Raw genomic sequence first — 72,089 nt, 5'->3', positions numbered from 1 at the left:
ACAAATTTATCTTATGGGATTACCAGACAGATGCTTTCCATCAAATTATTTTATTTTGCTCCTCAGTAATTAAAAAGAAAATATCTATCAACATCTATCATTCCAGTTTAAAAATATCTCCCTATCTCATTCAATCCCAGAAGCTTACTTGCCATAAATAAAATTGCTAATAATGGTTTCAGAGGAAATTAAAACAATCTTGAAAAGATATGTAAGAAATATTTTACACCTTTCTATCTTTATGTCAGGAGACACAATTTTCTACCTGCTCTATGGATCAATTAGTGTTTTCCAAGCAGCATGAAGGATGCAACTCTTACATGTGAGTGTGCATGTAGTGAATTTATAAAAGAGTACTAGCTAACTTTTGTCACCTAACAGCTTCATAAAATATTTTGGTGATGCTTATCACTCCAGTCTTAATAGCTGGTAGTGCCAAAAACCAATAACCCAGTATTTTAATAAAATTTTAATAAACTCTCCCATTCTCAGGAGAGTTCAAAGAAATATTAAAAATACTACTGAAATAAAAAGGATATTTGTCGCTCTCATTTAAACTGATATATGCACCTGTCCTATAAATGTCACATTGGATAATCCTGAAAAATTACCACCAATCTCCATAATTATGCATATTTGTGATGGTATTTTGCATAACACTAGTAGCAGTTTGCATGTGGGGGCTGGGTAGGGAGGTGGGTAAGTAAAGACTGAATGGTCTAGAAGACTAAAAATTATTACCAGCATCCTAGAAACAGACTGAACAACAGTTTTGTTTTGCTTGTTTTACAAAACCGAAACAATTTGTTTTGCACCACTGTCATGATGCTTCTAATTTGCTGGCGGTTTTGTGCTCCATACTTAGCCAGAAAACTATAGATTGGATAAGTTTCTGAGGGGCACCCATGCAAATTAGAAACATCTTTTTCTATTACTGACACTTGTAAAGAAATCCAGGAATGAGAAAGCAGAGGAAAGCTTTTTCAAAACTGACTTTTTTGTCAGAGGCTGAAGAGTTGCATTTCCAGCAAATGTTCAGCTGGCTCAGGTGAGTTCATCACAGGTTCAAGTGTATCAAACAAAAAGTGTATCAAAGTGATTCAAACAAACTCTTAAAAGACCATGAGAGAGAGAAAGGCTGTCCTGCCTCTGGCTCAATTTCATTTAATGTTGAAAATGAAGAGCAGATTTAATCAGAGACTCTAGAAGTAATTATTGGCAGGGTTTGGCCAGCATGGATCCTTGGGCAAACAGCAATTGTTCTTTCCACCAGTTGCCTAATAGAAACAACAATACTGGCATTGTCTTGCACTTCACTGAGGGGCTTTGGAGAGGAAGCTGGGTGCTGGGAGGAGGGTGGGAAACCGACATTTAGACCCTGCTCCAGAGGAGCCTCTCTGATCTTGCTGCAGCAGGCTCTGGCTTTTGGCATCAGTGATGCCAGCTGAACAGGGACAAGCCAAACCTGTCATACCATCTTCTCATCAAACCTTCAGTGTAGGGGCAGAAACACTGTTAGAGCTTAAAAAGGAAACAAACACAAAGGTGAAGATTAGACCTCTTTAACACATGAAAGTTTTGGCCCTATGAGATCCCACCACAGAGGGACCACTGCACATGATGCTTCATTTGTGGGGGCTTGTTGTTGTTTGGGATTTTATTGGGTTTTTTTACAGGTGAGAACACAACATGAGCAAGGTGATGTTTTATGTGTTTTTTTCAGATATCATGCCATGATCCTGTAGCCTGGCAAATTGCAGTTGTCTACAATTGCATTTGCAACAGCTCTTTCAACAGCCACAGTGCACAAACCTGTGCTTTGAAAACACAGATATTGTCAATGTTGCACAGGTCCCATCCAGAGTTTCCTTACACACTCTACAAATATGTTTGCATGCTTTTGAATGGACAATTGTGTGCAATTTTTGTGTTTCTAAGCCAAATCTACTCATCAGCATCAACATCAACATTTGGTAGCCCCAAGTTACTCCTCCACCAGGTTCCAAGGTCTTCTCCCTGAATGATGCACTCTTTCATGAGCCACTCCACTGATCTACCACTGCTTCTTGTAAGGCCAAATGCTGCTCACCATGAGCGCAGGACTCAGAAGCAAGTGAGGAGTTAGACTCAGTCTTTTGGGCTCCTTCCAACTTAGGACAGTCTATGATTCTAATTCCTCCAGCCGCACTTCATCCTGTGTTCAAGCAAGGTGGCCTTACCTTTTGCATATGTTATTTGTGGTGGAGCCAATGGAGTTTGTGTGTTTGCACTTTGAAGAATTAAAGCCCTGGTCTGCAAGAGTGTAAACTATACTGTCTGCAGGGAAATGCTGGCATCAAACAATGGAAATCTGTGTACCATACCTTTTAGAAGCCTTCTCAGCAAGAACTCAGGATCTGGCCCTGCATTAGGCAAGTTTAAATGTAAAGATACACCTAAACCTGTGAGAACTTGTGTGCTTGAACATACATCACCAGAACAGCCATTTGTTGAATTTGTAGCACTAGAATATTTCGAGTCTGGAGGTTATTTAAATGTTTATAGTCATAAGTTATGAAGATATGGGTAGATATGTGTGCACAAACAAATATTTCTATTTCAGTGCAGTGAATTCTTGTTTTCATAGCTGAGCATTTCTGAAAGGAAGTCATACTCTGGAAATAGTTCTCTAGTGTTTCTTCCACAGACATGTGTACATATTACCTGAAAGTGACCAAGTTTGACAGGCATGATGCTGCAATTATTGTCACTGCTGTAAGTGTTCAGTCTATCTGCAGAGGGATGTGCTCTTCACAGACCCAATGTGAAGCTGTAAGTATTCAGTCTATCTGCAGAGGGATGTGCTCTTCACAGACCCAATGTGAAGCTGTAAGTATTCAGTCTATCTGCAGAGGGATGTGCTCTTCACAGACCCAATGTGAAGTTTCTCTCTTTTTATGCTGCATTTAACTATCTGTCAACCACAGTATGCTGGCAGAGTCTGTTTTAAATGTTAGTATACTAAAGAAGACAAGGCAATCTTCATTGAATGGTCTGTTTGCTAAGCTTCAGCATATGCATAGAGCCTGTAAACAGGGCCTGTACACAGAGCCTGTAATAAATCCATATCCCAAAACCCTAGGTGAATGTTTAATGAAGACAGATTCTCATTATAAAACAATGATGCAGAAGGGCATAAGCAGTCTTTTGTATACAGAAGTATCTAATTCTTAAACAGGAATTTTTCAAAACAAAAAATTATTTACATTTTCTGCTTTGTACAGCCAAATTTGTGCAAGGATGATTCAAGATATTTTTGCAGAGTTTAGTTCCTTTCAAAGTATGCTCTGCTACAAAAACAATGTAAATATTTGAAGTATTAAAAACCACACAGTTTTATGAATGCTGCCGTGTAACACAAGATCTCCAATAGGCTAAAATACTTTATGTATGTTAAATTTACCAAAACTTGCATTTCAATATGTTCCTAAATACTGACTCGCTCCTGACTAGGTGGCAAGAAGAAAAAATGTTTCTGATGTATTTGAATTGTGAAACAAGACCTATTTCACAAGGATTCCACCCTCTGGGATGTCAGTTAATATAAGCCCTGTTTCATTTTTGCAATGTTTAGTATTGTTATCACATACCAGTAATTAAAATTTATTTCACAAAAACTAAGAAATACCTTTCTGTTATGAGGCTTAATGTTACCTTTTCAACATATAATGGTCTAGTGTTTTGTCAGGTTTTGATTTAAGACGTGTCTTTCTTTGATAAATGTTTCTGCAGATTCAGAGAGACTACAGGCAAAATATTTCCTATTTTTAGCAATAATCCTCATTATATTATTTGGTAATCTGTTTACTAATCAGAAGCTCACTCTTGTGATTTTGTCCTATTTTTTGTTATGCTGCTCATTCAATACCATAAACATATGATTCTTTCTGTGGTGATGGTTGTTATTAAACTGAGCAGCAGCATTTTCAAGGTAGGGCAAAAGAGTTAAGTGATGTCTCTAGAAGTACAACAACATAGTGGAAAGTAACAGTGCAGTTTAAAACTACAATGGCACATTTTTCTTTTCACAAATAAGTGAAATTTGTAGTAATAGAATCTAAGTTTGTTATCCTTTGTGGAACGGTTAAATATATTCTTAAACATGTAGCTAGTGCAATCAAATATATGTGAGAATTATGCAAAGTACACCTGCACTGTCTCATGGGTGATTATTTGTCCTTTTAAAAGTTTCTGGTTAAATATACAATTGTAATATAAATAAAAACAACATGAAAGCCCTGTTCCGCTTATGCTAACCACTATAAGTATGTCATGATATCCTAATATACATCAGTATCATATAGAAATATAGATATAAATGATATAGATAGATATAGATAGATATAGATATAGATATAGATATAGATATAGATATAGATAGATATATAGATTAGATATAGATATAGATATAGATAGATAGATATAGATATAGATGATAGATATAGATATAGATATAGATATAGATAGATATAGATAGATATAGATTAGATATAGATATAGATATAGATATAGATATAGATATATATAGATATAGATATATATAAATAGACATAGATATAGATAGAAATACCCTCTGTGGTTCCTGTATACAGAGCTATCTTTTATCTCTTTCATTTAAATATGTGATTGTTAGAGCCAGATCTGCAGAGACAATATTAAGATAACCACTTTTTTTGAAAAATCTGTTGCTGGCCACTCAACAGTACCACAGCCTTCAAATTCCAGGGAGAATTAGACTGCATATGCATAATCCTTTGGGAAGATTATTGGAACTTTTTCCCAATAAATATTTTGATGATGCCTTCCTTCTAGCTCTCTTTTATTTGAGGGCAAAATGATATGTTACAAAATGTTTTAAAAATCAGAAAGGTTTTGTTTTTTTTTTTTTTTTAAAGAAAGTGAATATTTATATATAAATGCGTATATACATAACTCCGGATATACATGCTTGCAGTATACAATATATAGGTACTGCAAGCATGTGTAAATATACATGTAGAACATGTAGAATGTATATAATGTATTGTATATTATATACAATTAATATGATATACTGTGATCATATTACATTCAAGTATAAATATATAAAATGCATGTGTACATATATACACAAATAAATGCCTGTTTCAAGATACAAACTTAAATGTAAATATGCATATACATGCATGCAGTATTTATCAAATTTTTCACTTCTGTAAGTAAATTTTCATGTTTTTCATGTAATACTCCACTATTATTATAAAATGAATTTATCAAGCATAATGTAAAAATACCAAGTACAATATAAAACAGCAGACTCATTCTTACAAAGCTTAAGGAAAAACACCCCCAGCAACAATTTGTAAAGTTTGTGTTTTCATTTCTCCTTTACTAGGAAATTTAATGAATAAAGCAGAACAAAAGGCTAGTAACATGGAAATATTGCTGCGTTGTTTACAATGAATCATTTAATAAGGTTTTGAATATGATATTTTTTACTTAATTCTGTAGTACTCCTGTGAATAGCTTTCACCAGCACTACTTACATAGTCAATAACACATAAGATGAATGAAAATTGCACAATTAGACTTTGAAAGGAATATTAAAAATCCTAACAAAATCACCACAGCAACTCTGCAAGGTACTGAGTGCCTAGAAGACAATCTGATGTGAACTCATGAGCAGGATAAACTTAAACTGTGTTCTCGACATTAAAAGTACGCACAGGTTTAACTGCCTTGCTGAGTGGGAGAGAAAATTAATAGAACTTTGTTGTCCTGGTTTTGGTAGCTTTCCAAGCAATATTTTTCTGTGTTGAGAATGGTTTCTTAAAATAAGGAAAATCAACAAATATGTAGGACTCAGGTTTTGTTCTCAGCCCTGCCAGAGACTTCTTTGTGAGGAAGGTCTGCTTCATGAGGCCAAATTCATTCTGATTAATTAGATTCATGGCCATTGAAATAAATATAAAGAGTAAAATTTATTTATAGTTTTGGAAAACTGTAGAAGCATTCAATTTGTTAACCTTTAGGCATTGAATTAAAGGCTCCCATGTAAGGTAACAGCATGGAGCTGGTGAGACCAGAGAGTGGCTGGGAGGATGTCCTGGGTGGACTATTGTTATGGCCAGCCCCAGAAGGTGAGGGTAACCCAGGTTCTTGTTGAAAAATCCCTTAGGGTGGATTAAGTGAAATGACACTGAATGATTGGTGTTTATAATAAATATATATATACATATATATGGGTTTATTTTAGAACAAATTGGTTGCAATGGAAAGCAGGTATGTAGCCATTTTTGTTATAACTATCTATAGTAATATAGGAATATAAAAGCTTAAAAATAACACTTAAGAAAATGTATAAGTAAAAGAAAGAAAGTGAAAGAAAGGGTTAGAGTAGAATGGTATCACCACCCATGGATCCAGCCTTGATTGTTACAATTTCTATGCCCGTTTGTAGAGGTGGTGGTCACAGCCTTGATCCATTTGGGGTTGGGGAAAGCCCCTGAAACATGAAGTTCAATCACTTTATTTATTCCACCTAATCTAGGTTTAGGTGGAATGCCCAGGTACCTTCCCTGGGCCAGGGGAAGGAGTTGTACACTGTCTATCCCAACACTGTGTTTCTGTTCTAACAATGTGAATCTTGTGCAGTCCTCTGGCGAAAGGCTCAGGAGTGAAGTCTGGGGGCATTTTGGGGGTTTTTGGTGGTTCATGACCGTTTCTAAGACATGAGGGCTGCCTCTCTCATTAGTGTAGTTGAGCCAATTATGTCCCATCAGAAGGGATTAATTACTCTCAGGCCTATAGCGGGGTGCGGGGAAGGGAGGGCTTTCACCACTGAGCCAGTTGTGTAAGGGAGAACATTGGCATTATAAAAAGCACTGTACTTTCTCTGTGTGGTCATCTTCTTACCAGCCTTCTCCCTTATCTGGCTCAAAAAACAGCACACAAAAAACTCTCAGCCTTCCCCTAAGCTGAGTGGTGGGTGCAAACCTGGCCTCAGCTGTCGCTGCTGAGCCGCGAGCAGAGAAGAAAACCCGGATTCTCAGCGTGGCATAGTAAAGAGAGCTTTATTATTTTGATTCCAACCTATGTAGACTTTTCAGAGGTCACCCAGATTGGTCAGTCAGAAACCTCCCCCTAGGCCTGATTGGCCAGGCCTGAACTGTCCAAATCTCGAGACACTGTTTTAATGACATCCAAACTTTATCTTTGTTTATAAAACACAGGAGAAAGTTCTCATGGGAAAGACCTGTGCTAGCCACACTCAGCAAAGCACCCACCTGCCTCCACAAATGGCAGAATATTTTGAGTCATTAACAATTAACATCCCAGTTCCTCACAGCCCTGAGCAGAACAATACTGATATTGTCCAGAATTTACCTGTCCAACTGATTGTACTAGGTGAAGTGCTAGACGAAGGAGGGGAAACAGGCACTGGGCAAATTGATCATAGGGTCATAGAATTGTTCAGGTTGGAAGGCACCTTGAAGATCACTTTGTTCCAACTCCTCTGCCACAGGAAGGGATGCTTTTCACAAGACCAGGTTGCTTCAAGCCCTGTCCAACCAGGCCCTTAACCCTCCCAGGGACATCCACAATTTCTCTTGGCAACCTCTTCTAGTGCCTCACCATCCTCCTAGAGAAGAATTTCTTCTTAATATACAAGCTAAAACTACTTTCAGTTGCATCTATCCACATCCAGTGAGCTCTGCTCAAGCAATGGATGAAGGGGCAAATTAAAAAAGCATTAGCTATGTGTTTTTCAGAGCAAGGACTGTAATAATTTCTGTCCAAAGTAGAGACATTTTGCAGTGTTTCAGTGTTTCTGCATGTGAGGGATATTTTGGAAATACCTGCTTTTTAGTGCATTCCTCAGGCAAAACAATTACTCTTTAAGAGCTAAGAATAAAAGTCAACCTTGTTAGGGTTGGTTTGGAAATTTTCAGAGAGGCACATGAAATACTGGAGACCACAGTAACTTCCCATTCCACTTCAAATCTGGTACCAATATAGAAATCTAAGTAACTGTGGTCTGCCTCTAGACCTTATGTTTTCCAGCAGAGACTTCAATTATCTTGTTCAACTTTCTTACAAAAACACTAGTGCTAAATACTGAGCCATGCCAGAGGTATGTCCATCCCCACAGCTTTGTGTGTATCATCCAGCTTTTTGTTAAGTTCATTTAAGTTTCTTTTAGTTTTCCAGATGTAATTTACAGTTTTCTATGACTCTGTTTTTCTCTCTCAGCTTACAATTGCTGGGGGGGGGGGGGGAGAAGGGGCGGGGGGGGCAGGCAGATGTCAGTCTTTACCTTCAGAGGTGTTACCATCTTTCCTCACCTTCTGTTTATTAGTTTTTCTTCCTGTGCACCCTTTCTTTTTCCTCCTATCACATTTTCTCCCACATCCCTATTTTTCAACCACTGTCCAGTGTTCTGAGTCTCCTTTTGTGCAGTTACCTTCTGGTTTTCCCTACTCATGCAGCTACACCAGGCTGATCTGCCTCCACAGACACTAGTGCTCTCATTGGGTCACTGGAATTCACTTTGGAGTAGCCCCTTGCTCACTTGTTCACAGCCAGTCTTTACTTCAGCTGGACACAATAAGGCACTTGGTTGGGTGGTGCAAATCTCCAGGATTTTGAAGCCTAATTGGGAGACATTTTCTATCCAGAGAAGTGTCATAAATGTAGGTGGCTGCTCTTTCGGGTACAAAAAACCCTTTATCGGGAGACCTTAGGGCACCCTTCCTTTTGGTAGTCTGTGCATTTTAATGAAGAACTTTATTCTTAGTTTTCAGTATCATGTGAATGTCCTTCAAGTGGAAATTATTACTTAGGAATCTCAGGGAAGTGCTCAAACATACAAGCCTTATGTGGAAAAAGTTAGTGAAGTAAATAATTGTTTGCAGACCTAAGTCCAGATGAAATCGATGTGAATGTGAGAGAAACACAAGCAGTTTGCAGAGATATTAGTTTATGATGAATGTCAGTATATTTGTAAAAGGTATTTGAATCTCCAGCATTCATAAAATTCATACCATAACTGCATATTTTGTCAATATAAATACAAAAACATTCTTTAGGTAATGTATTTCTAGAGTGAACACATTTCACGTAAACCTCAATGATTCAAAATAAAAAGAGATAGCACCAAGTGCCCAGAATTGCTAACAGCAAAGCACACAAAGCTTTGTTGACTTATGTGGGACTATTTATAAGATGAAAGATATCTATATTCTTAAGTGTTCTCATTATTGTGTTCTTGTAATCTCATCTCTTTTCATGATTTTTTTTTTCTCACCTCTTACTCCACAGAACACTAACAGTCTGCATGGGAACCTCTTCCAGTAGTAAATTATCCCTCAATCCCTGCATCCCTGTGCCAGCTGGAGATGTTGGAGATGTTGTTCATCCCTGTGCCTGGCTCAGACTGTACCAGCTAAAGAGATGCAAAAAGATTACACATGGGAGTTAAGAACCACTCTTGCCCATATGCAGTGAGGCCTAACCAAATTTTATTATTATTTTCCAGATTTTCTGTTAGTAAATAAGGCCAAGTGAAATAATTTATTTCTCACTAGATTGTAAAACAATTTGCAGGTTGTGTTTTTGTGCCAAAACTGCACCTGTAATTATTATTGGGTAGAAGAATAAAGTTACGGTACTGTGTTCATAAAGAAATCTATGTAAAAGAGAGGAAAGCTTTGAGTATGCCATAAGGTTCTCCATTTTCCTCTATAAGGGAGCAAATGGTACAAACTGAAGGAATGGGATAAGGACCATGGATCCAGCATGTGCTTTCAACCAGTGACAGTTAAAAAGTGCTGTGGCTCCAGAGCCCTCTGGATGAGCAGCAGCACACTTTGCCAGTGTGACTTTTAACTGTTAACAAACAGTTAAAAGTCACACTGGCAAAGCCTCTGATGATGTTGTGATAAGCAGCACACAGGGCCCTTTGGAAAGCAGCACAGAAAAAGCTGAGGATGGAAGCTAACAGAGATAAACTGGCAATTCCAAGAAGAATTCAGTGGATAACCTCAAGGAAAGTTTGCTGAGAAGACTTGTGTCATTTCCCAGTTCAAACCTTCCTTGTTTCCATGTTATGGGGGCTGCTCATATGCCTGGTAGGGGGAATTCTTCTAATCACATTCACTACCATAGTATTTTTTTGTGTTTATGTAAGGGAGAAGAGCACCAGGCTGATCCTTTACTTCATGCTCTTAGAAATGCAATGGCTGATTATGGTTTGATTTCATTACAACTAAGTGTTTGTCCTGATCACAGCTTGACATTTTTCCATGACTGGCTTATTCTGAAATATCTGTGAATTCTTTTCCTTGGAGTATAGACTTCAATTGATGTGTTCACAACATGCTTGTTTAATTAATTCTCTTTTTCATAACAACAGAACTGTTGTAGACTCAGTCAAAGAGCAGCCAATTTGTCTAGCTTATGATCAGGAAAAAAGGTCAGATTTTAATGTATTTATCTCTCCATAAAGGAAATGCTTCTGCCAAATCACAAATATTACATGTCCATAGAATCAGAGAATGGTTTGGGTTGGAAGAGATCTAAAAGATCATCTAGTTCCTTCCCTGGTCAGGGATACCCTCAACTAGACCAAGTTGTTCTAAACCCTATTCAGGGATGGGGTACCCACAACTTCTCTCAACAACCTGTTCCAGTGCCTCACCACCATCACAGGGAAAATAGTATCCCAGTATCCAATCTAAAGCTACTTTTTCTTTTTTAAAGGCATTGCCCCTTGTCTTATGACTACATGCTCTTGTAAACTGTTCCTCTCCAGATTTCTTGTAGGTAGGCTCTCTTTATGATTTACTGTAATGCTAAAATACTGTTTTTCAAACAGCATAAATATTTTTAAAATAAAAAGTGTTATTCTAATTTTCCAGAGTCCAACTCTGAGAATGAAGACCAGCAATGCTTATCAATTGAGTCAGTTTTTTACATTTTTAATGCAAAAGTTGTTGCCAGGGGAAAAGATCCAAACTAACCATATAGATTTTCTTTTTTCTTTGATGCTTCATTGAAAAACAAATAAATCCATGGGAAATTAAGGAAAAAATGTACCAATGCTGAACAGGTCTTTTTATCAAACAAGTCTGAATTCTTCTGGTAGTACAGGTTCTTTTCTTTTTTTTTTCTTTCCCCTCAATGTCCAGGGCCAAAAAGGAGATTGGATTATTTCCCATAACAGTTAACAAAAATTCCCGTTAGTTCTTACTTTATGGAAGATGTGGTCTCAGCCAGAAATTGTTCATGGCATGTGGTTTATCTCAACCTGTGTTCATTTATATCCACAGACTATTCCCTGTTGCTGCCTGCCATATATAAGGGATGAGACCAAATTGGGACAACATTGTTAGCCAAAACCAGACTTGGTCTTCAATTCTTCTTAAATGGGAAACTTACAAACATCCTGTGAGACTTCTCAGTAGGCTTGGCGTGATGGGCCAGATGCTTGAGAAAGAGTAAATATCTTAGTTCTATGTCATGAACATTTATTCCTGATAATAGTTTATCAACAAACTAATAGCACAAATAAAAAATTATTGCTGTTTGTTTATTAATTTGTCATGTCATTGGCACAACTATGAGATGGGAATGAGGGCCCATGGGAGGACTCTGACTTCCTCAGTGTGGAGTTTCGTTCTGACACCCTTCTGGAAGGGAAGGGAAGATGGGAATGGCCCAAGCAATATACTCCACAGAGGGTATTTTCTTTGCTTATAGCTGGTGAGGTTGGTGTTGCTGGTCTATGCTGATGTGCTTTGCCACACAGAGATTTGCAAGTCTCTACTCTCTCCAGTGTGTGTCTTCAGAACAGCATGCTACTAACCTGTAATCCACAAGACTGATCTTCAGGAAACTTCTGTTGTTTTCCATTAGAAAATATTGCATGCCAGATATCAATTGTTCCTTTCTCACAATGTTTTAATCAATCATATTCTAAACAAGTGATAAACAAGTGATAAACTTCATCCACAGATGCTGATATTTTATCAAAGGCAACTGGCTTCATTTTTGCTTTGTTTTTTGCTGGGAAAATGCTGACAAGGGTCTGATAAGGATGCTGAGCTTATCATTAGCAGCATCGCTAGTAAGTAAGCACTCCACAGCACTTATTAGCAGGATGTCTCCTCGTGCTGAAATTGTCATTTCAATGCAGGGTGCCTGGGGTAAGGGAAGGGACAGGAGGTGCTGGAGGTCTGTCCATCCATCTGTCTCTCCCTGCATGTCCACACTGCAGCTGAAGTCACTAGTGGGACTGGCTGAGGTTCAAGGTCGCTCCCTGCATTCAGCTGTCACTGCTTCATTGTCCGAATGCCTTCCCGCCATCGACATGTTCAAAGGGTACTTTACAAGCGCTGCAAAGAGCCAGTCAACTGATACCATTGCACTCCCCCAGGGCTTTTCCAGGACTGCTGATACAATATCACATTTATTCATTAGCTGAGCAACTGAGACTGTGGCTTGGCCAACTCTGCTCCTTACAATGCAGGTTTGTTTGTTTGGTCCACACATTTAACTATGTCTTTTTAAATCTTTATTCTTTAATTGAGGTTACTTTATCTAAATTTTAATGCCGGGTCCAGTGTGTCCAGTGAAAGATTACCTGGAGTACTCTGCCATTTACCACGCTGGTTTAAATAAAAGCATCTGCAGGAAAAAAAAATACATAAAATATGTACGAAGGAAAAAAATGCAGCTATTTACCTGTTTTGAAGTCAAATTGCTTAGAAATTTGCAGTGGAAAAAGGGGAAAATATAAGCTTGAATCAGGGAAAGACAAGTTAATTAACTTCATTGTTTTGGTCTCCTTGAACTTCTTTGGTCCTACAAAACAATGCACTAATGAGTCTATTGAAGCCTGCCAAATTCTGGGAGACAGCTTAAATTGTGGTGCTTATCTGAGTTACGGTATCAAACTGTGTTTAATCAAAAAGCAAATGTGTGTCTTTATTCAGTTCTTTCCTGCACTAGCCCTGCAGAGATCGCTGATGATTGCTTATTGAAAAATATGCTTTACCTGTTAGTGCAGTTCTATAATTGAATACTTCTGTTTTGGGGAAAGCAGTGACAGCAGAGAAAGTATGAAATAACTGAATTCTGGTATTATGTGCTACAGGAACTTCTAACTTTGAACTCATTTTACTGCTCTTTTAACAATGAAGTCAGAAGAAAGTTTGTTTTGCTTGAACTTGCTCAAGATATATTTATTTTGATGTTTGTATTGGTGCTTGATCAAGGGCTTGAAGTGTGTACAGCCATATGTCAAGACCACAAAAAGTTTTGCCATTGCATTAGCTATATATCAAAAGGTACTGGTTGCTAAGTGCTCCACTCAAAAATATTGGGTTTGCAGTACCTATTTCCTTATGTATTTTTTCCCTGTCTGCTTGTGCTGCTTGTCACAGTGCTGCTGCAGGAGAGGCTGCAGCAGAGCAAACTTGCCACCAGCATGCCTTGTCTGATGGGGAGGGACCACCTTTAGAGACTGCAAGCTGCTGAGGCAGTTGACATGGGTGCCAAGTAGTCTTAATTGTCGCCATCGTTCTCTGATATGGGCACCTGTGTACTGGGAACCAGCCCCAGACCTCCAAATTAATTTGACAGAAACCAGTGAACAGGCAGCAGCTGACAACAACCTTTAGTTACGTCCCAGCTCTCTGAACCAGCCTGATGAAAGCAGGCATTACGCCTTGTTGGCAATGATGAAGCATTGTATTAAGACCACAAAAATATATATATATCGTAGGTAACAACAGATACCTACATCCTGATCTGGTGAGGATGTGAAGGAGCCCTGGAGGGCAATGGTTGTCTCCAGGTGAGGCACCACCAGCCTGCTCTCTCCTGAGAGTTTTATCTACCTCCAATCAGCTTTACACTTTATCAACCAGATCTTACCCAGGTCTCTGATGTAGCAGGGTCTGGGGGGGCTGCACAGGTCGTCTTCCCCCCCGGACCAGGTCCCTGGTCTATGTAATTCCACCGGATCCTGAGCGGGTGGCCCCTGGGGTACCACGGCATGGAGGGAGCCTCCCAAAAACATAAATTCTAGCAGAAAATGAAGTAAGACAAAGGAACGAACTGGAACTCCATCTCTGTTCTGTCAGGGAGGTTTATTTGGGGTATGGGGAAAAGGGGTTGCAGGGGAAGGAGAAGGGGGTAGGTCAGTGGCTGGCAGCTCAGAGATGGAAGACCTCTCTCTGACACAGATGCTGGCTTATAAGGGGAAAGGAAAGGGGCAGGGTTGGCTCTCTCTGAGCCAGTCCCTGGAGGAGGAAGGGGAGATTGGCAGGAGGGAACACATCAATATGTTTTCAGGTACACCAGAGCATATTTCAAAATGAACCAGTAGCATACAAGGCAGGGGAACAAAGGAAGCCACATGGAGATCTGAAAATTGCATTACTACAAGTCTCAATCATTTAATCTAGATCTCCAGTGGAAAAATATATACCCAATCTCTCCATTGTGATTGGGTCAATTAGCAGGTTTTAAAATTACCAGATCAGGCACCTGGTAAACTCTCTAACAGGAGGTCAGGAGAGACTTGAAGGATGGCCAGAAAAATCTGGCTCTGGCTGACAGCCTTTCTGTCTCTGTCACATCCATCATAGGACACAAGTGGTAACCAGAGGCCTAACTTATATAAATGTTATGGCTCAGATAGATGTCCAGCTTTAGCTTGTCAAAAAAGGTACAGCTGAAAGATAAACCAGCTATTCCTTAGAGATACAGTATCTGGTAGTAGATGACACCTCTGCAATGCATATGAATATAGTTGAGCTTATTTAATCCCACTTAGTTTCTGTGACCTTTCCCTTGTATGTCAAGGGCAGTGAATCTGTAATCCATCAAGATCATACATGCAATGGCTCCCAAGTTTGTTTCCATGTGTTTACAAGTGCATAAGCACTTAACTTCCCATCACACTGCACCAATGCAGCTGAAAAGTTTTAAATGAACCTTTACTTCACTTCTTCTTATTCTTTTTAAGTTAAGGCATTATAGATGAAGCCAATGATGTCCTGCAGCTTGCAAGAAACTCAATGTATGAATTTAGGCATTGGCCGAGTTCTCATTATTCCAAAATGGGTTAGTCAAATTCTTCAACTCAGGCTTACCAGATATTTGGCTTTAATCTGAATAGTGTGTGTTTTCTGGGTAGTTTCCAACTTCATGGGTTTCAGTGCAACCTGTGTCCTTAAAGGTGCAGATATAAATAGTATATACTTGTGAGGATACAAATACATTGCCACAGAGATGTTTCATGCTTCATCACTCCCAAACTCACTCTGCAATAGGCAACAGGGAAAAATATCTATTTCATTACAAAGAACACCCCTCTGAGTCCCAAGAAAATGGAAACACCAGCTGTGTTGTGCATCTGGTTTTGTTTGCAAAAGATTTAGGCAACACTGTGACTCTGCTCCAAGAATCTCTTGGAGAGCAATGATCTTGGACCCAGATAAATCTGCTCTCATTACTCTTTGTTCTGTGTTTCTTGGGAAATTAAGAAAAGAGAAAGCAATGCTTAATGACTGTGGAAAACCAGCACATCAACAGTGAGGAGCACCAGTGTAGTATAGTGAAGTTTTTTGCACAACAAATTTTCCACCACTTTGTATGCATGTGTGTACAAACACAAATGTACTACAACTTTGCAACATTACTTAGCTAGAGTTAGTATGGACATTATTCTAAGATCAGCATCTGTATTTCTGAATGATTTACAAGGCCATGCAAGTAAAAACCAAAACTCTCAAAGAAGACTTCTGAGTCTGATTTTGCCTGGCTTGGATGTGTTGTGAAGCCAGCAATCCCTATTGGCAGGGTTTGTAATAGTCGATTTTTATAAAAACTTTATAGTTAGTAGAAAAACTTTTTCTGAAAACCCTTAAACAGCTTTATGTGAGATGTAAAATCTTTTGTTAACTCAGCTGTGAGGAAAAAAGAAAGGGCAGCTTTCAAATTTGTGAACATTTCTTAACATCCCAGCCTCATAAGAGATTTGAACTTTCGTGTAAACTTTGTCTCTTGCACTTAGGCCATGATGATTACAACAAAATTATTATAAAACTGACTTAGAGAATTTAAACATTTTAATTTTATGGACATAAAATTAGGGTCTCTGTTTTTTGACATAACCATGTGCATTCTTGTTTAGGACATTCATGATTTATGGTGGTCATGTATTCTGACTACACTGGCTTCAAGGCTGGGCTGCTCTTCTGGTTCTTCCTATTTTCTTTTTAACCTGAGAAACCTTTTATTTCAGTGGCTTCTTTTTCCATTTTGTTGACCTAAATAATCTACTGATAAAATCAGCGAGACCTATATCACTGGTGATTGAAGAAGTACAGCAAAGACATATTTCTTGGCTAAAATACAACAAGAAAAGGTATTTTTTGTAATTTTAAAGTCTGGTTCATGCAACATTTTCTTTAACAGATTAATTGCCTCCTCATTGACACAACTCACTTGCACTCCTCTACTTAAGTACAGCGTAAATACTATAATGTATCCCAACTTCTTCGCTTTAGGTCACCCATGAATCAAGAAAATGTTTCGCTCTGGCAATATTGTGAAAATAATGTTTGGCCTTTTTTTGTGAATGAATGACAGGGAAAAATTTCTGTATCCAATAGCTAATAATAGCTCTGGTGGTCTGACACATTTGAATAAATTATGTCAGAAGTCAAATATTCTTATTCCCTCTTCCTTTTTTAACCAGGAAATCTACATCTGGCCTTAAATGTAGTAGTGATTATTTTAATTTTTATCGTAGCCTGCTATTACACCAAGTTCTACTCATGCATTGTTGAAGAAAGTTAATTAACAGTAGTAAAAAAATAGACTTCTGAAACTCAAACTGCAATTAGTCCAAATTTTGTAATTTTTTTTGCATCTGTAATAAATACATTTTTTGTTGTTCAAAACTAGACATTTTAAATAATTTATCTGGTTCTTTAGATAAATAGAAATAATTTAAAGACATAATAGACTTGATGACATAATTTAATTTTACCTTTCAAAAACATAGAGCCAAACCAAAGAGTTTACAAGGGAAGAATTTTGATAATATCCTGCATATTAAAAACAGAAAAAAAATAGAGAAAATAGGAGAGGAGTAGGGAGGGAGGCAATAGACAAAGAGGGTGGAAGCAGCTTGCTATTCTAAATACTCTTTGATATAACTTTTAATCTAGAATGAGAATTATTTGATGGGTTTATCCATTAAACACCAAAACAACAGATTCATTTTTACTGGGGAATCTAAAAAACATCTACTAGCTGTTAGCGTCCAGTCAAGTAGTATGCAACTGGCTTGCTTTGTCATAGCAGTGCTAGCAGTGCCTGATAAAGGAAAATAAGAAAGCTATCATTGTTTTAATAGCTAAGTTAATGTCAAAATAAAGTAATATTTATCCTGTAGGAGCAGCAGTTCTGTTGTACTATTGAATTCAACGGCTGATGATGTTCTTAGCAATGAGCACAACCAGCTGTGCCTGGCAAGAACAAGCAGCTTGCAGCACCTCAATACAAGCTCAAAATGAACTAATTTTTAATATCTGCATAATTTTTCATTTGTAAATGGTTTTCAGTTCTTTTCAGGATTCTTGTAGAAGACAACTGTGCGGGCATCTTGAACATTTTGTGGTTGTTTATTGTTGGCTTGTTGCTGACGGTTAGCACAAGAGACACTTTGAGATTCTCTTTGAGGAACCTCAGGGCTCTGTTTTAGGCAGTTCAGCCTAACAGAATTAAGCCTAACATGTTTCAACTCTACTACATTGTAAAATAAACATAAAACAATGGTTTAGATTTCTAAAAAAACTCCTGAACTGTGTGAAACTCAGACTTTCCCAGTTGCTTTACGCATCTATAAAAAAAGACCATAAAAGAAGAGTACAACAGGATAAATCAACATGAATTTGAAATCCACTACAGCATAGTAAATGGTGCAGTCTCACTGAAAGAAAGGGTGACCCTGTGGTGTCTTGCAGCTTGAAGCTAATTGTTTTTGTCAGAATGGGCACATCTGAAGTCCACTGCAGTGTCCCACCAGCAAGGCTTCAGTAACTGAGCTGGCTTGTGGAGAATAAGCCCACTTTGAAGCAACACAGCAGGCTCAGACACCACCTATTCTGCCCTCCAAACTGTCATGCATAACAACTTCATTGTGCTAAACTGAACTTGAAAGCAACGAAAGGCTATGAGAAGGAGAAACTATGAGAAAAGCATGCTGTCAGCACTGGCAAAAGCTGACCTGGCTCAGAGACAGGAGAATAAAAGACCAGGGCCCATGAACATAGCATATTGTTTCATGTTAAAGTATGATTCCCATACCAGCAAAAGTAGCAAATGTGATGTAAATTTATTTAAATAGATTCCACAGCTTAAAAGTTTGCTAGCCGCTCTTATCCAACTTTCCCAGCACTCCGATTCGTTACTTACAGTGGGAATATAATGATATATAGTCATCATTGTAACAGCTTCTTTGCAGAGACACAATGATGATTAATAGCTAGCAGCAAATTTTCACATGGGCTCTGAAGAACTATAGCATTAAGCAGCCAAACGTGGCCAAATCCTCCTTTTCTGTTCCACTGAAAAGTACTCCCCTTGCAACTTGCAGATATGAACAAAACCTATCCTAATTCCAATCAGCTTTTCCTCATTCAAAGAAACTTTCTCTTTTTCATAATTGATTCATTGCATTTTTCTTTCATCTTTCACTGAGCCTGAGACTTTTCTTTTTGCTGGGTGGAGAGAGGAAATAATTTCACTAATAACTGGTTTTGCTTTGTTTCTCCTCCAAAATATATTTTGAGACATTTCTCAGTTAGTTAGGCTAATGCACATTGAAAAGACACACAAAATTGAAAAGGAAGCCTTAACTTTCTCTTCATAGAAAGATTATTAATCACAAGCACTGAGAGATGAGTTCAGACAAATGGCTCTAGTTGTGTAAGTCAAAGGCTGAAGAGGAACAACAATAAACTGCCTCAATTTATTGTATCAATTCCCATTCCCATGAGAAACTTACAGTCAAAACTGGAAAGATTTCACTTTTCCTTCTAGAACTATTTTAAAGATAAGGCTTTGAATAGATATATCAGATTTATTTAGAAATACCTAGAAATATGTTCTTTTTATATTAATGTTTATTCACTGATGTGATTTTATCATTTTTCCACAAATATCCTTTCCTTGTTGATGGAGAAAAAATATTTTTATGGCTGTTTCTGTATTCCTTTCAACACTTTGAGTGTGATACAGCTACACTTGGAGGTAATAACACTTGATTTAAGGTAGAAAAAGCATAGGGTAGGAACAGCAGGATACACTTTTAGGTTTTTATTAGGGAAAATACTTTAAAGAGAAAGGAAAATTTGTACCAGTGACAAAAAGCTGAAATTTTCAAAAAATGTCAGTTTTGCTGCTGCTCTGGAGGAACTTACAAATTCTATATCTCCATATCTGTATCACATACACAGTTGATGTTAGACTTTGAATTTTGTTAGTGTTCCATTCATGAACTGATGATTTGGTCTGTCCAGTTCTGTCCATTTCTGCCCAGGAAAGTATTCCTTGTTCTTTTCATATTAGATATAATGTAGATGAAAATTTACTTTGAAAGTAACGTAATGTCTCGGAATAAGTAATGTTTACTGAAATTATTTCATACAGCATGTGAGATGAAGAAGTCAATACCTTCATTATCAATCTTCTTTTAAGTACACTTTAGAGAACACTGTGGTCAAGTTGCCTGTAAATTTGGTGAGCTTATTGTCCAGAAGAAGTTAAAATGTTCATCTTAACTCTTCTCACAATATATTATTTTGAAAGAATGCAAAATATCTGTGAACATTTTCAACTGTTTTTTATTCACATAAAATTTCTATTTGAATTGTTTAAGGGATTAAATTTTTTAGTGAGATGAATGGCATGGCAGATTTGGTTTATGGTTTTCATCAGAATTTTCCTAAGATTACTTAGGAAATAACATTGCATATCAAAATCTCTCAAGGGATCAGATTTCTACTCAATTTCTTTATGTTTCTGCCCTTTGTAAGCACGTTTGCTCCCTTTGTGTGTTTCAGAGATTTTTTCCCTCGTGTAATTTAGCAGAATTATGGATGATTTAATACACATGACCCAAAACATGAGTCAGACCCATAGGATTTTTGTCAAGTACTATTAATGCTCAGTGAAGTAAACTCTGCATTACAAACCTGGGATCTTCTCCTCTATCAGACAGTCTTTCCTCTTAACTGAAAGACAAACTGCTTTAAAGAAACACTTGCATTGTTTTCTGCTAGAAATTCCACTTTTGACTTTCAATTAAATTACTCAACATTTAATTGAAAGAGTTAAAAATAACACAAATTCTAGTAGCTATCAGTGACCTATATTGAGTAACACTTGCATTGCAGTTTTTTAAGAGGGATATTCTAAGATAAGTGGGAATCTAAGTCTGCATATGGATGAGGGAAATCTACTCACTGGTTTATGGACCCCAGATTCCTCTGTTGTAGTCACAAATTGACCTGGTGTCCCTTTGAAGTGTGTTTAATATTTGAAACTTTGAAATTGCTGCAAAAACTGTAATATCTTTTGTAGTCAGTGAACTCCTCATTGTGCATCTGAGAAGCTATGTGTGTTGTTTTTTTCAACAAATACATAGAATTAATGCACACTCCTCATAGCCTCAGATGGTGTTATGCAAATAACTGGAATGGAGGGCTAAAATCACAGATATCATACCCTTTTCTGGATGTGTCAGCACAAGCACATTAAACATTCCCTTTAGCATATTCATGCATGCTAAAATATGTTTTGGAGGACAGCAGAATCTCAGCATTACTAGGGTTTCACAGCATTTGTTATACCTTTTGGTGCTGTCTATGTAGAAGTTTCACAGAGGCAAGCTTTAGGTAACTGCAGTGTTAGATGGGAAAACTTTCAGCGGCAGTCCCTAATGACTTGTGGTCATAGGTTACATTACAAAGTTTGCTGAAAATATTAGGTGGATATGACCCAAATGGCACAGCCAAATATTACTCCTTGCAGAAGTCTAGTTCAGAATTCCAGGCTTGTATAGCCAGAGTACCTTATGCTCTCTCTTCTGCTACTCAGTGAGGTTCTAAGCCACAGCTTAAGTTCAGCTGTCTTCCCTCACTTTGAAGATTTTTCATTCCCCTTCTACCAGAGATCCTGAGATATTTTCATATGAAACAAATCTTTCCATGGTTTCACCAGCACAGCCCTGTTCATACCTGCACCAGTATACATACCTGAACGAGTACAGAAGTTGCAGGGTTGCAGATTGAATCTAGGGAAATACTGCAGTATGGTCTAATTTTGCTGTCTTTACTCACATTACATGGTAACTTAAGACTTAAGTGGATAACCTGCTGTAGGTTACTAATCATCATGATAAGGGGCAAAATCTGCTTCTTCCTGGTTTTAGGGTGTAAAAAATGGTCATTTTGTTTTCCATTCTTGTTTACACTAAATATATTCCTTTCACCTTTCCACCTTCAGCCTTATTGTCTCTGCTTTGGACACAAAGGTGAACACAGGAGGAAACGTTCAGGGATGAGCGCCTCCTCCCATGGGAAAAGGGCTTCTCTCTTCCCTCCACCAATGAAACAAATTAACAGCAAATGAAAGTGGAGGGAAAAAAGGTAACTATTTATTAACACAAGAAAAACTGAAATATTTATTAACACACAAATGACGCTGGAAAAAAACAAAAAGAGAACAAAACGGGAAAAGGGCGCCTGCAAGGAGCTGATGACACAGTGGGCTGAGCAGGTGGATATTGCTGACTCACCCTCCTCACTCACGGGCGTGCCGTTCCTCGCCGCTCAGTCCGGCCGGGGCACCCCGCAGGCTCCCCGGGCTGCACAGAAGGGAAGGAGGGTAGGGACGCCAGGGAGAGCGAAAGGAAAACAACAAAACCTCTTTCAAAGCTAGCACGGGATGGAGAGCCATTCCCTCATGAAAGTCTCAGTTGAGAGCCGCTGCCCTGCCGCGTCTCCGAGAGCTGTTGACCCCTTGGTCGTTGGGCTGAGCTGCTTTATAGCTGCCTTGCATGTGTGGGTTCAATTAAACTGACCCAGCTCAGGCCCTACCCCTCGGGTTTATCTTACAGGTGCAGTGGTTGTGGGCATTAAGCAGGCAGGTAAGGAATAAGGTGGTTTCATGATGTCACCCCAGGACACTTATTACATTTTTCTGCTTGGGCACAATTTTAATGCAGATATGTGATGTAGGTTCATCACAAATCTGACAGGCCACAGAGGAAAGAAGTTCTGGGAATTCTGCCATAGAACTTGTTCTCTCACACGATTCTTCTTTTCTCTATGCTTTTTCCTAGAATCTAGGGGAAAAAAAACCTCATTCTTGTTCCCTAGAGAGTCACCTTGGCTGCCTTTTTCTACACTCCTTGAAAACTCTCTTCTGCTGAGTTCCAGGACATCAGAGGCCTGTATCTCAGTCCCTCTTTGGCTTTGGAGCTGCTTTCCAGCTTATTGTCTTTTTTTCGGGTTTGATTGCAGCATATGGGTTTGCCCATTTTCAGCAGCCTTTAGTCAGTTTTTATACGATAGTATTATATAACAGCATCACACTCTCTGTGCATTGAAGATCGCGGACCTGATATGCCTACTAAAGAGGTGTAACTCTCCCCGTAAGGCCACACATTTATAAGGAAGAAGAAAATCTCTATAGTTCAGTTCTTCCTATCTTAAATTAAATTTTCTCATTATAGGGCTACACAGGTGCACATTTCCAAGTTAGCCTGTTATATTATCCAGTTACAGATGACTATTTGTTTCCTCTGTTGGCTGAACACCTTGTGTTGAACCTACATTATATATCTGCATTAAAATTTGCCAAGTCTGGTGAACAAATACATTCAACTATCTTCAGAAACAGTCCTGCAAATTCATTGGCATTAAATTTTGTGCTTAGTTGCAGCTGCAACAGTCTCTCTTAAACAAAGAGGCCCAAAAGCTGGGAAGACAACCTATTTCAGTTCAAAGTCTGCTCAAGTATCCAGAGCACAGATTTTTACTTCTAAATCTCTGAACAGCTCTGAAAACAATGACAGATAAAAAAGTCCTGCTGAAGGTTAACCTAGAATAAGCCCCCATCTTCCATTTTTTCTATTTTTATTTTTGCCCTGGTTTCTGCATATTCTTTAGACCATCATTAGGAGCAATAGATGGTAAGCATCATTAATATCATAGACCCAGGTATCCCATGATATCATGTTTCTTGAGTTATTCTTTTGGATCCTTGCTGACAACTACTCTTAGTTGCTATGAAAATAGACAGTGCTTTCTGCCTAGATTTCCCCTATTCCTGCTTTCTCTTACATTCGCTTTTAACCGTTTACTTTCTGGCTCTCATGGATCCCCAACCTTTGTATGCTCATCAATAAAGGACCTTCACAGAAAGGAATCTCCTTCCAAGTGTAATACATCTTATTTCTCCAAACTCTTAAAGCAAACAGTTCATTGCAAAGAAAGGAAGCACTTTGTAACCCTCAGGAAATAAGAAAGCTAAAATGTTGTCCATTAGACTCAGTACCTGCTGCCTTTTGCCTGAACATCATGCAAAACAAAGCTCAGTAAAGAATGGGGTATGATGATATGAGTAAACACTGAGGAGATCTCAGTGTCAGGAAATCTGGGTGTATTGTGCTAGCAGAAGAGAAATTACTCAGAAAAGACATGGAGAAGCTATAGCTTTTCACAGCTGATGCTTAGAATGAAAACAAAGCAGATGGCTACTAGACATGTCAAAAAGAATTACAAGAATAGGATACAAAGGCATCCTCCCTTCATCAACTCATGGGAGACAATCTGTTCACATTTTCACATCCAAAAGGATTTTTAAAAGTTTTGAGAAGCACTGGAAAATTGGAGCGGATCCAGTTTTGGGGGGAAAAAGATGATCAGAGTTCCGGGTGACATGGCACATGGAGAAAGTTTGAAGGAATTGGGTTTGCTCTGCCAGGGGATGACAAAGTTCAGAGGATCAAAAGATCTTATATCTAGAAGGTACATATAGAGTAGAAGCTGTTCTTGCCTCACAGTGATGCATGGTGACAGGACAACAGGGAAAGGGTACAAGATGCTGCCTGGATAGAATAAAAACATCACTAAGAACACTCTGAAATATTGGAATTGTTTGCTCAGGGAAGTGGTAGAGTCTACCTTGTTCAAAATATTCATGCCTTAGTTTGTCAAGGCCCTGGATAGCCTAATTTGAAGACTAAGAGGTTGGGCCAGATGATTTCTTAAGGTCTTTTTCAACCTGGAGTTTTCTATTATTCTGCATCTCATATTAGATCTGAGTTTAGCATAGGGTAAAAATCCTAAAATAAAACAAATTTTTAAGGCTGTTTCAAAAATTTGCATCCATTTAGCATTTCAAAACAAAACCATATATTTTTTAATTTTCTTCTTTTGACAAGGGTAAACTCTTTGGCAGTTTTTAAAAAAATTGGGAGTTCTAGGCCAATGTGCTCAGTTCTTCAGTCAGCCATTCTCCACTCACACCTCAAATCTCTCTGCCTTCTAAGTAGCTCTGACAACCTGTCTGTCTCAGCTGTCTATCTGTCATTCACAAATAAGATGCTGTGAGCTTCAGTTAACATAAAAGAGTGTCTTGGATTAAAATGTTTACTGCAGAAGCAAACAGAAAATATAATTTTGTAAAACTGAATTTTAATTGTTTTGATTGTATTCCACTGTGCCAGGTGTCACTACACATCTTTTATTGTGCAACTCCTTTGATTCTAACTGCTCACATCCCCTTTAATTTTGAATCCTCCAATATCTCATTTGTTAGTTTTAATCATTAAGTCAGCTAGCACTTCCATTTTTCTGCCTCTTATTTCCTACTTCTTATGTTATCATTTGTCCTAAAATAGTTCATTGGTGCTTACATCTTACTCCAGTGATGTGCTTTCAACTTCACCTCTACTTGGAACTCATCCTTCTCTGTGATCTTGCACACCAAATCTCTTTTCTCTGTTGGTCTCCACTCCTTGCTTTTGCCTTTTCCAAGACGTACAAACTGGCAGTGCCTCTCAGTTCTGCAGTGTATCCACTGTTTACTCCTGACAGTGTTATCTTTATCTGGATTATTGTCTACAGGTATAGGGTCTTTCATACTGTAAACTCCTGATCATTTCATCATTAGTTTTTGCCTTCTGTAGTATCACAAACACTATCTTCTGCCTCTGAAGTTTCATGTTCGTATGTTCTTTCTGCCATGGAATTTCTTGAAGGCCAGTTAGCAAGTGAATTCTCTCTTCTGCATTTCTTTTTAAATGTTGTGTTTGTTATATCTGTGAATAACTATGCTTCTGTTCCCTGTTCAAGTGCTGATTTTGCAGTCTTTTCTGTCTTCCACAGCTTCCACAGCTTCATGTCTTTCTATTATTGACTCCACTTGAGGATTCATCAAGTTCATAGAATCTTAGAATCAATCATAGAATCATGGAAAGATTTGGATTGGAAAGGACTTTATAGGACTTTATAGATTGTTTAATTATGATGCTCCTGCCATTTGAGGGTTGTCCTCTGCTTTTCCATCACATCCAGTCTTTTTCTTCCCAGTTGCTATGCTCCTGTCTTCTTTACTAAAATCTACACTCTACCAAAACTTTTGCTCTTATCCTGCTGTCATCTTCAGGCACAATGATGTGCTCTCAATGGAGAAGAGGCTGGGCAGCAGTCATTGGAGAAAATGAGTGGAGCTTCTGGAGGACAGTCTGAGCTGTTGATCACATCCTCTCCAGGCCAGGATTGTCACCTTGGTACAGAGCACTTCAACATCTGATCACCTCAGCTCTCTCAGATGAACTTCTCTGTTTACTCAAGAAAAATTGAAGAAGAAAATACATACTTAAAAGACATCCAAATGCTAATGGTCTGTCTCTCCCTGTCCTGAAGTATATTTTTTATCTCCAATCCTTTTTCCTAATTTGTTGAGTACTGCTGTTTCACCACCTGCACAGTGGTTCCTTCAAAGCCATGCTTTTGAATGGTATTTCCTATTTTAGCTTTTCTTCAAATAAAACAACTGGATATGATCTCCTCAACTGCAGCAATTGCAAATTTAGAATAAAATATGAGGCAGCCTGGCACACTCTCAGCTACAAACAGTTTGGGGGCTCTAATAGTTTTGGTGTGACTTAGATCAGCCTGAAGATGATCTCTCTGTCCCATGGGAGCCACTGCAGTGGGTAAAGATCAAGGCAGTATATATTTTGCCCTGTCTTACCTATCTGGTCACAATTCCTCCCTAACCAACCGCTCCTACAATAAGAAATGGCAAATGGTGAGGTAGCACAAAAACACACTGCAAGGCAGCCTTGTGGAACATGACTTTTTGAGTAATATTTTTGCCCAATTATGACCACATTGCCATAAATGCAATTAATAAGAACATGACCTCATACTTTCAGCATTCCACCAGAACAGAGATGCACATGCAACTCAGGTTTTCTAAATGAGGCTCAGCTTTCTCGCATCAACCTATTCTGGCAGGTGCTGAGGACAAAACATGCCTTTGTTAAAATTCATAAATCCAGTTCAGGAACGACCTGGGAATTAAGGCTTTTCACACAAGGAAGAGACAGAAGGTTGTTGGGTATCTTCTCTTTAAGAAGGGAAGAAGAAAATGTGAAACATAAAGTAAAAAGTAGGTGAAAAAATGGTTTTATTTATCCAACCTGCTGAGGATGACATCACTTCAGAGGTAAAGCTGGAGAGGAGCAGTCCTTGACTCACAAGGCTTCAGTGATTTGGCCATGAAATATCACAAGGAATCTAACCTGGAATAATAATTAAAGAAAATTAGGTCACATGAAATACAAAATATACAAAAACAAATAACTGAGGAAAATAAGGAGTATATAAGCATGTACAGGACGTGGTACAGGCTCTCTATGCAACAAAAACTCAGCAGCCACAGGGATGAGGACAGCTTTGCCTCAAGGAGGAATTTAGTTTAGGGACCAGAGATCCATGAAAACCTATTTTCCCATAGTTATGTAAGTTTTCATTTGCTTACTTAGAACTGACAGCATGCTAATTGATCTCCAGTGCATGAAAAAGAATCCTTTCTATTAACTGGTATCAATAACAATAAAATGACACTATAGTGTCATGGAAAGTCACACCAAAAAAACGAATAAATTTGACATGAGGGAAGGTGACTATTTTCATTTTCTCTTGTAGAAATTACAGTGTAAGTGCCTTTTTAAGATGGACTAAAATGAAGACTTGGGGGAGTTCCAGTTATATTTAAAAAATCAGGTGAACATCAAATTCTCTTTTTCTGGAGAGCTAAGGTGAGCTTCTTTTTGAGCCAGCCTAGCTCAAACAGTGAGGGAAATAAGGGAACTACTGTGTAACAGCCTCCATGTCACCGACCTCTATCATTTGCTCCAACAAACCAGGTGTTGAAATAGGAAGAAAGACATGATAGGGAGACACAAAAAAACCAGTAGAAAACAGAGTAAAAGGCTTCTGAGGATCACAAACAAAACCTGTTTGAATTTGTTAAGTGCTGGTTCATGGATGCAAGACATGTAGCAATCTAAACTGGGATGGGATTTGACAAACGGTTACAAAAGTGAAATATTTCCTTCAGTTTCTGTGCTCATTTTGTGTGCATTTTCTGCTTTTTAATTGAAAAATAAATCTTGAATCCATGCCTGACCCCTCTTAGCTTTTTGGTATGAAAACTTTTGCTCTGATCCAGTGATTTGAGTTGCTTGTATTTTGGCAGCTCCAGGAAACAAATTCTGTGAAAGACTGGGAATAACATAAAAAAGTAGTATCACTGTCAAGCTATCAAAACGCTTCCATCAGTCCATCAATCAAATGAAGCTTCCAATATATTTGTAATAATACTACAATCTACAAAGGTGTTAATCATGTCCAAGACATGATAACAAACCCACTAGTTTTTATGAACAAAGAATCTTTGAAAATACAACCTTTCATCAGAAATCCTGGTAAACTTACACCAGCCACCACATAAAAATTATAACTGATGCTACTATTAAATGTCATAAAATTGCCTGTATTTTGATATTTCCTCTATTAGTTCATGCTATATTTTCCGCATGAAAATATAGCAAAGTCAAAACCCAGAAAAATCTTGAAATCTTTTTCATGCTTTTGATAGTTTCTTCAAATAACTTTTAATTTGCAATAACTCTTTGAGCCATCAAACTGAGTATTTTTGACTTCTCTTTCTCCATCCTCCACGTAGTTGTTAAAACAAAAAGAAAGCAATTGACGTATCACCTACATGGTAGACAACTCAATTTGTTGTTTTGCTGTAAGGTAATCTGTACAAGCCAGGGCACACAGTAAGATCTCTGTACTTCTTTTAGCAGAATTGCTTCCAGGTGAAATTTTTAATTGCAAAATTTAAAACTTTGTATACTTTTTTGCTAAATTATTAAACTTTTGAAAATAAACTGTTTATTCTGTATGAACTGCAGCTTTTATTTTTTGATAGAATAACATTTCTCTATTATGCAAAATATATAGAAATCACAAATTTCCTTTTTATTAAAATATTTTAATTTAAGTCCATCTGAATGGGGTAATCTTTGTAATTTTAATAATCTTATAAATTGTTTATGTTTTCTTCTGCTTGTCACATTTCATACAAACTCATTTTAGAGGTATTATGAGTGATTACACACATGAAAAATCAACTTATGAAAAAAAATTTTTGGTCAGAAAACATTTAAGGATTATTGAGATTGAGTCCAATTTTCTCTTGTACTGAAAAATAATCACTATTCTGTCAAAACTAGAAGCAGTATTAAACAGGAAAGATTTATCTGTAGCTAGTTAAAAGCCTTGCACGAGAATAACTTGGTTAATTACATGAAACATATTGTTTGTTGTTGCTTCCTCTCCTTTTCCTCAGTTTGGGTATATTTAATTATTTTTACAAATATTTGCTGTTCTTTAAATTTTTATAAGGGGAAAGCAGGGGGATGGTGATTGGACCATGTCTGTGTGGAGAACTAACTTTAATACTCAATTGTTTAGAATGTAACCAGATGCTTAACTAAAATATTTTATTTCAGTGTTTCAGTGAAAAGCTCCTTTTAAAATCACAGATAAAGAAAGGTCAGAGGAAACACATTCTCTCGAGTTATGAAGTGAGGAAATAATCTGGGTGCATGTTTTTGAGATATCTAACTCACCACATAGGAATTAAGCTAAAACTGGAGCTAGTTTCAGGTTTAATATCTTTCACTGAAAGTTGGATCTTCTGAAATCCAATGCATGGTAGAACTCACAAATGGGGTTTTTGTTTTGTGAGGGTGTAATTGCATGGGAGTTGTGGGTTTACCCTGGCTGGACACCAGATACACACCAAAGCAACTCTTACTCTGAAAGTGGACAGGAGAGAGAAAATACAACCAAGGATTCATGAGCTAAGGACAGAGAGAGATCACAAATAGATTACTGTCACAGGCAAAACAGACTTGACTTGGGGATATTAACTAAATTTATTACCAATCAAAATCACAACAGACAATGAGAAGTAATACAAATCTTAAAACTACGTTCCCCCCCTCTTCCCTCCTTCCTAGGCTCTACCTTCTCCTCTGCCTTCTCCCCAGAGTGGCACAGGGAGACAGGAAAGGGGGTTATGGTCAGTTCATCACAGCTTGTTCCTGCCACCAGTCAGGAGTAATTTCCCTGCTCCAGTGTGTGGTCCTCCCCACAGGAGATAGTTCCTCATGAGCTCCAGTGTGAGTCCTTCCCATGGGGTACAGTTCTCCATGCACTGCTCCAATATGCAGTCTGGCAGGCACAGCCTGCTCCAGCTTGCCTTCACCATGTGATCACCAGTCGTACCAGGAGACCTGCACCACTGTGGGATCCTCTCTCCACAGGTCTACAGGTCCCTGACAGGAGCCTGTTTCAGCACAGGCCTCCCAGAGGCTCACAAATTCCCCTCAGGTACCTGCTCCGGTGTGGGCACCAGCATGGGCTGCAGGTGGATCTCTACATCCCCATGGACCCCCATACGCTGCAGGGGCACAGCTGCTTCACCATCATCATCACCAAGGCCTGCAGAGGAATCCCAGCTCCAGGGCTTGGAGCACCTCCTCCCATCTCCACTGACCTTGATGATTCCAGAATTGCTCCTCTCACATATTCTCATTCTGCTCTTCTCTGAGCATACTTATAACTGCAGAATATTTTTTTATTTCCTTTTTAAAGTATGTTATCAGAGGCATTACCATTTCTGATTGGCTTGGCCTTGGCCAGCAGTGAGTCTATCCTAGAGCCATCTGGCATTGGCTCCATCAGACATGGGAAGCTTCCAACGGCTTCTCCCAGAAACTATCCCTGTAGCTGTCTCTTCTACCAAAACCTGGCCATGCAAACCCAGTACAATTGGCCAGTTCAGTCCTAAGCCCTTACATATCCCTTTACCCCATTACTTTGTGCAGTATTGCTGTAGTCAACAAGCAGAATTTTATGAAGACCTAAATATTGTTTACATAGGCTTATGTGTGTACAAATTGGCTTTATGACACTCAGTCTGAATTATATCAGTCAATGGAGTTAGAGTAGTTGTTATTTGTTGTATAATAAGACAAAATCTGAAGGTAAATAATACTAATGGTTTAGCAACATTTGTGTTCACATGTTACTCTCAAGGGTAAAATGGTTGTTTTGTTGATGTTTTTGCTTTTATTCCTTTCCATTAGAGAGTGTCATAAACATTGTTAAATCAAGGTGTTTTTCTTCCACATTTTTCCAAGCAAAATATGGTCACTTGCTATTATAATTGTGCTCCCTGATAATGATAAAGTTCCAAATATGCATGCTAAATTGCACGTACCTTAAATGCTGTAACCATGTTGGGTAGTTATATCTGCTATGTACTTGTATTATTCCATCTCCTCTTCAAGTTGCCTTACACCATTTGGCAATGATCCCAATGCCACTAGAACTAACTAAAATATTTTCATTTGATTTCAATTAGTTTCCAACCTTGTCTGTAGCAAACCTATGTCTAGGGCATCATAAACATCATGTTTTCTTCCATAACCAACACATTTAGGTTCTTTTGTTTTATTTTCACATCTTGTCATCTTTAAATCTTTGCTGTTCTGTTTGCGCATAAACTTCGTGGAATGAATGGTGCAGCAGAATGAATGGTGAGACTTCTTCAACCTACATGCTGTCAATCTCAACTTTCAGTTCAGATCTACCCTCAGCAGAGGAAAGCATTTATAAAACGATTTATCTTTATCCTATACCCTGGCAGAATATTGCCTGGTGAGACGAGATATTTATTTCCTAGAATGCTGACTTGCTTCTGGACATGAAAACTTGAGAAGTTTCTGGTTGCCTACCCAAGCTTCTCTGTATCCATGAAGTTTCTCAAAATCTCAAGATCTCCGAGAACAACACAGATGTGATCAGCCCACACTAACTAAAGGAGAAATGGGCAGGAGGCTGCTGGAGCAGCAAATGGCAGCCCCACTCTTCTTGCTTTGCTGGCGACCATGTCCTGAAAAGCCAGGATGTCCACCGCTTCTGTGATGAAGGGTCTAGTCCTTGAGGATCATCAGTACTGATACTGAGGAGACAAAAATCACAGCTCCTTTTACCTTCTCTGAAGAGAAATTTCAGCCCTCTGATGAGCTATGCCATGGTTACATTTTCTCCTTTGATCTGGTGCTGTCACAGGGTAATGAAGTTCATTTTTGTCCCAATGATAGACATAATTTTGTGTCATGGAGACTAGTCATGGTCAGTCCTGGATAATTATCCTCACCCACAGCATGACCTTGGCAAGCCTCCTGAAACACTGTGCGTCAGGCTAGGCCATCAGGCAATGGAGATCCAGTCCTATGGGACTTCATGCTTAATTCTTAATGGTCAATACCACCTTCTCCCTGGAGGCTATAAAGACACCTCTCTCTTCCGCTGGTTCATCCATGACAATGTGTGCAAAAAAGTGTGCTTTAAAACATGTAAACCCAGCTTGAAATGTTGGGTTTTCCCACTCCTTTCAGAATAATAACTTTAGGGGGAGGGTATGTGGCGTGTGTATTTAGAGTCTCTTTTGTTTGCTGCCTTTTTATAATTTGCTTGTTCTGTGCCTTTTCTTATTTCGGCTGCTCCCTGGAGGTGGGAGGTGCCTCAAACCAAGAACACACTTAAAACTGGGTCATCTTTCTCCACTGACTGGAAATGTTTTTCTTGAAAGTCTACAGCAGATTCTTAGAATCCTCCTGTAGTCTCTGGGAAAATGTAGAGTGGAGAAAATATGCCAATAATACCAGTGGATACTTTGAAATTCAGGAATTGTTCCCTCTTAATTCCTTGATATTAAATCTTATTTTAAGGATTAATTTAGACTTTAAAGTGTAATTTATTTTCTATCTAAAGTGAAAGTTACTAGACTGTATCCAGGTCACACATCCAGCTTTTCGTTGCAACCATAAAAACTAGAAACCTTATTTTCTTTTTTTTTAAATAAAAACAGGGTTGTCTTTTCTAGTAATTTCCAATTATCTCATTTTCATACAATTAGTTGGTTTCCAGAATTGCTCGTCTTTCAATAGTGCCTGAAATATTGTCCAAAGCCAGTCCAATCACGGGAGTCAGATACATCACAAACCAGGCTCTTAGTTACAATCTATATTGACATGATCAACATGGATAGATTACATTGTAATCTTCAGCTAAACCACAGGCCAAGCGCTGCACAGAGATCACCTTGGATTCCTCATCCATGTACAGACCAGCTGATAAATCCTACTCCCATGGGATAATTGCACTTACAGTAATGCCAGGATACCAGGGAGAGTTAACATCCGTTGGCCATGCCAAAGAAAACAATAAGGGCCATTTAGCTCCAGATGCAATCCTGGAGTCTGGGGAATGCCTGTCACCCCCATCCCCAGAGCATCTACTCATGTTCTCTCCTCTCATTCAGGAAGCAATTTTTCCATTCCTGTTGAGCTCACAGAGCAAAGTGATATTACTATATACACTACAGGTAAGTAAACAGATGTCTGAAATTCAACCCAGCAAGATGAGGGGTATTTTGACCAGAGAATAAAGGGAAATATAAAACAGAGGAAAACTGTAATAATTATGAATTTTCTTGGAAGGAAAGAATTATGTTATTTGTCACACAAATATATAACATATATTTTAAATTCCTTTGTCTAATACCACCCAGAAGGAGTAGTGGATCCCCACAAAATGCCAGGGATCACAAGAACTTTTCTACAGAAACACATTTTTTTCAGAGATAAGTCTTTTATTAGAGTTGTGATGAATGACCTTCTTTTTTTACATAGATGTACTAAATATCAGAGATTGCAACATAATTTACTTTATTAATTTAACAGCATATATACACCAGCTGGATAGGGAAAGGATTTAAAGGGAAATAAAATGTAGCTGTGGAGAAGTTTAGCACATCAAATCTAACCTGTTACTCTGTAATACAAGTCTATACCCAGGGTAGACCCAGGAGGTCTATTTCTAGATTGTCTGTGGTAGAAAAATGTGATTTCTTTCAGAAAGATAAAATCTAGATTGTCTATAGCAAAGGTATGCTGTCAGTAGAAGCAAAGAGCCACTCAGTTTTTAACAGATAATTCCTTCTGTCACTTAAACAGGACAATTCCATATTGAACTTCCAAACTGAAACTTCCAATAAAAAGGAAGATTCAATTTCAGAAGGATTTTTTTAAGGACAAACATGTAATTTTAGAGATACATGAAGAACTAAAATTTTGTGGTTTCCTGAAAACCCTTTAAAGCTGAAGAAATAAGATTGAAAAGGTACACACACTTTCTGTGAAACCCACTAATTCCCTTTTTTGCTTGTTTATCCTGACTCCTTTATAATGGAAATGGGTCATAACAAGGATAAAAGTGCTGAAAAGTCTCCTCTTTATTTTTCTTCTGCAAGTATCCAATGTGATATTCTTGCACTGTATGTACTGTTCTCCTTTCTCAGAGGCTGAAAATTCTACATAATGGGGCGAGACATGTCATGGAGCTGTTGCTAGAAAGGATTTTCTCCATCTACCATTCTGGTCCCTTTACAGCTCCTGAATGGTTTGGTCTCAGCTTCAGACCTATCACATTGAATGTCATGACATGGGAACTAAACAAAAAAGGGGAATGAGTTTTCCATCCAGAATGTGCAGAGGAGTTTTATTCTATAGTTACAAAAGTATACACACTATACTTACAGGAAAGGTTAGAGCAAAGAAGAGCAAAATGATACTATTTTCCTTGCTTATTTCCTTCCCCTCTGTCTACAGCACTCCAGTGTCTGGAAACCATTTGGGTCAGAAAACTATAGATAGATGAACAATGACCTTCAACTCATAAATGTTTTAATACCTTTAGTCACGGTGTCAATGCTCAGAGATTACATTATATTAATGATTATATTAACCATTATACTAACCATGGTTTTTTGCAGCTTATTGTACATTGGCTCTGCTTGTAAGCATGAAGGTTTTCTGCCAGTAGAGAACAAATGAAGCTATGTGGGATAACATAAGATGAAGCTTATGAAGAAGACTTGGGGGAAAAAATTCTGGTTTTCTTCCCCAAAATTAGTCTTTATAAAGTAAAATGACATACTCACATTGTATTGAATATATTGTCTATGCCAGAATTGTCACAACATCACTATAAAGGGAGTGATGTTCTGCAATAATTTTAATGAAATTCTGACTTTGTTGCTTAATTATGGCCTTTTTCTCATGTCAACAGTATTAACTGCATATTTCAGTGTCTGCTTCCTCCCAGGATGAGACCCTCAGCTGCATGATATTTAAGTTGGAAATATCCTCATTTTTGGCTGAGAGGAGAGCAACTTGATAATGTGACAGAACAAATGTGTTTGGCAAAAGCTTTTCATAATATACACAGCAAATATTGAGACATTTTGTGCAAAAATATTATCTGTGTCGAGTAAGCACAAATACATGAGGACTTTGCTGAAGAGTGACCCGGCAGGTACATCTGCTGTTGCAAGACATACCTTGCACAGCCCCAAGCTCCATTTATTTGAGGAATGTTTGGGAATCTGTAATTGTCCCCTCCTAGGACACGTGTGCTCTGCAGCGTTAAATACACGATTTCCAGTATGGTATGGCGAAGACACTTTAATGTAAAAATCTAGGGGTTTTAACTTGTCAATTTGTTATGAGTTTACATACTTGTGAGGCACAACAAATGACCACAGACCACGATAGGAACAGGCATTAGATGTAACCAACTATGAGCTCTATGGTGTGAGCACTTATTGCTTCTAATAATTATTTTACAATTATGTAACTTGTTTTTCATGTCTAGTTTAGCTGAGTCATTCTCAGAATGCCTTTTTAGTTAGCTAAAGTAACAGAAGTGAGCAAGGATTTTACAAGAGCAGCAAGGCTCTCACTTTGCAAGGCCTTTCTGCTCCACAACAGTACTCCAATAGCAGCAACAGCTGCTAAGCAAAAGAAGATAAAATTGGAAATCATCAAGTAGGGAGGCTGTTTTTCTCTTTGAAAAGAACCAATGTCATGGACACAGAGTAAAGCACATTGTAGGAATAAATAATGAGCTAAATTAAGCGCACACAAAAATATAGCTTCACCGACAGTAATTAAAAAAAGGAATATTGAATATGCTACATACACATTTTTGTTTGCTCATTCCAATAACAAGACTCTAATAATTGGTTGAAAAGCAACCTATTACTATTTATAGTAAGAGCACTGGCCAAACAGGCACTGATAGCCAGTCTCAATCTTTGCTAAGTTGTGCTACCATTCTTCCAGCAGCTGCATTGCATGTGTAAACAGAAAATGAAACTAATTATCTTGAGTCTCACCAAATGGTTCCCTTGGAGACAACATTTTCTGAGTGGGCTACAGCAGCTGCATACCATGAGCCTTTCCAGTGGAGCCAAACGTGACATGACTAGAGTACAAAAAAACTGCAGGTTGTGAGAGAAGCACAGAATGGGTCCCAAATAAACCTAACAGTTATGGCAGACTAGGCCCATCCACCCCTTAGGGTCAGGCTCCAGACTCTTACTGAGGTCTGCATCTCAGGTGGGTGCCATGTGTCCTGGTTGTTGTGGTCATCTGAATTTTAGATTTAAACCTATGGAAAAAAAATAAATAAATAAAATTAAAAAAAAAAAAGAGAGAGAGAGAGAGAGAGACAGAAGACCTGGGGTCTGGTAGATTCTGGAGAAATGACCACATACAACATGAGGTCCAGGCATAACACACTTACCATGGCCATATTTTGAGGCTACAGCTGATGAAGAGCATTAAATATATATGGGGTTGATTTAAGGCATCCAAACTAATTGTCGAAAGTCAAACAATGCAAATATTCTTTAGAAGAAGTGAAGAGAATTAAGTTAAGATTGTTTATATTTTCACTAGGAAACACCAAGCTAATAATTTTGTCAGTAATTTATAGCTGTTACACATACGGTTTTACATTCTATCAAAATACTGACAAGGAGAGTTTAGTAAAACAAAAAGGAAGATTAACAGTCTAGAATCATTGCCCCTTTCATATCTGGCCTTTAGGAATGTAATTCTTTTTTTTTCCTTTTTCTTTTTTTTTTTTTTTTAAATTTGAAAGTATGTCAAAGACCTTACCTTACAGAATTAAAGGCGAATACAAGTAATCTAACAGAGCTTAGCTATCATTCTGACAGCACCTTTAGATGTCACAGATGTTAGCAGTGGTCACATATCAAGGAGAATTTTTTCTTCTGGGGAGACCCAGAGGTTCAGCGTTTCTCATTTCCCATTTTAACATCCTATCTTTCATTTCTTCTTGTCACATGAGGCATTCACACTATGTCCGAAGTGTTTTCAGCTGAAGTCAGCTGAAAACTTTGGTTTTTGTTTTATGAGGTGTATGGGTTATAAAACCTGTATTCAACTGAAAGAATCTCTAAGGCCATCAACACCATATCTCTTTCTTTTATTTTTCCTTTTTTGTATTTAGCAATGAGTGGAAACTTTTACCTCCAAGGTAAGTTTCCCATGTTTTGTAATTAACACCCAGAACCTGCACTTTTTTGAACAAAGAAGAATAAAGGCCTAAAGGCTGCAGTCAGTCCATTAACTGTCTCTCTGTACACTTTGCTCTCAATTTATTGCCTTTTAATTGAGCCTTTACTTACAATGAAAGTATTGTTGCTGAGGACAGAGTGTTGCTACATGAACACAGATCACTTTGCCTGCTTTTCATATACATTGGTAAATTATGGGAGATCGAATAGCGCACAGAGCTTACACAAGATACCTCATCATCACTGTTTCAGGTTCAATATAACATTCCTTTTAAAGGCAGTCCCAACAGACAACAAATGTGTCCTTGAATGTGAAGTGATAAAAAGATTTAGAACAGAGGATAGATACTGTATTTGCAAATAAAGTGAACACTCCTGCAGATGACTTGCATATTTTCAAATAAGGTGCTAACTGTACTGAAATAGGAATTTGAAAACACAGAACTGAAAGCTCAGAACTATGGACAGTGTGAAATTGTATTTGAGTAGATAACATGAATTTACAGAGAGAAAAAAAAGTTAAGAAAAATGGAAGCTATTAATTTCATCTTACATAATGAAATGGAAAAAACAGAATTTATGGCATTCCATGTTGTTACATAATGTCTACTTGAAGTTCTAACTAAAATTAATTATTTTAAAATCTTTTCTTGCATGTTTTACTTTATTTAAATGTTACCTAACAATTAGAGCTGATTACTGACCAGTTCCAGAAAAAAATATTATCCATGGCATTCCTAGTTACTGCTTTTACTGTAAGCCTTACTCTTAATGCTTACATCTTAATAAAATTAAAAGTTTCAGCAAGAGTTTAAAAATTCATTTATAATTGTGCTTCTTTTAACACCAGCTGGGTGCTAAGCTCCACATAAGCCACTCCCTTTTTTTGCCCCTTCTGGTAAGAGAGGGACAAAACAAAAGATGCTGTGGGTTTGAAATAACAATTTCCTAAAAGCAGATAGTAATAGAATAAGACACACACATTAACAACATTAGATTTAATAGCAAAATATAAAAAGAAGAGGTTGTTTTATCCAAAAAAGGATATTCACCACAGGGCACAAAAATACCCAAGCTGACAGACACTTCCCATAGATTGCACCTGCAAGGTCTCCAGGAAGACAACAGAGAAGGGGAAGCTCCCACAGCTAACATTTCTCTGTCCAGCCCAAAACTAAAAAGCAGGGATAAAGCTATGTGGTCCGAATAGGAGTTGTGCAGACTTTCCAGTGGGTGGCAGAGGGTTAGAGGTGACAGTCCCTGCATTGGAACAAGCCAAGCAAGATAGTGCTCTTGCAGTTCCAATGCACCAGCTTTTTCTCCTGGAACCATGTGCACAGTGGTGTCTAGAATAAAAACCTTGGTCATACGTACACCACACTAAACTCCACTCCCTTCCTGTGTAACCAGAATAATAACTTAACTTGTAAAAGTGATAAATAAAAAACCTGACTGTGAAAAATATGATTTGCTGTGGGCCACATGAAGTAAATGCCTCAGAAGCATATCAACAGTTCTGCTAAAAATTAAAAATAATAATTCCCTGTTTCCAAAGGTAAAGCACTCAGTAATAAATAGCCTTACTTTAGAAATCAGTGTCATGGACAAAAGAAAGATATAATAATTACAAGTTGGTTGCTGCCAAAGAATCTGTGATTTTGGCTTGATCGCATTCAGTGTGAATAAAAGGAGGAAAAGTTCAAGGAAAAATACAATATATACATCATGTTTTCGTATTGAAAATCTGATAGGTAGAGAAAAAAGTAAGGATATATTGGAGAGCAATGTTTAGAATTAAACATGTGAATGAAAGTTAAGTGGTCTACATTTCCATAGAATATATAAGAGCAAAAATTTCTGATTACACAAGAACAGGCAACACAATTTTATGGATGCTAAGCAGAGAAGTGAATACATCATACAAAAATAATTTAAAATATATTAAAGTGGGTTAACAAAGAAAATTAATTTTAATAAATATGAATGAGAATTTTTATGTAGGTCACTGAAAAGTTTAAGGCATCAAAAAGAGATTTATGGTTTCTTGACAAAAAAAAACAAACAGATAAAGGAGTTCATTAAAAACTGACATAGATCTATAATATTTTTAAAAGTACAATGGGAAAGAAACACATCCTACAAACATCAGAATTATATTAGCAAAGAATTGTGATAAGCCTATTACTAGACAGATATCCCAGAAACAACCAAAATAATTTCTGTTCTCCATTTGGAAAGAGTAAGGACATTTTTATCATGTAAGAATATCCTTTAATGAGGTCAGTGAATACTTTCCAGTAAATTAATAGACATTCAAAAGCATCTGTCAGTAGCCCTGAATAATTTTAACCCAAGAGTCATAAAAGACTTGGCAGGGGAGGGCACTCCACCACTGCTGTCAACCTTTAATAAACTTTGATATATCAGAGAAATGCCAGAAGACTGTGAGAACATTGCTGGGCCAATGTCCAGAAAGGACAAGGAATTCTACCCAAGTAACTTGAGCCACTGAGGGAAATAGTTGCTTTGGGGACCTCAACAGGGAATTGAAAAACTGCTCACAGGTGAGTAGGGAAATTAATTTTTTCAAGCAGACCTAACTTCTGAAAAAAAATACTACTATTAAGCTCTTCTCACCTCCACTAATCACCCCAGATGAATACACAGTAAATTGCTAGTGTGTGATTGTTAAAAAAAAGTAATATGAATATAGGGATTTTCTGCTAGGACCTGAAGGGAAAAACAAGTGTGCTTGTCAACCTTTTTATCAACTAAATTCAGCTGAAAAATTGCTGGTAACATAATACACACTGATGGGGACAATCAAATAAAGCACTCTGTTTCATTTAATAAGAGGAGTCTGTTCTAATATTTTAATACAAATGAAAGTTGCGTTGTCTGCAAAATATGGGACCAGGTCCTAGCCAGTAGTAACTGAGCAAAATACCTCAGTGCCATACTGAATGCCAGCATTTCTGTGACAAGGAAAAGGTGGTGCTATCCATACAGCTGCAACACCATGTAGGGTAAAACCATGTCAATATGGTTTAGTTGTGGGGTACTTTTAAAGAAAATGTTGCAAAGTCAGAATGGGAATCAAAAAGAGTTTTCAAAATTATTTTTATTCAGAAGATAATGCTTTAAAGTGAAATGCTTAAAGATTCCATCAGTTTATTAAATGACAAATTAAGCAGGGACTTGACAAGTGTAACTGTCTCTGTACAAATACAGGCTGGGTGATGAAGGGCTCTTTCAGCAAAGAAAGGTGTAGGATGGACCACTGGCTGCAAACTGAAGTTGGACAGATTAAAATGAGAAATTAGACACCATCTCTTGCCAAGGAGGCTGATCAATGATCAGACAAATTACCAAGGTGGGCTGTAGGACCTCCATCTCTGAGATGAAGACTAGGTGACTTTTGGAAGATGTGGTTCAGCTAAACATTACTAAGAGTTTAGTCAAAGACCAGGAGTCATTAAACTCAGCGCAGGAGAGAACAGATGAAATGGAGTGGTCTGTGATGCTCAGAAGGTTGCAGTGATCCCAAACCTGAGCTTTGGGAATTTATATGTCAGTAATAGTAAACATACCTGTAATTGCAGTTGCAATTGCAATTGAGCACTATAGTAATATACTTTTTGGATTTTATGCTGTGTCTGAAATTTGAGGGAGGGACACATCCCAGGAAAGTGGATTTTCCTATGGGGAAGAGATACAAAACTTTGGGCCACAGAAATTATCTAGATATTCTTCCAAGGTCCTCCACAGCTTCTACTTCAGGACTGGGGTGAGATCAGGAGACTGTTGATTTGAAATATTTTTGTCACATATGATTCCCTGACATCTTACAACGTGGTGCTACTCCCACAGACCCTGAAAGAGGACCTCACTAGCACTTGAGCCTCTTGTGCTGCTCTTCTCTCAAATATGCCACCTCCATAGAATGTCAGCACCTGCACTTGCAGGTGGGGCCTTTCTGCACCCTCCAGGTAGGCAGATATGAGTCCATCACTTTCTGTCCTTAGCCAATAACTTAACTAACTATGGCATTTCATCTGGGGGAACTGTGGTCAGGCTTGAGATGAAAATTTCTCAAAATTATACTAGTTGCAAACTTGTGTACGACTTCTTCTCTTTGACCTGCCTGTCGCCTTTTGTCTAATTAGCATCCACTATCTACCTGCTTAAACATTTTTAAGTAAACTTTAATTCCATATATCCTGAAAATAACTGGAAGGAGGTTAACCTTTTATAATTACAATTATTAGGAATTTGAGTGCACCTCTCCTGTAGCTTCAAGACTGGGGAACAGAAAGTATCTTCAATGAGGTTTTGGTAGGAAAAAGTTACCCCAAAGCTGTGAAGTGGACAGTGAATCACAGTGGGGTAAATCGTAGTTTCACTCCTCTGCTTTCTTGGCGCATCTTCTCTGTGTTGCAGGAGAAGGTCCACTCTCTTGTTATCCTCACAGCAGTTTTCCTCCCTTCCTAACACAGATGCAGAAACCCCAAGACATTCACCAACATGCTTAGAACTACAGTTCTAACACCTAATTCTTTGCTCATTTTAGAACTGAGTTGCATATTTTCCTGATAATTCTGTAAATATTCTAAAAATGGAAACCCATTGCATACAGCTGCAACACAGCACTGTAGATTTTGTCATTTCCAAATGCATATTCTTAGTAGTTGTATCTGCTGTTTAAAGGACTGGTCAACTCTTACCATGCACATTTATTTGCCTCTGGAAGCTTTTTTGTTTTTTTAAGCTGAGGTGTGGAAGAAAGTATCTTATAAAAAAGAAAATGTTGTTTTTCTCCTGCTTTGGATTTAAAAAATTGTCACTATATAGAAAATTTTGTTATTTTAATTGAATTTTTCTATGCCACACTTGGGCAAAAAGTTTGTGACTGTTCTGTTTTCTGTGATTTTTTTTAATGGAGCAATTTTTGTGTGCTCAACATTTTCACATTTTGCTCTCTTTTTACATGACTTGGTATTCCTCAGCCTCCCCTCCCCACTATAACTGCAAAATCAGCTACATAAAAAATAAACTAAATTGTGAAAGACTTCAGAGAATAAACAAGATAAAACTATGGTGAAAACTGCTTTTTGCCAGACTTCAAGGCATTAGGATTTTGATTCTTGTTCTCGTATTAGTCTTGAAATGTTGGCAATGTTATTGCTCCCAGAATTAGTTGCCTACAGTTCACCCCAACAGGATTACTTGCATACTCAAAGTCAAGAAAATGCAGAAGTGTTTGCAGAACCAGGTTCTTTAATAAGCAGCTATGTACTCGACTGTGAGAACATGGGATGAATAACGTGTCATCAGCCCTCTGAGGCAGTGTAGATTAGCTCTGTGGCTCCTAGTGCAGAGTGTGGTCAGACACCGAAATTGCAAATGTCCTTTTCAGTTTCCTCCCTCTTCTTCTGAGAAGAAGAGGGGTCCTGACATTGTGACACTTCTTTTGTGCTCTGACCATTGTGGTTTCAGACACCTGTAAAATTTCTCAGAGCAGATTATGGGTGGTCTGGTTAATTAGTTTTTCTGTTTGACATCGTGGTATATCATGCACTATTGCTTTGCAATGGCAAGTTGCAAAAAATGGCTCTTTTGGATAACACCTGGAGGACATCAGCAACACCAAAGTATTTATAAAATGTACAGTTGTGGGCACACAGAACAGGAGAGTTTACCCTGAGAGTCTGCACTTCTGGAGGGCTGAATATGCCTTTGGATGCATCTCTCCATAAATACACATTTAATTTTGGGGATTCTACCTCTTTCATGAGGATGATACTTGCTTTGCTATGAAGCAGAACAGGAGTGGCTCTCATGTCAACTGGTCAGCAAAGGCTTTCATCCTCATTTCTCTTGTAACTTTTGCAGTTTTCATAATTGTCAATTTAATGTATTTGCCTGAAGTATGACATAAAACATCCCTCTTCAGTTATACCATCTCCTCCCCTAGCCTTAAATTTCCTTTATGAAATACCTGATCCCCAAGATCAGTGCAATCTTAATGAGGCATATTTAAAATAAGAAAGTTAATGCATTTTTTAGACCAAGTTTCACTGCGCAAACTCTCAGCAAGCAGTTGCTTGTTATGTATTAGTAGGATTTTGCACTGTTTTGTATTTCAAAGAAATTACCCAAGAGTTAGTCACTGGCTAAAATTATGCTATGACATGTTATAGACGATCTGATACCACACGAGGATTTTACTTTCCACATTGCCTAATTTCTTGTTTTATGTCTTCAGTGACCTGACATTGTAAACATTTAGCTGGAATCGATATTTTACCTTCTACCTACACAAAGACAAGGAAAAGTCCCAATGTATACAGCTCCTAGGCATGTCATTTATTTGCAGCTGACCTTGCTCTTGTCCCTGGGCTGGGGCAGGGTGCACTGACTTAAAAGGGACTTCAGTGGGGTGGCACAAATATCTGCCAATGGCTAATTAAATTAAGGCTGTTCATCTGAACTCATGGGTTTAACTCAGAATTTCCTTGCATTTATGGATTCACTGTGGAACAACATAATTACATAAATGTGTTGTCATGACCAAATTAAGGACACCAATGTAATCTTTAACTATGTAACATAAACCCACACGTCTTCAATCAGTAAAAATGCAAACCTATTTTAATGCTTTTAAAACATAGTCTTCACTTAACAAACGTTTGGTTTTTTCTGTGCAAATACTATTTCTATATTTATAAAATATGGCCTCTGAAACCAGTCCTGATTTACTCCAGGTATAAATTACAAATTATAATTCTTAAGTCCTAATTTTTTGGGTGTTGAATAGATATTGATCTTTCGACACAAAAAAAAAAGTTGGGTAATATTTTCTTCTGTTCATGCTTTGTACTATATGTAGGGAGTCCTTTGCCACTATTATTCCTAAGTAATGGATTCTGAGCATGCATACTATAGCATTTTTTGTTAACATATAAAGGGAAATATCCCAGTTTCCAAATTTCATCTATTGAGCTTCAAAAAATTATGTATAGGGAACAATGACTATGCCCACTGCAAAACTTTCATTATCAGTGAAAATTGAAGAAAAATTATCTTTGTGTCATGAAGGTTCAAAGCAAAATAAGGAAATTAAATTATTTGCATGTGCTCTGGCTATATCTGCTAAATATTTTCTAACCATTCCGAGACAAAAACAGAAGGCTAACTCACAATGAATAGACACAATAATGGTCAGTAGCATGTGTTGCATGTTATTTGAATTGAAAGTAATTTATCACATCTGAAATAAAAGCTTCTTATTCCTGTGTTTTGTTTGCTTTAGCAATCCTTGCAATTTATCTGTGAAAAAAGCGAGAAACTGTACCACCATTAGCATATGAATACTTGACACAAAATTGGTTGTACAATAACAGAGGGACATTTGCTATTGGTGTGGGCACACAGACAAAGCAGCCATTTTGGGGGAGAGAGAAAAAAAATTAAATGGTGGGGGTGTTTAAACCATTGTTTATCTGTCTCTCTGGTTGCACATGGCAGTTTCAATCAGGGCAGCATGGCTGGAAATTCCTAACAAAATAAAACCCAAGCACGCAGGTTAAATGTTGATACAAAAGTAAGATGTGTTAAATTTGTGTTCAGACAATAGTGGATGAAACAAAGAAAGAAACACAAAATACCAGTCCAGAATAAGCAATTTTGTGTGGTCTTTTTATGTGTGCTCTTGGGGTGGGGGAGTAGAGAAATGAGTTTATACAGAAATGAACCATTGCCTACGTACAATTTTATTTAATGGCAACAGCATTGCAGGCCTTGGGTCAGATGTGTGAAACTATTTCTCAAAGAAGCTGCATACATAATTGAGGCCCCATGAAGGGTTCTCAGTTGAAGTTGCCAGGCTACATTCATTTCAAAAGCAGAGCCATTTGTTATCAAATTTACATTAACTCTCACGGCACTGGGTATGTAATTTGAAGCACAGCTTTGCAGTCCATACATGCTGTCTGAGGGAGGAAGTCTGGTGTCTGCTCATCAACTGTAGTGTTATTTTGCAAAGGGTGGAAATCTTATCTCTGTTTAGGCCTGAGAAGCAGTAATCTAAAAAAAAATGTTGATTTCTGAGGTATATCTTCATGCTTTGTTCTCTCTTAGAATACATACTGATCTTTTTCCTTTGTTCTTTTCTTTCCCTTTAAAAAAATATGTAATGATTTTAGCTTTTATTTGGGAATAAATTAGCAAATCAATATTTGCTGCTGGTTTTTTCTGCAAGTACACTCTGGCTGCTTTCACCACTTTTTTTTTCCTTAAAAGGAGCTTCAAGTGTTTAAACACGTAGATTAGCAACCCAAGATATTTGCATTTTTCAGACCTATGGCCTGCAACAGCTGAGTATGATCCCACAGCCTTTACTTGCACTCATAATTCTTACAGGTATAACTGCAATGTAACTTCTCATATTCAAGAGTTTACTGATTAGAGAAAAGATAACATTAATTGTTATAATTTTTATTTACTTCCATGACCATCCCAGGGTGCTATGTATTTTCCAAGAGCAGGAAAGATGCCCAAGGAGCTCCCATGGCTGTCACACACAAGACATGGGATTGTGAGACTCCATCTCTCAAGTAGAAAAGAGCAACCAATAAAAACAAACACTCAGAAAACACAAACATCCACTCACCACAGCAATCTTCTTTCATTGGGGTCCTGTCCTACCCCTACTTGCTTTCAGTAAATGCTGTAACAGTTGAGTGCCAATGGCACAATACTTGTGGGAATCACATTTCATACGCTGGAAAGAAGTCTGCTTGCTAGAAACTCAGTGCCCATCCTTGGTGAGGGTATTGAACACTCCTGGACTCAGCAGGAATATACCTGTGCTTGAACATAAATGTGCTTTGGCCCAGATCCTGGAGGGTAATTCCCTAATCCTCATTGAAATCAACCACCTTTGAGTTCCAAAATTAAAAGTACGGGTACAGCAGTTTATGATTTCTCCAGCCAAAGACAACAGATTAATTCAATGCAGGTTTTGAATATGGAAGTCAAAGAGCAGGGGAAAAAAGGTGCTAAATATAGTATTCTTATTAGCAGTGCTCTTACTTCTTGAAACAGGAGCTTAAGACATTTAATCTACATCTCTTCATCAACATAAAATGCTGATTAGTTAGAATCAAGTCAAGAATCTTGTAGCTGTTGACAGGTGTGCTGGTAAGACTGAATTTCATCTTTGTAGTCTGTGTTCAGAGTGGATTTTGTTTCAGTAAAGACTTTGACAATGCCACCAAACACTGAGACGTCACATTAAAATTATCTATTTTCCAATAAAAGGACAGATTGCATTTTGTTTCTCATGTATGTAACAATGTTACTCATTTGTTCAAGTGTAGCAGTGGTCTTGGCTTAGATGAGCTTGGAGGCAGATGATACCGAGGAGGAGCCCTGGGTGTGAGGAGACCTTTAGATTAGGGTGACAAAGCGATGCTCACCCAGGACACCTTGCAGCTAGCATCCTTAATATGCATCAGAGAACAAGAGCATTGGATCTGGATATCTCTTCCTCTCTATCCTACATGGAGTTAATAACTAGAAAGTTCTTCTTTGTTCCATGTAGCTGAGTTTCACCATTGGTTTTCAAAATTCTGTAACTTCCCTCCTCGAGTCCCCATTCCCTCGCGTTCCTGTCAATCCTGCTTCCCTCGCGTCCCGGTTGGTTCTCCCACATAAACTCCTCCCATCCTGCGGTCCATCTTAACCCCTTGTACCGGGACATTCTGGGCTCTCCATGTTCAGAATCCAGCTGCCTCTACCTTCCACGGTCCTTCCCGATCCCGCCCCGCCATTCCTACTAATAAACCTCTGGATTCCAACCTGAGAGACTGCATCTCTTTCATAATCACCTTGTCTCCTGCTCGGTCTCTGTCTCTGAGGCACTCTGCGCTGCTCCCACGGGACTCACTGCAGCGCCCGCTCCGGCGCGTGTGCGAGGGTCGTGGCGGCTAGCCTTCTTTCGTGCGGCTTCAAGGCTTGCCGCCTGTCCCAGAGCGAGAAGCCGCATTCAAGCAGTTAGCAGGTGACAATCAAGCTGCCGACGACATTAGAGAATGTATGATTCTCTTGTGTAATTTATAAATGTCCTCTGAAAAGGAAGAGGAAAAGAGAAACTGATTTTAAAAGTGGTGAGAGTAAAGTTTTGCAGCACAATACCTGCTCTTTGATTTTTCTAATGGAAGATATGTCCATTCCAGCCCTTACTATTCTGTGCTTCTGTGATATCTGGGACATATGCAAGCCCCAGGCAGCCCTGAACATTATTCTAAAGCTGCCAAGCATTTGCTTATTTAAAGATCTGTGCAGCTAACAATGCTACAGAACTAGTAAATCCTGCCACACTATGAGAATCTTGTTTATTTACTGGTGGAAGAGATGGGTCGTGGTTTTGTATCCATGATGTCCTAGGGTGATGTTATGAAGCTACTTTATTCCTCTACCGCCTGCTTAATGCCCACAGCTTCTGTGTCTTTAAGATGGACCCAGGGGTCAGGGCTGGAGCTGGGTCAGTTCAACAGAACTGGCACCTGCCGGTCAGTTAAACGGCTCGGTCCAACAGCCCTGGCTATAAAAGTGGCTCGGTCCAACGGCCCTGGCTATAAAAGTGGCTCGGTCCAACGGCCTGGAGAGAAACTGGGGGAGCTGTTTCTCCTCTAGACTTCGTGAGGGAGACAGTTCTCCGCTGTGCTTTATTCCTGCTAGCTTAGAAAAGGTTTTGTTTTTTTCCCTTTTCCTCCCCCTGGCCTCCCTACATTCCTTCCCCTCTCTCCAGCCCGAGGGGCCTGCGGGGTGCCCTGACCAGTCAGACCCCGAGGAAGGCCATGCCAGGGAGTGAAGGGACAAAGAGTCACCAGAATCCACCAGCTTCACTGGCTGTGTTGTCAGCTTCTTGTGAGCATCCATTTCCTTTTCTTTTCTCTTTGTTTTTCCCAGTTTCAGTCTGTGTTAATAAACAGTTCAGGGTCTTTTTTCCACTTTCAGCTGCTGTTAATGTGTTTCATTGGCGGAGGAAAGTGGGAAGATCTTTTCCCTTGGGAGAAGGCACTTATCCCAGATCCTTTCCTCCTGAAACTTTGTCTCCAAAGCCGAGACACATGACAACACTGCAACAAGCCAGAGCATGGCCAGGTCTTTTCTTGCTCCTGCAACATAAAAGAGGCTAAATCTCATCAAAGCAGAAGCTTTGATTATAAATAGTGTTGCATGGTGAACATGTGATTCTGAGAAAAGATAAAAGGAATGATAAAACTTCACCATTCATCCTGGAGTTCATCACTTTGAATTGTTAAAAATATCTGTCTCAAAAGTTATTGAATTCAATCGAATCATGCTGTAATTTTTATCTTTTCTTGAAAGGTGTTACATGTTCTTTTCTATTTTTTGTTCTCATGCCAAATGCTTTGATTAAGAATGTAATATGATCCAGTGGATTAGTACTGTAACTGCCTATTTATATTTATAAATCTGTGCATTCTCCCAGTATACTTCTGTTAGCTGTTATGTTGATATGTTAGACTGATATGACTGAGATGCAAATTACTTGTATGTAGTGGAATTTAGATATAAAATGAAAATTCAATTCTTCAGAAGCCATTTATTTTATTACTGTTACTCTTGACTGCATTATTATTGCCTTGAGAAATGTTGCTCACTTTTAAGATTTAGAAAAGCACCTTGAAAAGTTAAATGAAAATAATTCTCTGCAAGAAAGTCTACACAATAAAGGAAGAATTTCTTAGATAGAAACAGGTTCCAGAAGAAAATTTATCTTCCTCTAATATCTTGATAAATAACATGGCCAAATTCTAGCATAGATTTCTTAGCATTCATAGTTTTACATAACAAAAGACTTTGATGTAATATATCAGATATCCTCCAAGTATATTTTATTTTCCAAAAACACTAGAAGTTAGGCTAAAATCCAAAGTACAAGACTAATATGTTACCTTATATTTTGATCACAGGATAAAGTTTCCAGGTATAACATTAAGTGTGTTACTTGAATTTGTCAGTTGATCCACTAAAATTAGAGGTAACCTCCTGAAAAAAATTACTAAGCCTTAGCTGAGACCAGCCCATCACTGTAAAATAAAAAACTGAGGATCAGGGTGTGACAGCTCTGGAAATCAGACCAAAACCACCAATTGAACTGCACGGAGTAGCTGTCTTTCAGAAAGATGGGGGGGGGGGGAGGGGGGAAGGGGGGGTTTAACTTAATAAAAACAATTTTCTTTCTCATTTTCTATGCCACACTGAACACACCATAATTGGCATAAACAAACAATTACTGAATAAACAAAGTAGCAGTTACTTTGGCAAATAGCAGCTTCTGAAGGTACCCATTCCTCAGCCAAAAAAAAGGTTTCAGCCTTCTGTTGAGAGATTTCAAAATCACTCTTTAGGGTGACAGGGGATAGCTTACACTCAGGTGTGTGCCTACATAAATGAAGCTACAAATTTGGTGGGGGCATTACTGTCTGGGTTAGCATTTACTCAGTCTGTGAGGCCAGAAAGAGCCTTGTGATAATGGCACCATCTAAATAAAAATGCTTTGCATTTTCAGCACGAAAAGAAGTGGAAGACTGGACAGCTTCTATTTTCAGTCTGACTTAACAAAGTGACATCTTTGTTGTAAGAAAAACAATATTTTTCAGGATTCTATCTTTGATATTGGTGCCAAATTTCCATCCATCTAGTGCAGAAATTCTTCTGCACAGTATTTCTCTTCTTTTTCAGGTTAGACTTTGCAAACCATTACTTTTCTGGAACTTTCAAATAATCCTAAGATGCTATTGTACAGAAACATCAGAGAAAACTCCTTAAAAAAAGGTGAAAATTAAGACAAGGTCAAAGCAGAGAGCTCTGTTGTCCCTGTAACACAAGGAGATAGCAGTGGGATCAATCCCATTTGGATAGTGTTGGTCACTCTGGTAGTAGTGTATAAATGTTTATACAACAGCACAAATTTCCCACACAAGTAGTTTCATTAATCTGTTATTTCTGATGATCCAACCTGATTTGGTCAAAGGGTAACCTGATTAATCCCGTCAGGATTTTCCCCTCCTTTATGCTGATCGACCAGAATTTAGCTAGATGGAAGAGACTCAGATATTTATTCATTTTTTATTGTTTTAGAGGAGTGTGTCTTTTTGAGGGTCAGTAGGAAGGAACACTTTACCTGTTGCCACTTGTAGGCAGATAAAGAATATTACAGCCTGTGAGGAATGTAGCTGGAGACAATAACAATTAGTCTCACTTGTCATTTTAGTAAGGTCCCCTACTGGAATTTGTTCAGACTGTGTAAAATGCAGATTAATCCTCTGAGCACATATATAATTTTGGATTTCCTGGCTTTACATACAGAGATGATTTAAAACATTCAGGAGTGGCCAGAAATAGGCTGGCTATGGTGATCATCAGTCGTTGGAGGGTTTGCTTCCAGGTATTTTTTCATCTAATCTGAGAAAACATGTCTTTTGGGTGCAGTGGATTTGGAATTCTAGTTAAAAAAAGATTATTAGATTACTTTTCAAGTAGTAGATAAGACATCTGGACCAGACATAGTTTGTTAACTAAAGAAGAAGCAGTAGCTATGTTGACATCTGCTTTCCTAGTTTTGTTTTCACTTTAATAGGCATGTTTACCTTTTTCTTATTTGGTATATTGAGCAATTCCAATACATGGAACACATGGAAGTGTTCAAGGCCAGGTTTGAGGGTGCCTTGAGCAACCTGGTCCTGTGGAAGGTGCCCCTGCCCATGGCAATGGGGGTGGAACTAGGTCATCTTTAAGGCTTGTTTCAACCCAAACTATTCTATGACTCCATGATTAGCATTTTGGAAATTAGTTTCCTTCCTGCAGCTGAGCTGGGATATTAGAAAATCTGTGATCTCACTAATAAATTGCCCAGAATTTTTTTTTACATGCTGCAGATATATTTCTAGTGATGTTTTTCTAAAAATACTTAAATGTTTAACAAGTTCATCTGCAAGTTTTGGTGGGTTTTTTCAGATATATTTATGCATCCTGAAATCAAATATCTCTACTGTGCATGTACAGTGATAGTAAATGATAGTTTGTAAATATTTGTATACAAGGCTAGATTGAAAGGCAGGCAGGAAACCCATGAGAAAGCAGGCAGCAAATTAGGAGAGGAGTGAAATAAGTCACCAATTAAAATTTAAAACTGATGCCTCAAAATCAGCCTTTGAAAATGAAATTTATTTGAAGAATAAAGTAAGTAAGAAGACATCCTTATTTTCAATTTATTTCCTCTCATAGGCACACATAAAGATAGAGCAGTTTTAGGAATTACAATACAAAAACAAGAATAGGAAAAAGTTCAGTTGATCTGTACATAAAATACTGTAAATTTTCTTTGTATTAGATAAAAGTGAGGTAGGGTAGTGGGAGCGACAAAGATAGACACGCGGGTAATAAACCTTCATTTTTGATTACAGATATGAACAAAGTTCAGAAAATAATAATTACAGAAAACCTGTAGGCATGGCCTACAGTTCTCATCAAAGATTTTTTACTGCTTGTTTCCTCACAGGATTCCAAGACACTAAGGTGTTTCATAGATAAAAATCATAGAATCATTGAATATGCTGAGTTTGAAATAATGGATCCATCAGGATCATCAAGTTCAACTCATGGGCCTGCACAGAACACCCAAAGAATCACACCATGGGCTTGACAACATTGTCCAAACAGGGGTAAAAAGTTAATAAAATGCCTCTGCCTTGTCTCTGTCCCTGTTTGTGAGGTGACCATCCTGATCCTGTAACGGACCATTGTTATTTTTACACTGCCTTCTGCTATTGACAAACTTGGAAAAAAAATAATTTCTTGTCCCCCATAATACTGGCCAAGTTCAACTGCAGTTCAGCTTTGGCCACATGAATTTTCTCCATACAGCGGCAGTAGCATCTCTGTATTCTTCCTATCTCACCTTGTTACCAAACAGGTTATATCTCTCTTAGTCTATGCAGCAGTGAGTGAAGATGGTGGAAAATCTTTTCACTCTAGCATGACAGTGTATGATCCCTATATTCACGGCTAATGGTTAGTTCTGTACCATACAGTGATTAGTACAAATGCCAGAGATCAATGTGGCTTTGTGTCAACTGCCTGTATCTGTGAATATTAAGTCTTGTTCTACCTAATGCTTCCCTGTTTACTTCTCTATCAGTGTTTAATATGTATTAGCTGGTATCCTAGTTTTGAGAACAAAAAGAATTTTGAGAACACAAGGATTGTGTGTCAGAGCAAAAAATGATAAGTGTCTTTTGCATGTCTTTTTGTTCCATCCTATCTCTGTGGTTTTCTTTCCTTTTCTTTCATGTCTGGGATGGTCACTGCTGCCCCCCTCCCGGCCCCCCTCACCCCCTCGCCCGGTCTCTGGGAGTATCCCGGCAGTTGGTAGCTGGGAGACAGCCCGAGATTTCCAGTGAGAGTGGGGCGGGGGGCAAGGGGCAGCTCCTCCCTTTCCTGCCTGTTGAGCGATTCCGCTGGCCAGGCAGCATCGTCTTTCTGGCAGAGATACTGTTGTTTCATGGGTTTTGCCTGTTTCTTTTTGTTTCTTTTCCTTCGACACTGTGACTGGGCTTTTTTGCTTGTCTCTCTACCTCTTTGCTGTTTGGGAGCCCAGAGCCCATGCTTGCCGTGCCGAGACCTGGCACTGGGAGTACCCCATCTCCTGCCGGGGACTGTCCTGCCTCTGCACAGCCTGATCCAGGGACCAGCCACTGCCGGTGAGCTACCTAGGGGAGAGATTCCCTGCTTAACCCTTGCTGGTTTTCTGCTACTGATCCTGGTTTTTGCTACACTGTAACCCAACCCCCCGCCCCGCCCCAGGCCTGCCAGGACACACCATGACTCCTGCTAGGGCTGCCGAGTTCCTACTATGTCTTGCTTGCTATCCTGGGTGAGCCAGCCTTGCCGTTACAGCTTGTTGGTCTGAGGTTCCTGCTGCAGCCATCTCAGCCTTCCCGCCATTACTACGTGACAGGGAGCACGACTGAACTCACCCCACAGCGCCACCTGCAGCCGCGGGGGAATCATCGCACCCTCCCTGCCCAGCTGAGAGCCAACAGTGCCCCTGCCGGCTGTGACTGTAACTGCACCAAAGGGGAAGGTGCTCTGACAGCCGAGAGAAGGTTGTTACTGGGTTTCTGGTTTTGTTTGTTGCTGCTACCGTTGTTTTTGCTTGTTTGCCTTGTTATAAACACTAGTAAAGAGCTGTTATTCCTTTTCCCACATCTTTGCCTGAAAATCCCTTGATTTCAAAGGTATAATAATTCAGAGGGAAGGGGAATCATATTCTCTATCCCAAGGGAGGTTCCTGCCTTCCTTGGCAGACACCTGTCTCCCAAACCAAGACAATTAGAGAAGTACATTATGACTTGATGACATACTTGAGATACTCTCAAGGACAAAAGATTCATCAGAATATCTGGAACCATATCCAAACAAGTCCTTGGAAATAATTAACATATATACATGTATTCAGCAAATTTGATGAATGTGTAACTGGTCTGTTAGTTTACTAAGCCATGAGGCTAGCCTCAAGGTATGTTGGGGGAACAATTTTCTGTCACCCTGACCTGAAGGTTTCTTCAGACCAGGGGCGTTTGTCGGTTAGTTCAGTCTCTAGGCTCATCTGAGTTAACCTCACTGCTACATCTCCCCATTTTCTCTTTACAAAAGGAGAATTAAAAACTACCAGAACTGAAATCATCAAAATTACACTAAATGGGACCCATAAAACCGATTTTAAAATTGAACCTGCCCACCCTGAGAGTCCCCAACCCTCAAAGATGTTGCTGAGCCAGTCCTTAGTTTGCAGCTTGTCGATGCTATTCTGGATCTCACTGATTTTTGAAGCTATGCTTTGCCCAAGCAAAGCTAAGTCACCAGCTGTACCACCAAAATGCTTCAGCCTTGGTGTGAACGTTCAGGCTGACCAGAGAGCAGGCCAAAGCCATCATTTCAACCTGCTCTTCCTGTTGCAAAAACCAGCTCCCATCATACTACCCAGGGGTAAATCCAAGAGGATTACAGAGCTGTCAGATTTGGCAAATAGACATAACCCACGTCCATTTGCAGAATTTGGGAGATCCAAATATGTGTATGTATCCATTGACACTTTCTCAGGGGCAATGCATGCCACCACACACACAGGGGAAAAGACCACAGATGTCATCAACTGTTACGGCCCAAGCAGCTGAGATAGAACTCAGTGCCCTTGAGAATGTGGAGGATTGAGATGCAATGGGAGAAGTGCCAGAAGAAAGTGAAGAAGAGATGGATTATCCCAGCAACCTCCCAGAAAAGTATTACAAATAGTATGGACCGTTATCTCTCTCCAACCACTCGACGCATGCATATCTCATGGTTAGACATTGGTAAATTTAGACTGTAAATTACTTGTATTCACTTTTCTATTTGTTCTGAAAACTTGTAAACCCGCCTAGTTATGTACCCTTATAACCTGTTATAGAGCCTTTGTTCTGGGCTCTTCAGATGTCTCTCCAAACTCTCCTATCCCCGATGTAACCCCAAATAAAGCTGAAGAGACCTCATCTCGTTCTCTCACCTGAGTCGACTTCCAGAAGCCCAAATTCATCTCCTGTGTAGCTCAAGACAGCCCTTCTCCCCACTGAAAGAACTTTCCTGTGGCATTTAAAGCACTTCTGGTTATGACTTCAGAAGTAGCCGCCACAATCAACCACCTCATGAGAGTCTTCTCCACCCTTGGAGTTCCTAAGGAGATCAAAACAGACAATGGACCAGCATACACCTCATGACAGTTTACAAACTTTACTGAAAAATGGGAAGTGAGCCGCACCATGGGCATTCCTCACTCACCAACAAGACAATCAAACGTGGAGAGAGCCCACCAGACTCTCAAATCAGTCCTCGAACAGCAGAGGGGGGGTACTGAAATTAACTCCCCTCAAGTGAGGCTGTGCAAAGCACTATTCACCATTAACTTTCTTAACAGTTTTTTATCAGAGCCGCTTCCTCCTGTGTTCTGACACTTTGCCAATGACACCAGGGTAAAGCTGAAGGAACAGCCACCAGTAATGATAAAAGACCCCGAGTCCCAACAGATCCAAGGCCCTTTCCCACTGGTGACGTGGGGAAGAGGCCATGCATGCGTGTCAACCCCTGCAGGCCCCCATTGGATCCCCTCAAAATGGGTCAAATCCTACGCCCCTGACCCACAGGACAAGAGAGCATTCTTCGCGAAAAAAGACATCGTCCTGGACTGACCCATCCTGCTCACCCTGGGGTGGAAAAGCAGCAGAAAGAAAAAGCTAAATAAAGAATCAGAGATTCCCCCAGAATCACATGTCCATCAGCTGTGGTTCCCAGACTGCCCCTCTCCCAAGCAGATCAGCCCCTGTAACTCTGTCCTGTCCCTAAACCACCTACCTGTGTAATACCTGTGTACCCCCAGGAGAGAACCAGCTGTGGGGATAAAACAGAGAATTTCACCCAACTCATGTGTTTATTTTGTTATTGTTGCAGGCCTTCTTCAGCTGCTCGACCCCCAGACATCGTCCACCTCATAGAGAGACCCAACCATAATGAGCCCTGATAACCTGCTTGTGTTTGCAAGTGTCTTGGCTGCTGCCTTCACCAGAGTCCAAAGCTGGTTGGTCCCACAGCCAAAGATTAATGTGTGGACCATGCTAGCAAAGACTCTGGGCCAAGACAGGCTTTGCCTTGCCATGGGCTGAGCGGGGGATCTGATGAGCACCTGTCTCATTGGGATTCCCTTGCAAAAGGGAGAAATTTCTTTTGTAGGAAGCTACACACGTACCCCTGCAACGAGGGGAAGCGAGACCACCAACTCAATATGAGTGATAAGCAAGCTTCCATTTATTTTACAGCGAGCGTGGTTTATATATTACAATTGCTTAGGCACTATTTCATTGGCTAAATACAAAAGATACAATTCGCATTCCACTGTTGCTATTTCAGGATACTTCGCATTCTTTTCAACTACAAGTTCCCACCGCCACTTTCTGCGGTACTTTCCCCAAAAGCCCCAAGGTCTGTCCTTGGGCTCCTGCCCTGTCAGCATAACTTGCTCTTATCCTGTCTGCACAACTTACATTTGTCTTGCTACTGCGACCTAAATGGCCTACTTAGGCTGCCCCTGGTTCTGCTGGCACAACATCTAAGACCTCCAGAGAGTAATGGCTGAGATCCTGTAACCATTGTGTGACATACCCCAACCCCCTTTCCACTTGGGATGACTGGGTTGAGAAACTTCCCGGGACACACAGTGAGCCCCAGGAATTGGATCTGCTTGGGTCCACTCGAGCTGTTTTCTGCCTAAATTTTTGGAGCTTCCCACATTACTATCCAGAAGTCAAAAAAGGTGCTAAGGAGGATGATGAACTGGAAGTTATGCCCTTCCTGTGGGTAAACACCACGGAGGAAGCATACCTTTCAGCCTCCTGGTGTGATTTCACTGCCCCTGGGAAGTCTCGATACTCAAGTCCTCTCAAGAAACTCCCAAAAGGGATTTTCCTCATCTGCAGAAACCAGGCCTGGGAAGGAATCCCAGCTCGTATCTGGGGAGGGCCATGCACCCTTGGTAAGCTGGTAACTTTTACCTCAGATAAAGCGCAGCTGTTAAATTGGAAAAATTCGATTCAATTGTCCCACCCTAAAAGAGAAATTGCTAATGTGGATGAAAAATGTGACAGCACAATTATGACCTGGCCAAAATCAAAACAGATTGCTGCCTCCATTCTGGTACCTTGGGTTGCCCCCATGAAAAAGCTGGGTGACATTAACAAAATAGAGTGCTGGCTTGGTGAACACAACCAGCTCTCTTCTACGGCCCTAAGCCAGCTCCTCAGAGATGAAGAGACCCTAAAACATGCAACCCTGCGAAACAGAGCAGGCATCGACTACCTCCTCTTGGTCCAGGGACATGGGTGCGAGGAGTTTGAAGGAATGTATTGTTTTAACTTCTCTACCCATGGGCAAAGCATGGCTTCAAAAATCAGTGAGATCCAGAACAGCATCAACAAGCTGCAAACACAAACTAAGGACTGGCTCAGCAACATCTTTGAGGGTTGGGGACTCTCGGTGAGCAGGTTCAATTTTAAAATTGGTTTTATGGGTCCTGTTTAATGCAATCTTGATGATGTCAGTGCTGGTAGTTTTTAATTCTCCTTTTGTAAAGAGAAAACGGGGAGATGTAGCAGGGAGGTTAACTCAGATGAGCCTAGAGACTGAACTAACCGACAAACGCCCCTCGTCTGAAGAAACCTTCAGGTCAGGGTGACAGAAAATTGTTCCCCCAACATACCTTGAGGCTAGCCTCATGAATATGGGTCAGGAATCAGAACCATTGGTCTCTGGAGCTCTCCTCCTGTTCATCCCATATTGAGTTAAAAGCCAGAATGTTCCTTTTCCCGAGGTTTTATTATTGATTTTTAAAGTTCTGTGCCTGCCCCCCTTGCACCCCTATTCCCCAGTTCCACTGTGAATTCTGTATCCCCTGCGTCGTGGTTGGCTATCCTCTCAAAACCCCTCCCATCCTCCCTTCCCTTTTAACCCCGTGTTGCTTCCGTTCTGGGCGCTCTGAGCTCTAGGACCCAGGGAAGCCCGGTTTCCCCGCCGACCCTTCCCGACTCTACGCACCCCGCTCTGACCCCGCTGCACCCCAACAAACCCTGGATCTCTAAAGCTCAGCGTCTGCATCTTTTCTATTCGCCAAGCCTCCTACTATCCTCCGTTGGGGAGTTAGCCCGGGTGAGGGTGCCGTGTTTCCCGGCTCCGCTCCACCACCTCAGCGTGGGAGTCCCCGGCAGGGACCTCGTTTGGTGAGGTTTTTCAGGGTCCTGCTGCTTTCCCAGAGCGAGAAAACCTCAGCCCAGAGGCGCTCAACTCTTCTATCCTTTCTACTATATACAGTGCCACCCCCAGCCTCTTCTGCCCTGCCGATCCCTCCTGAAAAGCCTGGAACTGTCCAACAGGGCACTCCAGCCACGGGACTCATCCCATCAGGTTTCACTTATGCCAATGATGTCAAATCTCTGGGATTCAGAGAAAGCCTTGAGCTCCTCTTGTTTGTTCACCATGCTGTGGCACACTGTAGCCAGTGCCTCCTAAAGCAGGTTGAAGGATCCCATTAGTGCTCGTTTCCTCAAGTTTTGGCGCACCATCCCATTGCTTATCGCTGTCAAGCATGGTTTTGTACCTTTCCCCCTTCCAAGCTAGTTTAAAGCTCCATCCTTGAGCCTTTATATCTCCTGTGCTAGAGCTCCTTTTCCCCTCAGAGATAAGTGCATCCTGTCAGATGTCAGTGGACCAGAGGCTGAGTAGATCCTCTCAAAGTAAAAAACCACAAATTTTTCTAATTATACCAGCCTCTGAGCCATACATTTACTTGATGGATCTGCCTATTCCAATCAATATTATTGCTTGTTACTGAAAGGATCAAGGAAGTCAGTATTTGTGTTCCTGATAGTGATTTGACAATTACAAAGCATGGAAATAGTAAATATTGGAATTTCTCACTCTTACCAACGTTAGGGCAATTTATGAAAGTTTTACCCAGACACATCCTAATGACAAGGTTCAGTGTGAGCATTTGTTACTCACTGAAAAATACAGTTAATAAAAAAAATGTGCTAAATGGTGCATAAGATTTTGTGTGATAACATCCCATTGGATAGAGTTTCAAAATGTGTCAGCTAATGTTATATATTCAAAAGGCAAGGGAACAGAACAAATATTTTTACCAGTGTCTAGAATTTAATTTAGCTGGGTTTTGTATATCTGTAACACTTACATGACAAGAAAATATCAAAGAATATTAACACTTAGCTTAATATTTGCCATTATGCAGTTGCAGATCTAGAACAAGTATATAATCTCAAATTAACAAGAAAAAATGTAAAACAGTGATTTTTCAGCTTATGTTTTTTTGTGGAATGATGTAACTGAATCTGCTAGATGGAGTCAGTGAGCTGTTTTCAATAACGCAGGATATTTAAGTAAGTTACATATTTAAAAATTCAAACCACATCAAAATTTTTAAAAAACCAAACAAAGAAACAAAAACAAAAAACAACCAAACAAAAAACCCCCAAACAAATAAATTAAAAAAAACACCAAAAACCCCCACAAACAAAAAACCAAAAGTTAGATTTCAGTCTTTCAAGAAGTTCTATAAGGACTAAAAATATCTCTGTTTAAGTTCAGAATGCTATTTTTCCTTTTTCAAACTCTTAAGTGTAAATTATGTGCGATTTTAATTTACATTCATCTTTTTCTTACAGTTCTCTGTTCATATTCTCATTTTGATCATGTAATACATAGAATTTCAAGAAAAGCAATTTTTAAATTCATAAACAATTTTTTCCTTTTTTCAACAGATTTTTTGTTATATATGTACAAGATTACATTTTGTAGGGACGGACACAGGAAAAATTTCAAAGTGCTTTCTTATGTTTTTAATTTGTCTAATGGTTTTGCTGAACCATCTGGTACAAACAGATAAGGATGTGACTCAGACAATTAGGATATCGGAGTTTTTAGTTAATTTGAATGTATTAACTGTATTACTTAAAAGTGATATGACTAAGTGTTTGAATTTAGATGCCTAAAAATACGTAGCTAAAACTGTCTTAGATAATTTTTCACCAAGCTAGTTTTAAAATTAGCAGACTCCTGATATTTCCAGTGCAGTTGCAGAACAGATTAAACAATTAGTATTGATATTGTTTCACTGTGTGACCTATTTATTATATTCTCATGAGAAAAATTATGTTGACCTGGCCCTCTTTTGAGATTCCATGTGTTCTTAATAGGTTTAATTAGTACGTATACTTTCACCAAGTAGCCAGCTTTAAAGCTCTAATTGTTTTATTTGTATGTTTTTTGAATGTGTTCTGAATACTAGCCCAAGTCAAACTACTTTACAATAGTAAGTCTAAAGTACATTGAATTATAAATCTTGCAGAATAACTTGCTGATTAACTTCTGAAGAGTTAATATATCACCTGGGGACTGTGAGACCCAACATTGCCCCTAGAAGAAACTGAGTGAAGTAATTAATGATGTTGGTGTATATAATCATGCAAGCACACACCTGTTCTTAGAGGTGTGATTTGGTCTAAGTTCAGTGGAGTTTTTCTTGATTTACCTCCCTCTGACACAAGGCTTCATAGTTACATGACACGAAGATGTTATTTGCATTAGTCTGAAAATAAATATTTAATAAAATATGAAATGTATATAAATTTGTTGAAGTCTAATGACATCCCTGAAGTGTCTTTATGTCCCTTATGTGTGAAATATATATGAAAATATTATTTATACATGGTCTGGTCAAACACCTCACATTATATGTTTATTTAAAGCTGTGGTTTTGCTCTATATCTGCACATAGGAGTAAGTTACAGCTATGTTTTTTCTATACAATGCTCTTAAATATAATTGTTTCACTTCATTTTTTACAGGGAAGATGGAATTTAGAGCTGATGATGCACATTTGGCAGGAGGCCAGAACAGATCAGAATCCACATCTAGAAGAACATGCCAAATCCAAGAAAATAACAGTGACTTAATGTGATTTAATATCAACAAATCCATTAAGGTTAGAGGAAAAAAATCCTTTATTTTTTCTCCTTAAAAATGTTAAATTATTTTATAATATATTATAACTGTTTTAGCTCCTTCCAACTAGGTCTATCCATCATAGCCTGGATGAAGAAACTGCTCTTCCTGCATATTATAGAGCCAAAATGTTGAGGAAGGCTTGTGACAAAGGACAGAGGACAATAAAGTCAACACACGCTGTCCAGGAGCCCAATCTTGCCATTATCTACAAATTCCTTTGAGTCTTTACTGAAACAACAGGTACTATCTCTTGCTCTGACATACACTGGGATGCAGTAAACCATATCTCCAAAGTGGTTTTGGGTCCCAGCGTATATTTTTGACCTTCACCTATGCCTAGAAGAACTGGCACCAAACAATTTGAATTGTATTCCTACATGTCATATGGAGAGGCCCTTATGGTACTCCATCTCCTCCTGACTCTTCTCTCACATTTAGGTGAAGGAGTCACAGCAGCTGAGGTTTCACCTCACCTCTGACCCAACTTCACTGTCTGGGCTCTTCCTTCTTCCTCATCTATTGCCCATCCTGCAGCCACTCCCTTCCCTGCCCAACGAATCTGAACTACTTTACGCAGAGTACAGATTCTTTGGGCTGAGGGTGTCTCCCACCCTGGGGCATTGGGTGGTTCGGTAAGGTCCTGAATGGCTGCAGGAAGGAATAAAGCTCAGAGAGGTAAAACTGTGACATACACCTGTGTTTCCTGTTCTCCCATTGAATTACCAAAGACAACACAGCAAAGAACTTGTGAGAGATACCTCTGACTCCACTGTTTTATGTGTCATGTCCACACCCTGTCCTGTCCAGACAATGCTTTCTTAAAGCTTTCATGATAAGGTGACAAAGCCCAAGGGGCTGCAGACCGTGGAATGTTTTGGAAGGAACCTTTAAAGATCATCTAGTCCAACTTCCCTGAAATGAGCAGGTACATCTCCAAATTGATCAGGTTGCTCAAAGCCCCACCTAAACTGACCTTGAATGTTCCCAGGGATGGGACACCTAGCAGCTCTCTGGGCAATCTGTGCCAGGGCGTCACCACCCCCATCATAAAAACAATGTCTTCATTATGTCTAGTCCAAAATGTATCTTTTTCTAGCTTAAAACCATTTCCCCAACCTATCACTACAGACCCCACCAAAAAGTCTGTCCACACCTTTCTTTTAAGCCCTCTTTAAGTATTAAAACATTCAAGTCTGCTGTGCTGCAGTAGACTCTATTGAGAACAGACAAAGTGAGTGCATTCAAGGCTTGATGAGACCCACCAAATTTTAAATGTTCCCTTGCTTTTGCATTTGAGAATACATCTAATGTGTTTCTCAGTTACCTATAAAGTGATGACATCAGTACTGCTGTAGTATCAATATTGTGAAGAACATTTGATTGTGATATACTATATCTTCAAATGTAGAATGAAATGTAAAGAATTATGTATACTGAGTTAACAAAATTATCCCCTAAAAGTCATAGAGCTCCCATTTGCTCATTTTATGTTAAAATTAGAGTAGGCACTTATTTTCACACACCTGTTCCTTGATCTTATCGCCATCATCTTCTTCATCATCATCATCATCATCATCATCATTACTTTATATGAACATAATTACTCTTTATGCAATGTATAAATTTAGATACAACCTGTAATGGCATTCTAACAATTGCTGGGAAGTAAATGCTTACTTTCCATAGCCATAGTACAAATGATGTTTGCAAGTATGCACTGTGTGAGGATGGGAACTGTTATTTTAAAGACACAGGTGTTAGAAAGTAAAAATTATTGTCAATTTGCCACAGAATTAAACTTAAAACCAATTGGGTCTTAGCTGGTTCTATGTTTTGTAATGAGCGAGGAGGCTAGGCTGAGCTCACTGAGGTTTTCTGATACACAGCTGTGTTGATTTTTCACTTCAGATGAAAATCACACAAAGCTTGTGGCTCCTGGCATGAAAATAAAAAGTTTTGGCTCAATTCTGTTTTCAAGGATTTTTACTAAAAGTGCAGTGGGACATTCTATAAAGAAGAAATACATTCTGCTGTCTAAGTGAAACAAGTTAGATAATTCCAAGACAAATCGTGTACTGTCTGCCTGTTCTCTGTTCTTCACTGGAGCTGTGTAAAGCTACTCAGAAAGTCATCCAGTTTGGGGCCATGCATTTTATTTTCTTTCCCTCCTAAAGCAAAAAAGCACAAGATGCTAAATGTGGTATAAACCCACATTACAGCTGTGTAAGATAGGCAGACAGAACATTTTCCATTGAAATCCTCCTAGACGTTAATGAAAAGTTGGAAAAAGTAAATCCCAGGACTATCAGCATGGTGTGAAATAATGGAAGATCAAGAGAGAGCAGGTCCTGATTTTTCTTTCAGTCTCTGGATTAGAGGAATGTTCTTCTTGCCTCCTTTTCCTGTTGGATTGATGGGTGTGATGTACAGTGTTGGGCAGTCAGGAAGGACTCGTCCTGTGTTAAGAAGCCAGAATAGTCTCAAAGCAATTCCAAGAATTCAATTTTAACCAGACTTGGGGATAACCATAGTTATCTCTCTGAACTTTCAGCTGTCTGTAACAGATATATCATTAAGAAGGTTCCTCAAGTACTGAGGTATCCCTGCTCCATGGAGCATCTTCAGAGAGAAATAGCCCTCTAGGGCTATGAGGTGTGTTGTCTGCAGACCTGAGCTCCTGCTACAGATATTCGAAGTATCCAAATTGATGTAGTTGATCTGTGCTGAAAATTGCATAACATTCTACAATTGCAGTGAAAGAGGCTGCTAGATCTGCAAAAGCTACAATAAAAATTCATACAAACACTTCCTATTCTGAAATATATTTGAATTAAATTAATTTCTAAATAAAAAATTACCTGGAGAATTGAATGGATGGCACTAGGGTCAGAGTTTTGAATTCTGAATTCTCCTCTCTAAAAAAAAAAAAATAATGAAAACATAGTTTATTTCCAGCCTCTTCTGTGCACCTTTTTTTATAAGTTATTAACACTTATAGATATAAGTGACTACATATTAAAAAAATGTGATTACCATAGTCATTAGATAATGTTTTCCACATCTTAAACCAAATTCTTTTTCCTTAGCTTCTCTTAATACCTGAAGTAGAAAAGTGGATGGAGAAGGTAACACTTTAGCAATGGATTATTTTGTTTGACTTGTCTGGAGGGAAGTAGTTTACGTTATTTATCTTATTTCATTACATTATTTATTACGTATATTTTGTTACGTTATTAACAAATAAAGAGTTAATGGCAACTGGGTGAATTTTTGTTTGTTTTATTTTGTTTTGCTGATGAATTATTTTACCTGCATTCCATAAAAGCATTTAAGGTGGATTACTAACTACTGAGAAATGCATCTAGATTTCTGGATGCCTTGGAAAAAACATTTGTTAGCAACAAAAAGAAAACTTGGTCTTTATCTGCATTGTGGAATATTCAGAAGGCAATAATTGTGGGAAAACTGTATAGTGAGATGTGCAGTTTGCACTGTTTTGGGGACAGGGACAATTCTGCATTTGGACAGCACGTGGCATAAGAAAAATCCTTGAGAGAAGGTACCACCAGAATGTAAAACTCTGACTCTCTGTGTCTTCTACTTGGTCCTTTTCACCATTTACCTATTGCACTATACACTGGAAATGCTCTATTATTCTATTAGATTTCTACTCTGTTGCCTGCTTTTACCACCACAGACCCTAACAGACAGATGAGTTAAGGACATTTTTTCATGTAAACATATATACTTCAGAAACAGGACATTTATAGACAGTCATGATTTTGCAATGGAAATCAACAGGGAAAAGCAATGATCAGTACCTAAAATACAATTTTCCTATTTTGTAATATTTTTAAATTATATCTTAAAAACCAGCTTGTTTCTATGAAATGTGGTTATGTATATTTCATTCTTTCAAAATTTCTTAGAAAAATATCTGTCTTCATCTTCCCTATTAAATTACTGGTTTTTTTCAAAATATTTTGCTTTCTCCCTGTTTCTCATGCTCAGCAGTATATAAAAAAAAGTAAATTTCAATAAAAAATCCTTAAACCACTTTCAACTCTTCTGTATTTTTATTGCTATTTTCCATTCATCTTATAGAGTTTGGTCTTTTAGAAATCCTGTAGACCCTTTGCACAAAATCTTTGTTGATATTGCTTGAAACAAGGATTAAATACGGAGTTTTGAGATTAGTTTTGTGTGTGTAACACAGCCCCCCGATCATTTCTCATGTCATGTTCTTCTGTCTACTCAGAACACTTTTTCCACCAATAAACTCAACTTTTGATGAAATTAATGTGTATGTTTTTCCCAATCTTCTAATAAAATAAACAGCTCATGTTGCTTAAACACATCTCTCTGGTTGGATTGTTGGTAAACATATTAAATTATTTTAAATTGCTATTTTGAAGTCTTTCAGGAGATCTGGGTATTATGGTGATGGCTAAAGTCCAAAAGTCTAAGCAGCACCATCCTATAGCAATAGAAAACTTAAAATGAAGCCCTACTTCATTTTCAATAAGGTTTCTAAAATAATTTGGAGTCACACAATATATGACCATAGTACGTTCATCACTGTTTATAGATTAAATGGCTTTGGGAGCTGTGAATTTATTTCCGTGTATCACAACAGTTCTGGCAAGAGCACTTAAACCTGCATTTAAGTGGTGGCAATGGTGGAATACAAGGTATCTCTAGCATCACTTCTTCGAAGCCAGGTCAGAGTTCAGTGATTATATCAGAGAAGCATGAAGCAGCTGAGAATTTCAGTGGATACCAATCCTGACAGCTTTGCTTCTTTCCCTAAATTAATGGAGTGGAATTAAGAGTTGGTGCATTTAGTGGCAAGTCCAGCTACATTTCCACGCAAGGGAGTGTTGACATCAGACAAACTCCAGGTAACCACACAGAAAAGTAGAAAATCTGCCCATGAACAACCATTACTCCCCATTAACTCCAAGCCTTTTCCCTAACCTCTAAACACTTGAGCTAATGCCAACAGAGTGCTGAAAAAGGAAACACCTGTGCTGACTGGTGGGCTGCTGAGTTTTGTTTCCACTTCAGAAGAGAGAAAATAAAGGACTGCATTGCAACTGTAACACATAATCTCTTAAGAGCATCTTACATGGGAACTCATTTAAACCATCTTGCTTGTGAATAATTAATGAAATATGTAAATCCGGCTTCAGATTTTTAACAGATATTGCACAGTAGAAAGCAAAAAGGCAAAAAGCATAAACTTTTGACATTGAGTGTATCACATACATATTTGAGGGCAAATCTAGTCCTACTTTACTTAACAGAAAGCAAAAAAAGAAATGTGTACAGACCTACAACAATCCTAGGAGGGTGAAGGCAATGTCAGCAATATCAAATACTGTGCAATCATTTAGCCAGAGAACTTACTTGTGCTCCCTGACCATATGAGCCAGCTCAAAGCCATACATTTTTACTTTTCCCCTTTCACTGTTATTTTCATCTCCATGACGTTGGGTTGAAGAGTTAATAAAAATTCCACTCCTACAAGATGTCATTTCACAGTTAAATGCAGCAGTTTGAAGTGGGATATATAACAAGCGCTAAGGAGATGTTTAATGAAATGGCATCCTGGCTGTGCTCTTTGAAGAGTACATTTGCAGAATTGTTTGATTGCTTAGATCATGCAGGAAACTATAAAACAACACAGCATTAGCATTGATTCTCACAGTTGCATTCAGCTCAAACATCACTATTCCACTTGGAATTACAAATAAATCTGCTACTGAATTACCTAACATCATGGAAATGTTCCTGTGCAATTTGCATAGTAAAAGGCTCAGAAAAATGGTGCTTCCTTCAGCCTAAACAAAAATAAGGTTGAATCTGCTTATCTATGTTAAAACAACTGCAGTGAATCTTCAGACTGATAAAAAAGTCATGTTTAAACAGCACAGAGCTGCAATTTAACCACATCTCCCATCAGATGGTTCCTTACATTTTTGCCTTCTGACAGCAACTGTAGAAGAGTTTACTTATAAACTGTCAATATGCCAATATTCCAACTGTCAGTGTTGATTCTATTTAAAAGAAGTGTCATGGGTTTTAGACAGGACATTGCTAGGAGGACGCACAGAAAAAAGAAAAAGGGAAACCAGGCTCCAAGCTTAAAGTTGCAAAAAAGTGTTTTAATTACCTAACAGAGTTGGAGGATAAATGCAGGCAAAAATAAACTTCTCATACAGTTTTTGTTCACTCCCCCCTCCCTCTTACGAACCTGTAGTATTCACCCCCTTTCCTCCTTTACAATCAACAAGCCGGGTGGAGGGCAGGATGTGGAGTCTCTTCTCAGTCCACAGAGCAGATTCTCAAATTTACTCATCACCACAATTCTTCTACTACAAATACTCTTTATCTCTACTTGTTTCTCGCTCTCTTCAGACAGTTTTTTTCTGCTCTCACCCCCACCCTCTTAAGAAGCAGTCTCTGCACTCACCCCCCTTCCCTCTTTCCAAACCAGCAAAACAGACAGGGGGCAGGGTAGGAGGTTCTCTGGTCAGTCCAGTCATGGAGAAGGGGTCTCTACTTAGCCACGGGGTCTTTTCCCACTAGAGACAGTCCTCTGGGAACTTCTTTGGCGTGGGTCCAATCTCACAACATCCCACAACAATTCGAGCAACATCCCGCCCGAATTCTGCCACAGCATGAGTCCTTTTATCCACAAGGTGCTGTGCAGACTCTCCTGAGCTGAGGCCAGGCTGCTTCCATCCCAGGAGCAAGGCCTTTCTCTCCCAGTCAAGGCCTTTTGCAGTTTTAACTCTTAGATGAGACTCCCACTGGTTCACAGTCTTTTCCAGGCATCCACCTGCTCCTCTGGAGTGGGCTGTGGGTGAATTTCTGCATCCTTATGGACTCCATGGGCTGCAGGAGAAACTTCTTGCTCCCCCATAGCTTTCCCCACGGCTAGCAGAAAGTTTTCAGCTCCTGTGCCAGGAGCACTGGAGCACCTCTTTCTCCCCCTTCTTCACTGACCTTGGCACTCTCCATGCTGTTCTCCCTCACATATTTTCACCTCCACCACCTCCTCCTCCAACTACAAAGAAGTGAAAGAAGTGCGTGCCTGCTTTGTTTTGATTTCTCCTTAAATATGTTTTCACAGAGGCGTTGGAGATGTTAAACTGTACCCAGATGCTCTTTGGCATCTTCAGACTTCTAGACTTTATGGAGGAAGGAGGAAAATTGGTGAGCTGTTGAAATATTTTCAAATATTTTTCTCCATCAAGATGCATTTTATTAACAAAGTATTTGAATGTTCTTATTTTAAACAAATTGCAGCACTAATACTCCTAAATATATTCAAAACCACACTAGATTAAGAAATAAATAAAATATGCACTTCAAAGAAATAAACATCCCTCTCAACACACAATTTCAATGATGCCCAAAAACACATGAATTTTTATCCAATTATTTTGCACTTTTTCACATGATTGAATTGAGTAAACACCCAAGACTTCCTTTCCAGATGGTTGGAAAGCAAATGTTATTCTGCTGTGAAAAAAACCAGCCCTGCACATCAACAACATGACCCTTGTATTTATCCAGAAAGCTTCAATTTCTAAGCTGTTGATCCATCTCTTTTTATAAATACTGCAAATACAAAACAAAAGCAACTAGGCCATTACCTGAGAAAGGGGCAACGAATAGGTAACTCAAACTAACTATTGGGATACAGAATATGTGAATTTTAAAACCTAGAAAAACAGGTTTCCCTTAATCTTATCAAGATAAGAGGGACAAGAATCTGTTTGAAGCAAGCATAGAAATCACTGTTGAGAAATTATTTGTATAACCACTCCTATTCTGGGGAATGTGATGAATATTTATGAATTTTATCTGTAATATTGTGCTGTTGGAAGTATCCGGTGTAGGTGTTGGGAGAAGGGAATCCCCCATACTCGATGCACTGAATAAAGCAAATACCCACTTCTCTGACTTTGTCTCTGAAGTGTCTCTGGGCCTGCTTGGGGCGAATCATACCTCAGTCAGCAATGAATTTTTCAGAGACATATTATTTAACATATCTCACCTATGGAAGAAGATTCTGGGGTTACAATAATTTATATTGCTACGTGTAGCAGTGTGTGTCTGCAAGTTTTAAGCATGCACCCCAGCCAAAGATCAGTGGCTCTGTGCTCTCCTCCCCGCCCCCCGCCATGTGGCTTTCATTCCAGAAGTTTCTCCTTTGTTCTCCTTAGCTCTGTATGTTATTGGTTCTTTTGAATTATGTACCCTGCCCTATCAGAAGTCTATTGGCGTGTACCCCTTTCCTTCTTCCCTCTGGCCCTCCCAGGTTGGCTCTCCGGAGCTAACTCCTCCCCTTTTCCCTTCCTTTATAATCCTCTGCCACCCTGTGTTCGGGGTTGCAGTCTGTGGGCTTTCAGCCCCTCCACCCATCCCCTGTTCTCCGCCCCCCGTTGCCATCCCTGGACCCTCACCTGAAGATTAATTAATTAACAAAATATTTCTTCTTTATCTAAATATTTAAACTGTGTTCAGTAGAGTGGGATTACCCTTAATGAATTCCTCTCCTCAGGGATTAACAGAATTTTGCCTAGTGTGTTCACAGACATTTCCAAAAATTAAAGAATGAACCAAAGGGCAAATGTGATTCACACAAAACCAGCAGAATTACAGCTTTGTTCATCTTTGCAAATTATTGCATGAGTGATGCTGCAATGCTTATGCAGATGAAGTCATGTTCCATAGCCTTTGCAAAAACATAACATAAAATATGTTAGGAAATAAATATACCCATTTCACATAGCTGAGCATATATCTTCAATCTTTACCTGAATATTCATTGTAATTTGAAGGGTTTATCTTGAAAAGCATGTCTTGAGGGTTTTCTTAACTTCTGGAAACAAACAAATGAGAAATGCTTTAGCTGTACGTGCTGTATGTCCCTCTCCTTTGTGGAAAGTGGCCAAAGGAATTGTGAACATGTAAAACAGCTGTGCCCTATTAGCAAGTTCTCAGATGAATGCAAGCCAGTCTCTTTGAACAAATGTCCACACCCTCGATTCTTCACAGCGCAGCGTCACATGCCCATCCCATGTTATTGTAATCACACAAAATGCAGCCATTCAAGGAAAAAGGGAAAAGTAAAACAATCCTAGAAAGATAATTTTTTAATTATCCACTTCCATAATATAATGAAAATGGTTTATGTGGCGCTAAGGAAGCATTTGAGTGATGTCTTTCCAGAGTGATTTGCCCAGGCACAGTGGGAGAAGAGACAATTTTGATAACGGTAAATTGCAGTCTTGAAAGCCTTGCTTTCTTTGCGATGGACTGTGAGGTCTCCCTTCTGCATACAAGCTGGAGTTCAAGGAGATTAATCCCACTTTGGAACTCTTTGCAGCTGAGTTGGGGAGTCAGGTACAGCAAGTCATCCCAGAGAGGCAGCGCCAGACACCTGCAGCAAGGGAGAAGCCAGTCATCCCAGGCTGCCCTCATCATTAATAGGCACTTTCAGAGTGTGATTCATATGGCCTATTTTAGATGCCTACCTATACACAAGAAAAATTATTGCTGAGAATACTACCTATATTTGGCAAAATGATTCCCACTCCTGCTTTCCCTTTGCTGACATCTGATGGGTTGTTAATTTAAAAGCCATCTATGGAGTTCTTCATTTTCCAATATTATTTAATATTTTACTCATTAATGATTGCCAGTTGCATCATGATTGTGGCTTGGGATGTGGTCTTGGCAATTTAGCTGCAGATTCCAGTGCAGCTGTTGCATCAAAAACCCAACTCTCCTGCCTTAAAGAAACTGAGAGCTTGATTGCCTCTAAGCCAGCTAGAGATAGCAGCTGTCGATCTCGCAAACACCCACTGGCAGAAACTGCAGAAAAGAGAGCAGACCCGGGCAGGAAGCTACAACATAGCCCTGTCTGGGGAAAAAGGCACTCTGCGTAACACAGGTAACCGCTGTCCCCGATGGATAGTCGGAAGAGGGCAAAAGAGACAGCCTCCTACGCCCCCAGCCAAATCTTGGTTAATCTCACCACCTCTCGAGGTATTATCTGCAACTCCCGAAGACACCGAGACCCAAGCATGACTCCCAGTTTCCCGTTTCCCTTGGCCGAGTCATTACCATCGTATGTGAGAGTGCTTCGCCACATCTTTTGTTTCTTAATTACTCCTGGTTTTCTCCCGGACCACCCCTTCCCGTCACAGTGTCCTCCATTCACATGGGATAGAATTCCCTGAAAAACCCAAACCCACAACACGCACAAACTCGGGGGGTTTCCTACAGCTGCAGACTTCACAAGCTAATATAGAGCAGAATCCTACAGGACATTACATCACCCGAAAAGGGGAAGGAAGAAAGGAGTGCAGGTAAAACAGAATCCTGCAGCATCATTTGCTCTTTTCACACCATCCTTTTTTTCCCCCTGCTATCGCAGTGCATCTCCTTCAGGACAACCTTGGGGTTATCTTAAAGTACATATTTAATTTCTGAGGAGAGATGGCTAAAAACTGGGTTTCCTGGGTGTATTTGCATTAGGTTCAACGCTATAAATCCCAGGAAAGATCACTGCAACCTGCAAGTGCCTTGGATGGGTACTATATCATCATGTGGCATCTTCCATGGAGCCTACAGCAACCTAAAATAATAACCAATAACAGTGCTATAATTAATAATGATAACCCTTTTTATTCAGACATTGTGGATGGCTAGCGTCTTTGCCAGATAAAAGATTTTCCTGGAGAAATCTTGTGATAATACATAACATCATGTTGGCTTTTCGCAAATATTACAATGGATGCTATGTGTATTATTTTAATTCTTTTTTACAAAAGTAGCCTTGCTGTGAAAAATAGCTGTGTAATGATGACTAGTGCCTTTCTTTTTGCTGCTAACTAAGCTTAGACGTAGTACTGAAGTAGCTGTTATAGTTTTGATAGAATGCTTGAACTGCCTGCTTGAACTGGATAACATCCCATGAATGGACCCTGCCTCTGACACTCCAACTATCAGCACCTGTCGCCTGCAGGAGCCACAGTCTGGGAGTGATAACAGATCAATGACAGACGACTGCGCATGCTCCGAGGAGGCAGATCAGTTCCCAGAACATGCAAACTAGTTTGGAGAAAAATATGAATATGCATAACTGATTATGA

General features: G+C 39.0%; 3 long non-coding RNA genes across 3 annotated transcripts; 1 reads left to right on the top strand and 2 right to left on the bottom strand.

Annotated features, from left to right (window-relative positions):
* Positions 1 to 35,777: 35,777 nt before the first annotated feature.
* On the bottom strand, positions 35,778 to 53,237 carry LOC146424392 (uncharacterized). Its single transcript, XR_014847013.1, has 3 exons — positions 53,138 to 53,237; positions 47,077 to 47,342; positions 35,778 to 36,281 (listed from the first exon to the last, which is right to left on the bottom strand). It is a non-coding gene; the product is annotated as an uncharacterized LOC146424392 (long non-coding RNA).
* LOC146424391 (uncharacterized) lies at positions 47,833 to 64,109 on the top strand. The gene is made up of 3 exons (XR_014847012.1): positions 47,833 to 47,968; positions 60,756 to 60,892; positions 60,983 to 64,109. It is a non-coding gene; the product is annotated as an uncharacterized LOC146424391 (long non-coding RNA).
* LOC146424390 (uncharacterized) lies at positions 63,264 to 65,840 on the bottom strand. The gene is made up of 3 exons (XR_014847015.1): positions 65,604 to 65,840; positions 63,774 to 63,823; positions 63,264 to 63,371 (listed from the first exon to the last, which is right to left on the bottom strand). It is a non-coding gene; the product is annotated as an uncharacterized LOC146424390 (long non-coding RNA).
* Between the last annotated feature and the right edge of the window lie 6,249 nt (positions 65,841 to 72,089).

The sequence above is a fragment of the Lichenostomus cassidix genome, chromosome Z, assembly GCF_008360975.1.
Source record: "Lichenostomus cassidix isolate B80296 chromosome Z, HeHo_3.0, whole genome shotgun sequence".
Lineage (NCBI taxonomy): Eukaryota > Metazoa > Chordata > Aves > Passeriformes > Meliphagidae > Lichenostomus > Lichenostomus cassidix.
Note: the sequence above shows the minus strand (reverse complement) of the source record. Positions and strands in the feature narration are given on the sequence as shown.